Source organism: Zingiber officinale, chromosome 5A (genome assembly GCF_018446385.1).
Source record: "Zingiber officinale cultivar Zhangliang chromosome 5A, Zo_v1.1, whole genome shotgun sequence".
Lineage (NCBI taxonomy): Eukaryota > Viridiplantae > Streptophyta > Magnoliopsida > Zingiberales > Zingiberaceae > Zingiber > Zingiber officinale.
In genome coordinates, this window is record NC_055994.1 from 266,225 (window position 1) to 338,313 (window position 72,089).

General features: G+C 39.9%; 2 protein-coding genes across 3 annotated transcripts; both read left to right on the forward strand.

The window, feature by feature from the left end:
• Positions 1 to 35,109: 35,109 nt before the first annotated feature.
• LOC121979194 (mitogen-activated protein kinase kinase 1-like) lies at positions 35,110 to 40,263 on the forward strand. Its single transcript, XM_042531126.1, has 8 exons — positions 35,110 to 35,282; positions 35,520 to 35,607; positions 36,724 to 36,852; positions 37,863 to 38,087; positions 38,174 to 38,356; positions 38,488 to 38,708; positions 39,737 to 39,782; positions 39,856 to 40,263. The coding sequence occupies exons 1-8, from the start codon at positions 35,209 to 35,211 to the stop codon at positions 39,946 to 39,948; spliced, it is 1,059 nt and encodes a 352-aa protein (XP_042387060.1). The 5' UTR covers positions 35,110 to 35,208; the 3' UTR covers positions 39,949 to 40,263.
• Positions 40,264 to 41,914: 1,651 nt separating this feature from the next.
• Positions 41,915 to 50,235, forward strand: LOC121979195 (pentatricopeptide repeat-containing protein At4g35850, mitochondrial-like). Of its 2 annotated transcripts, none has more exons than XM_042531127.1 (13): positions 41,915 to 42,052; positions 42,193 to 42,331; positions 42,401 to 42,563; positions 42,726 to 42,791; positions 42,975 to 43,072; positions 45,404 to 45,521; positions 45,598 to 45,804; positions 45,899 to 45,975; positions 46,868 to 46,958; positions 48,653 to 48,718; positions 48,813 to 48,890; positions 49,540 to 49,641; positions 49,761 to 50,235. In XM_042531127.1, the coding sequence occupies exons 1-13, from the start codon at positions 42,028 to 42,030 to the stop codon at positions 49,863 to 49,865; spliced, it is 1,335 nt and encodes a 444-aa protein (XP_042387061.1). In that variant the 5' UTR covers positions 41,915 to 42,027; the 3' UTR covers positions 49,866 to 50,235. The 2 variants fall into 2 exon arrangements, with proteins under 2 accessions (XP_042387061.1, XP_042387062.1); XM_042531128.1 differs by having other exon boundaries at positions 41,935 to 42,052; positions 42,249 to 42,331.
• Positions 50,236 to 72,089: the final 21,854 nt, after the last annotated feature.

Below are 72,089 nucleotides of genomic sequence, written 5' to 3' on the forward strand. Positions count from 1 at the left end.
CCTTGGTCTTGGCAAATAAGGAAAAATTAATAAAACCTTCCTTAATTCTTTTGCCATGAAAAAGAAAAATTAATTAATGAAAAATTAATTTCCTTTTTCCAACTTATTTGGCCGGCCACCTTATCCACAAATCAAGGAAAGTTTTAATTAAAACAAAATTAAAACTTCCTAATTTGTTTCTAGAAATTTATAAAAATTTCTCCAATAATTTTATCCCTTCATGATTGGTTAATAAAAAGGAAATTTTATAAATTAAAATTTTTCTTTTAAACATGTGGATAAAAAGAAAGTTATCTCTAAAAATTAAAATCTCTTTTAATCTACAAATAAGGAAAGATATCAAATCTTTTCTTAATCTTTTATAGAAACTTATAAAAGAGAATATTTAATTTTAAACTCTCTTTTAAATCATGAACATGATTAAAAAGGAAAGTTTTCTTAAAATTTAAAATCCACCTTTAATCAACAAATAAGGAAAGATTTCAAATTTTAAACTCTCTTTTAAACATGTAGATGATTTACAAATAAGGAAAGTTTTTACCAAAAATTAAAACCATCCTTTTAAACTACAAATAAGGAAAGAGATTAATCTCTTCTCTTAATCTTTTGTAGAAAGTTATAAAAGGAAATTTTTAATTTTTAAACTCTCTTTTAAAATCATGATATCCACATAAGAAATAATTTTAATAAAAATCCTTTTTAATATTCTAGTGGCGGCCACCTAAGCTTGGGACCCAAGCTTTGGCGGCCAACTTGACTCATCCACTTGGTCTTGGCCGCTAGCTTGGGTTCCAAGCTAGCTTGGCCGACCCATTAGATGGGTAAGAAGGTGGGTATCGGTGGGTATAAATCTCTATATACTAGAGGCTACGATAGGGACGAGAGGAGGAATTGGTTTTGGTTTCCGATGAAATTAAGCATCCGTGTTGCCCGAACACACAACTTAATTTCATCAATAATAATTCATTCACTAAAGAACTATTATTGAACTACGCACCAATCCCAAATTACATTTGGGCTCCTTCTTATTATGAGTGTGTTAGTCTCCCTGTGTTTAAGATAACAAATGTCCACTAATTAAGTAAGTTACTGACAACTCACTTAATTAATATCTAACTCCAAGAGTAGTACCACTCAACTTCATCGTCATGTCGGACTAAGTCCACCTGCAGGGTTTAACATGACAATCCTTATGAGCTCCTCTTGGGGACATTCTCAACCTAGATCACTAGGACACAGTTTCCTTCTATAATCAACAACACACTATAAGTGATATTATTTCCCAACTTATCGGGCTTATTGATTCATCGAACTAAATCTCACCCATTGATAAATTAAAGAAATAAATATCAAATATATGTGCTTGTTATTATATTAGGATTAAGAGCACACACTTCCATAATAACTGAGGTCTTTGTTCCTTTATAAAGTCAGTATAAAAGAAACGACCTCTAATGGTCCTACTCGATACACTCTAAGTGTACTAGTGTAATTATATAGTTAAGATAAACTAATACCTAATTACACTACGACCTTCCAATGGTTTGTTCCTTTCCATTATGGTCGTGAGCTACTGTTTATAATTTATAAGGTACTGATAACATGATCCTCTGTGTGTGACACCACACACCATGTTATCTACAATATAAATTAATTGAACAACTACATTTATCATAAATGTAGACATTTGACCAATGTGATTCTTATTTCTAGATAAATGTTTATACCAAAAGCTAGGCTTTTAGTATACACTCTAACAATCTCCCACTTATACTAAAAGACTAAGCTGCCATATCTGCTGCCATACATCTAATTTCCAACCCTTCAACATGTCCATCAAAAGCTCTCGCCTTAAGGACCTTAGTGAAAAGATCTATAGGTCATCATCTGATGCATTCTAGGCAGCAACAACTTCTCCTCGTTTATACGATTTCTCGTATTATCTAAGTCTATCTTGAGGTTATTGAGTCATTCAGCTTTTATGGCTACCTCAGAGGCTTGCCATATACTAAGCTTCTATGGTGGAGTCCAGAAAAACACCTATGCTTATCACTCTTCCATAGTTATGACTTTACCTCCTAAAGTAAACACAAAACCCCGAGGTTGACTTATTATTGTCCCTATCCGATTGGAAGTCAAAATACATGCAACCCACAAGGACCAAATTAACTGCCTTGTAAGCTAGCATATATTCTCTAGTGCCTCTAAGGTACTTTAATCTATGCTTTACTGCAGTCCAATGTCCTTGTCTAGGGTTACTTTGATATCTGCTAACTATGCCCTTGGCAAAGCAGATTTCTGATCTCGTGCATAGCATACATTAGGTTGTCTAACTGCCGAAGCATAAAGAACTGCCTTTATTTCCTTTATCTCCTTTGATGTCTACAGAGACATATCTTTAGATAAAGTTACTCCATCCTAAGTAAGAAACCTTTCTTGGAGTTTTGCATGCTTAAAACGAACAAGGATTTTTTCGATGTATGAAGCTTGGAATAAGTAAAATATTCTTTTCTTGCGATCCCTTATTGCTTTGATCTCAAGAATATATACATTCTCCCAAGTCCTTTATATCGAATTGTTCGGACAACCATACCCTTACTTCTGACAACATTTTGATATTGTTTCCAACTACCAAAAATGTTATCTACGTATAGTACAAGAAATACCACCACGCTTCCATCACACCTTTTGTATACACAAGACTTATCCAGTTACTAAATGAATCTAAAGGTCTGGATTACTTTGATAAACTGGATGTTCCAAGACCTTGAAGCTTTGTATCAGCCCATAGATTGATTGAGCTTGCACATAAGATGCTCTTAGCCCTTTGCAATGAACCCTTCTGGTTGCTTTATATGGATGCTTTCTTCAAGACTTCCATTAAGGAATGCTGTCTTGACATCCACTTACCAAATAGATAAAAGAATCCGGATAGACTTAAGCATGACTACCAGTGAAAAAGTTTCCTTTTTCATCTAGCCTTGCTTTGAAAGTTTCTACCTTCCTGTCTATCCCTCTTTTCCTATTATAGACCTTTCTATACCCAAAGGCTTTTACACCATTTGGTGGTTCTACAAGCTTCCAGATTTTATTAGAATACATATATTCTAATTCTGTTATTCATTACTCTTTGCCAAGATATTGCATCTTTATCTTGGAGTGCTTCGTCATATGTCCGGAGATCAGGTTCATGTCCTTCAGGGATCAAGTTCAAAAACTCTCCCAAAACATGAATCTTTTAAGGTTGCTTAACAACCCTCCCACTACGACAAGGCATTTTCTGCAATTGTGTATCATTTGTGATACGTGTTGCAGTTTTCTTGTGGTATCTCATCTTGTACAGTTGGTACTAGATTAGACATGTCTTTTATTATTTCCTTAAGAACAGATTTACTTATTAGCACGTGGTTCATTATATAGTCCTTTTAAAATCAGTCATTGATGCTAACAATGATCTTCTGATTTTTAAGACTATAAACCTACTTTTGTTTATCTAGGATAACTTACAAACAAGTGAACTCCTATCCAACTTATTATTATCTCTCTTATATGTGCTGGATTACCCGAATCCGAATATGCTTCAAAATAGGCTTATGCCTATTCAGCAATTCTATATAAGTAAAGAGTTCTAACTTGGAAGGTACTATGTTCACTTTCATTTTCAGAGTTTTATCCTTAAAACAAATTTGGTAATTTTCTGAATAACTCATCATCTATCTAATTATTCCATAAGAGTTAGTCCTTTACCTTCTTTCTACTACACCATTCTGTTGGGGTGTACCAGATGCAGTTAGTTGAGATTGAAATCCAACTACTGATAAGTGACTCCTAAAATCTCTCAAGAGGTACTTGCCACTACGATCTTCCATAGTGACTTTTTACTTTAACATTTCTCCGCATCAACCTTGTACTCTTTGAACTAATCAAAGTACTTAGTCTTGCGGTACATTAAGTAAATTTATTTGTATCTTGAATAGTTGTCTATAAAATAGACAAAATATTCAATACTACCTCTTGTCTGGATAGTTATAGGATCACACAAATCAGAATGAACCAATTTCAACATATCTTTGACTCCATACCCCTTGGACTTAAAAGCTTCTTGGTTATTTTCCTTCCAAGTAAGACTCGCAGGTTGGAAATATTTCCACTACCAATGAACCCAAAAGTTCATTAGCCACCATTGAATCCTACTCAAGTATAACCTAGCTTTTAGATGCCAAAGATATAATTGGTTCATTTCCGAAGGTTGCTTTCTCTTAAAATTAGAAGATGTGTTACTAATTTCCATTTGTTGCATCGTGGGAGTTATTGGATTATAAATTGTCAACCATCATACCAGAATAGATAACTTCCCTATTTTTCTTGATAACAACTTTGTTATCAAAATAGACACAATATCTATAATAGTTTAGAAACTGAAATCAGGTTCTTTCTAAACTTGGTACGAAAAGACAATTACTTAAAATCCAAATTTTATTCTTATCAAAAGATAAACATCTCCCACTGCAACAGCTACCACTTTTACAGTAGTGCCCATGTGGATGGTGATTTACCTTTCATTTAGTTGTCGGGTTTCCTGGAACCCTGCAATGAATTGCAGACATGATTAATGACATCTTGTATCTACACTCCAGGTTCTGGTAGATAACACCACTAGACATGTTTCAACTAATGAATTAAATATACCTAAATTGTTCTTAGTTCTAATAAGACAGTCTACCTTAATGTTCAAGTCCTATTTCCAATCATTACAATTGGGACTACTAAGTCTTTTTCTATAGTATGACTACTAGAGATTGACAAACATCCTAAGAATCACAAAAATATTTGGTCAAGATCAACTCCTTAAAATCTCCATAAATTTTGCGTATACAAAATCAAAGAGGAGATTTTATTCATTAATTTTATTATCTCGTCAACTTTACTTTATGACGAATAAAATTAATAGTTGATCTGTCTTTGATCAAATATTTGGTCAAAACTCTTTGAATTTAAAATAACATTGATTCCTCAAACAATATTATTTAAATTGACCAACACCTCAAACACCATGAATTTTGCATGCCACGTTAGTGTGGACGTATACAAAATTTAAACATTTGTAAGAGGAGGGTTTTACCCATTAATTATCTTGTCAATAAATCTTTATGACAAATAAAATGACCTCAAACACCGTGAATTTTGTATGCCACGTTAGTGTGGACGTATACAAAATCAAACATTTGTAAGAGGGGTTTTTAATTTTATTATCTTGTCAACCTATTTATTTGACAAATTAATAGTTGGTTTTCTTCGGTCACACAAATAATAGCAGTGACTCCGTTGGGGAGGATACTATTAGACGTGCCTAAGTGTATACCATTACTTGACACTAAGTCCATTAATAAGATTATGCCCCTTCCGTTGGGGAAGATCACACGCTCTTAATTAACTTCCTATAGTCATCCAAAATTGGAAGTCTGTTCTAGTGATCCACAAACAAGCTCATCCGTTATGGAGGAAGGCACTCAGAGCCAACGCGCAAGCTTGTTTGCATCACTTACAAATCAGTAATGGAGACCATGGGATTTACTTAAAAATCCCTCTCCCACTTAGTTATTTATAAATGAGGAATTTTAACTATGCTAGCCTACTAAACTTGTAAACTAACATGCACACATAGCACAATATAAAAGCAATAAATAGAAAAATCTAATTTTCAACTATTATGGCTTTTATCTCTGGTTGTCCTCCGTGTGTTGTCATCCCAAGCTGCTGCCATATTTGGCCACCGCCACCGGGTCTAGCTGTCGCATCCATCTTGCTCCTAGTTCCGCTGCGCCTCTGGTCCTTAGAAGGTTCCACGCTTTGCAAGATTTGATCCTCGACATAAATAGAATTTTACATTTTTGATCCTATATTCCATAAAAGGAATGTACATGTATCTAGATCAAAAATAAAATCCTAATAAAACTAAATACAGCTCCTGCTGTATTTTAATACAATCATGCACACACATATAAATGCCCTTGACATGTCCAAGGGTCCAATCACACACATAATAACTAAAAGCCATAATAGTTGGATCCTGCATCCACAAAGTTAGCACATCCTACTATTATCCTGCCTAAATTATGTATGACATGTGCATAATTAAACTAATACCAAATACACAGAGGCAAAACCCTAGCTCTGATACCAATTGTTGGTTGCTACTCGGAAAACCTAGAGGTTCCACTGTACAAAAATTTTGTACAAAGGTCTGAACCTTTTCCTAGCTACCATGTGTTCTTTTAAATTAAATTTTGGATTGCCTGCGGAACTTAACACTTTTGATCCAAAACTTAATCTATATGTTCTTTTAGGTTTAGACTTGGATCTCCTGCGGAACTTAACACGTTCGACCCAAATCACCTTAAGTTATTAATTCCATTAAACATTAATTTCCATAATTGGTTCCCAGTACTGACGTGGCGAGGCACATGGCCTTCTTGGATATGGGAGCAACCACCACCGACTAGACAAAACCTTTTATGGAAAGCTAATATTTAATTTCCTAAAATAACTTTAGGTTAACCGAAAAGAACAATCAAATCACAAGGAAAAGAAAAACAAAAGAACACTATATCGAAAACAAATTCGAAACACTAGAATCGTAAGCCTCTTGTATTTGGTATTATTTCCATAAATAACTAGCATGATGCGGAAAGAAAAATTACTAGTTATACCTTTTAGAAAGACCTCTTGATCTTCTACCGTATTCCTCTTCTAACCTCGGACGTTGTGTGGGCAACGATCTTCCGAGATGAGAACCACCAAGTACCTTCTTCTTCCTTGCAAGTTTCGGCCATCAAAACATCTTCTAGGATGAAGAGGTTCGGCCACCACCACCATGCTCCAAGGGATGCTAGAAACAAGGCTTGCTTTCTCTCCTTCTTCTCCTTCCTTGATCCGGCCACTAACAAAAGCTCCACCAAGAGATAAGTTTCGGCCAACAAGAGGAGAGGAGAGAAATAGGGCCGGCCACACCAAAGAAGAAAAGAGAGGAAGAAAAAGTATAGAGTTGTTCACCATGAGCCTCCTCTACCCCCTCTTTTATAATCCTTGGTCTTGGCAAATAAGGAAAAATTAATAAAACCTTCCTTAATTCTTTTGCCATGAAAAAGAAAAATTAATTAATTAAAAATTAATTTCCTTTTTCCAACTTATTTGGCCGGCCACCTTCAATCCACAAATCAAGGAAAGTTTTAATTAAAACAAAAATTAAAACTTCCTAATTTGTTTCTAGAAATTTATAAAAATTTCTCCAATAATTTTATCCCTTCATGATTGGTTAATAAAAAGGAAATTTTATAAATTAAAATTTTCTTTTAAACATGTGGATAAAAAGAAAGTTATCTCTAAAAATTAAAATCTCTTTTAATCTACAAATAAGGAAAGATATCAAATCTTTTCTTAATCTTTTGTAGAAACTTATAAAAGAGAATATTTAATTTTAAACTCTCTTTTAAATCATGAACATGATTAAAAAGGAAAGTTTTCTTAAAATTTAAAATCCACCTTTAATCAACAAATAAGGAAAGATTTCAAATTTTAAACTCTCTTTTAAACATATAGATGATTTACAAATAAGGAAAGTTTTTACCAAAAATTAAAACCATCCTTTTAAACTACAAATAAGGAAAGAGATTAATCTCTTCTCTTAATCTTTTGTAGAAAGTTATAAAAGGAAATTTTTAATTTTTAAACTTTCTTTTAAAATCATGATATCCACATAAGAAATAATTTTAATAAAAATCCTTTTTAATATTCTAGTGGCCGGCCACCTAAGCTTGGGACCCAAGCTTTGGCCGGCCACCTACATGACTCATCCACTTGGTCTTGGCCGGCCCTAGCTTGGGTTCCAAGCTAGCTTGGCCGGCCCCATTGGATGGGTAAGAAGGTGGGTATGCGGTGGGTATAAATCTCTATATACTAGAGGCTACGATAGGGACCGAGAGGAGGAATTGGTTTTGGTCTCCCGATGAAATTAAGCATCCCGTGTTCGCCCCGAACACACAACTTAATTTCATCAATAATAATTCATTCCACTAAAGAACTATTATTGAACTACCGCACCAATCCCAAATTACATTTTGGGCTCCTTCTTATTATGAGTGTGTTAGTCTCCCTGTGTTTAAGATAACAAATGTCCACTAATTAAGTAAGTTACTGACAACTCACTTAATTAATATCTAACTCCAAGAGTAGTACCACTCAACTTCATCGTCATGTCGGACTAAGTCCACCTGCAGGGTTTAACATGACAATCCTTATGAGCTCCTCTTGGGGACATTCTCAACCTAGATCACTAGGACACAGTTTCCTTCTATAATCAACAACACACACTATAAGTGATATTATTTCCCAACTTATCGGGCTTATTGATTCATCGAACTAAATCTCACCCATTGATAAATTAAAGAAATAAATATCAAATATATGCGCTTGTTATTATATTAGGATTAAGAGCACACACTTCCATAATAACTGAGGTCTTTGTTTCTTTATAAAATCAGTATAAAAGAAACGACCTCTAATGGTCCTACTCAATACACTCTAAGTGTACTAGTGTAATTATATAGTTAAGATAAACTAATACCTAATTACACTACGACCTTCCAATGGTTTGTTCCTTTCCATTATGGTCGTGAGCTACTGTTTATAATTTATAAGGTACTGATAACATGATCCTCTGTGTGTGACACCACACACCATGTTATCTACAATATAAATTAATTGAACAACTACATTTATCATAAATGTAGACATTTGACCAATGTGATTCTTATTTCTAGATAAATGTTTATACCAAAAGCTAGGCTTTTAGTATACACTCTAACAATTCAATCTCCTCTTGGGTAGATTCAGCAGTAGGTGCATCAGGGCACTGCTCAGTCAGTACATATTTATAGCTTTCAGCAGTAAGAACAATGTCCAGGTTTCTTTTCCAATCTATGTAGTTTGGTCCAGTAAGTCTATTCTGTTGAAGTATGATGGACAGTGGGTTGAAAGACATCCTAAGAATCACAAATAACTTTTGGTCAGAACTCTAAATTTAGAATAATATTGATTCCTCAAACAATACTATTTTAAATTAACCAACACCTCATAACACCGTGAATTTTGTATGCCACGTTAGTGTGGACGTATACAAATTCAACATTTGTAAAAGGAGGGTTTTAACCCATTAATTTTATTATCTTGTCAACCTAACTTTTTGACAAATAAAATTAATAGTTGGTATCATTTGGTCACACAAATAATAGCAGTGACTCCGTTGGGGAGGATACTATTAGATGTGTCTAAGTGTATACCATTACTTGACACTAAGTCCATTAATAAGATTATGCCCCTTCCGTTGGGGAAGATCACACGCTCTTAATTAACTTCCTATAGTCATCCAAAAATGGAAGTCTGTTCTAGTGATCCGCAAACAAGCTCATCCGTTATGGAGGAAGGCACTCAGAGCCAACGCGCAAGCTTGTTTGCATCACTTACAAACCAGTAATGGAGACCATGGGATTTATTTAAAAATCCCTCTCCCACTTAGTTATTTATAAATGAGGAATTTTAACTATGCTAGCCTACTTTACTTGTAAACTAACATGCACACACAGCATAATATAAAAGCAATAGAGAAACTAATTTTCAACTATTATGGCTTTTATCTCTAGTTGTCCTCCGTGTGTTGTCATCCCAAGCTGCTGCCATATTTGGCCACCGCCACCGGGTCTAACTGTCGCATCCATCTTGCTCCTTGATCCGCTGCGCCTCTGGTCCTTAGAAGGTTCCACGCTTTGTAAGATTCGATCCGCGACATAAATAGAATTTTACATTTTGATCCTATATTCCATAAAAGGAATGTACATGTATCTAGATCAAAAATAAAATCTTAATAAAACTAAATACAGCTCCTGCTGTATTTTAATACAATCATGCACACACATATAAATGCCCTTGACATGTCCAAGGGTCCAATCACACACATAATAACTAAAAGCCATAATAGTTGGATCCTGCATCCACAAAGTTAGCACATCCTACTATTAACCTGCCTAAATTATGTATGACATGTGCATAATTAAACTAAATACCAAATACACAGAGGCAAAACACTAGCTCTGATACCAATTGTTGGTTGCTACTTGGAAAACCTATAGGTTCCACTGTACAAAAAATTTGTACAAAGGTCTGAACCTTTTCCTAGCTACCATGTGTTCTTTTAAATTAAATTTTGGATCGCCTGCGGAACTTAACACGTTTGATCCAAAACTTAATCTATTTGTTCTTTTAGGTTTTGACTTGGATCTCCTGAGGAACACGTTCGACCCAAGTCTCCTTAAGTTATTAATTCCATTAAATATTAATTTCTATAATTGGTTCCCAGTACTGACGTGGCGAGGCACATGGCCTTCTTGGATATGGGAGCAACCACCACCGACTAGACAAAACCTTTTATAGAAAGCTAATATTTAATTTCCTAAAATAACTTTAGGTTAACCAAAGAGAACAATCAAATCACAAGGAAAAGAAAAACCAAAAGAACACAGCATCGAAAAAAACATATTCGAAATTCTAGAACGTAAGCCTCTTGTATTTGGTATTATTTCCATAAATAACTAGTATGATGCGGAAATAAAAATTACTAGTTATACCTTGTAGAAAAACCTCTTGATCTTCTATCGTATTCCTCTTCTAACCTCGGAAGTTGTGTGGGCAACAATCTACCGAGATGAGAAACCACCAACCACCTTCTTCTCCTCCAAGCAAGGTTCGGCCACAAAGGAAGAACTTTACCAAAGAAGAAAATCAAAATACTAACCAAGCTCCAAGAAATGCTAGCTTTCTCTCCTTCTTCTTCTTCTTCTCCAAGTAGTATCCGGCCACCACAAGAACTCCAAGAGAGATGAAGTATTCGGCCACCACAAGAGGAAGAGAGGGAGATGATGATGGCCGGCCACAACACCAAGGAAAAAAGGGAGAGAAAACAATAGAGGTTGTATCTCATGAAGGCACCCCTACCCCTTCTTTTATATTCCTTGGCCTAGGCAAATTAGGAAATTTATTTACAATAAAATTTCCTTAATTTCCTTGATATGATTTATTTGAGAAAAATAAAATAAAATTTCCCAAATAAACTCTAATGGCCGGCCACATCAAGAGGAATCAAATTGGACAAGTTTCAATCAACAATTAAAACTTTCCTTATTTGTTTCCGGAAATTTTAAAAATAAAATTTCTCTTTAAAAATCTCTTCATGGTTAATAAAAGGAAATTTCTATAATTTTAATTTTATTAACATGTGAATAATTTTAAAGAGAAAAATAAAACATCTCTCCAATCTACAAATAAGGAAAGAGATCTAATCTCTTTCTTTAATCTTTTGTAGATCTTTTACAAGAGAGATATTTTAATTTTAATTCTCTTTAAATTATATCTTCCACATAATAATAAAAATTAAAATTAAATTTCTTTTTTATTTAATTTTGGGTTCAAGCTAGGGCCGGCCACCCAATTTTATACCTAGGCCGGCCCTAGCTTGTTCCCAAGCTAGCTTGGCCGGCCCCTATTGGGTGGGTATAGAAGGTGGGTATAGGTGGGTATAGAACTCTATAAATAAGAGGCTACGATAGGGACCGAGAGGAGGAATTGGTTTTGGTCTCCCGATAAAATTAAGCATCCCGTGTTCGCCCCGAACACACAACTTAATTTTATCAATGATAATTCATTCCACTAGAGAACTATCATTGAACTACCGCACCAATCCCAAATTATATTTTTGGGCTCCTTCTTATTATGAGTGTGTTAGTCTCCCTGTGTTTAAGATATCGAATGTCCACTAATTAAGTGAGTTACTGACAACTCATTTAATTAATATCTTAGTCCAAGAGTAGTACCACTCAACCTTATCGTCATGTCGGACTAAGTCCACCTGCAGGGTTTAACATGACAATCCTTATGAGCTCCTCTTGGGGACATTATCAACCTAGTATCTCTAGGACACAGTTTCCTTCTATAATCAACAACACACACTATAAGTGATACCATTTCCCAACTTATCGGGCTTATTGATTCATCGAACTAAATCTCACCCATTGATAAATTAAAGAAATAAATATCAAATATATGTGCTTGTTATTATATCAGGATTAAGAGCACACACTTCCATAATAACCGAGGTCTTTGTTTCTTTATAAAGTCAGTATAAAAGAAACAACCTCAAATGGTCCTACTCAATACACTCTGAGTGTACTAGTGTAATTATACAGTCAAGATAAACTGATACCTAATTACACTACGACCTTCTAATGGTTTGTTCCTTTCCATTTTGGTCGTGAGCTACTGTTTATAATTTATAAGGTACTGATAATATCATCTTCTGTATGTGACACCACATACTATATTATCTACAATATAAATTAATTGAACAACTACAACTAAATGTAGAAAATTTGACAAAATGTGATTCTTTATTCATAATGAATGTTTACAAATCTTAGGCTTTCAGTATACACTCCAACAGAGTCGACGGACGCTGGGGACGTGGCACGCTCCGCTGTCTCCGACTGTTGGTGTAGATCTCCGGCGGACCTGCAAAGAAGTCGAGCCGGGAGGGGTTTCCCGGCGACGGCCCTCCGACGCTCAAGTCAGGCAATGAGAAATGAGAGAGGCAGTGTAACTGTGGCTACAGTAAGGGATCGCGCATACCTTCGTCGACGTCTGGGGGTCCTTATATAGGACCCTGGGGAGGCGCGGGCACGCTTCCCCAAACCTATCTTAATGAGCCCATGTCAGAAAAGTACCTCTGACGCCATTCCGCAATCGTCCGAGCATATCCCGGATGTGACGGTGGAAGCTTCCACCGTATGATCCTGTGTACGGCTCGGCCGCCAACCCTGCTACTTGTCGGCGGCAGACGTCTCGAGGATGATGTTATCCCCTGTCTCCTTTGTCCTCTTGCGCCTCCTATTTATTCCAGGGGCCGAGCGGTTCGGCTGCTCGGCAGGCATATCATTTCTGCCCCGGTCGTATGCTCGGATGAGATTGCTCCTGCCTGTCTTTGTTGCCTTGTGCTCCGCTCGACCATGAAACCTTTCTACCTTGAGCATCGGAAACCCGACCCCTAGTCGGGTTGTCTTTTATTCGGCTCGAGGGATTCCCTGCCGGTCGACCATCTCCTTACGGTCTGTCGGGTGGCCGGTCGACCCTCTCAGTCCGGTCGGTCGGGTCTCAGGGTTGAATCTCTTGACCTTTGACCTTCACGTGTTGTTGACCTTCCGCCAACGAGGGTCCCCCGTCCTTACCACCGGATCACATGCCTCCCCTTTAAGTCTAGTCGAAGGAGGCGCTAAGTCCGACTGACTGGACTGCCGGTCGGCCTGAGTGACATCGAACTGCCACTCTGGAATGTTCCTCCTCCCGGCCGCTCGGCCCCTTACGAGCGCTGGCTTTGCTGCCGTGTCGACGGTCAACGCTGACGCCCTTCGAATCTCCTCGGGATTCGTGCAAATCCTCTCCATTAAGACCGAGCACGCGCGCTGTGCGCCGTACCGTAATGGCGCTCATTAAATGCGCCCCTATGACATGGTGCCACGTGGCACCTCCGCTGGCATCATCGTACGACTCGACGATGTGTCCGATGGGACATTGGCGGTTTGAAATGAACGGTCCGATGGGGACCTCGATTCCTGTGACCTGCATCCGACGGTCGAGGTCGATCGGGCCCGACCTTATAAAGCCTTCACCTTCTTCCTCCGCCGCACTTTTATCTTCGCGTGTCCCGTAGTCATCCTCGGTGCTTCAGTGTTCCGACGATTCCGAGTCCCCGCGCTCCGACGATTCTCCGCCTCCTTCGATCCTCAGCTTCTTTGTAAGGTTCTTCCGCCTTTCTTCCTTTGATTCCTGTGTTTTCTTCGCGATCTTGGCCGTGTTTCGTCCTTTGGTTACTGCTTTGCTCCTCTTCTCACTTGCGCATTTGCTTTCCCTTTTGATTTCTGCTTCCTCCATTACTCTAGCGATGGCAAGCTCCTCTCAGCCTGCGGACCCGGCTCTCTGCCCATGGTATACCACCATGGAGTCGCGGTTCGATCGGCGCGATGCCGAGAGCCTGTTTAACGCTTTTGATATCCCTTCCGATTTTGAACTGATTTTACCTTCACCTTCCGCTCGCCCGCACAAACCACCGAGCAGCGCCTTTTGTCTTTTCCGCGACCAATTCGTAGCCGGTCTGCGGTTTCCCCTCCACCCCTTTATTGTTGAAGTTTGTAACTTTTTTGGCATTCCGCTCGCCCAATTGGTTCCCAACACTTTTCGTCTCCTGTGCGGAGTTGTGGTCTTATTTAAGATACACAACATTCCCCTCCGCCCCGAGATCTTCTATTATTTTTATTATCCTAACCAATTCGAGCCGGGCACTTATCTGTTTCAAGCTCGGCCCAGCATAGTCTTTTTTGATAAGCTGCCCTCTTCCAACAAACATTGGAAGGAGAACTTTTTCTACCTTCGTGTTCCCGGGCGGCTCCCCTTCCGTACGAAATGGCAAGTCGGACTGCCCATCTCTCCCGAGCTGAAGAAATATAAGACCCGACCGGACTATCTTCAAGCAACGAATCTGCAAGCTTGTCTGAAGCTCGACATCAACAAGCTCCTACCTGAAGGAGTGATGTACATATTTGGTTTGAGTCTGAGCCGAACCCCCCTCCCAAGCAGCTTTGGTAAGAACTTCACTTGTACATTTGCCTTGAGTTCTAACTGATTTCCTTCTTTTTTTTTCTTTGCAGCGAATATCGTAATGGAGTCCGTGTTGTTCGTCATCTTGAAGAAGAAAGCGATCGCGCTCGAAGCGGCAGCGGCCAAGGAAATGGAGAAACTGGGCATTGCTCCGGTCGGCTCCCATGAGGACGAGAGTGGCACGCAGGCAGGCGAGTCTGCCGCTCAGGCTTCGCCTATGGATGCTGCCGGCGGTGCAACTTCTGGCAAAGAACCGGCCGTTCGGGAGGAAGGCTTCAATCCGGAGGACAAACTCCCGCTCAACAGGAAAAGACAGTGAGTTGAGAAGCCCCTCTGTTCGGCAACCTCCGCAGTACAAGTGTCCGAGCGGGGGCACCGCCTCTCCACGCGGCCAAGCACCATCGGTCGAGGCGCTATCCTCCGACCGGGCTCCCTCTCAGTTGGATGCGGTAGCGGCCCCCATCGAAGCAGTGTCGGTTACCTCCCTTCCTCCTGCACCACGCCGAGTCCTCCGCTCAGGCATTTTGTCTACCATGTCCAGCCCCACCTCTGATCCTTTGGTGCCCGCTCAGACGACTCCGGGCCGGCGTCGTACTGTTAGGGCCACTCTGCACCTCCCTACCGAGGCATTCATGGTCGAGTCCGATCGGCCGACGGCCCCCGAGCATATGATCACTATGAAGGGGCCCCTCGCTGAGATGTGGGCGGACGCTCGGGCCCGTGTGGCCATGATACCGCTCGACAAGATGGCTGACAGCCACATGCAGCAGTCCACAGGGGTAAGGTTTACTTCTTCTTTATGTAGTTTTCCCGATCGGCCTCTTAACCTTTCAGTGTACATCAGCAATGGGTGGAAGAGATTGCTGTCTCCAACCGCTAGGCAATGGTGGAGGACGAGCTGAAGAGGCTAAAGAGTCAGGGCGGCCCATCGTCTTCCCGAGGCCCTTCTTATGCCAAGCTGCAGAAGGAGCTCGACAAAACCAAGGATCTGTTAGAGGCCGAGAGGAAGAATACGGCCGACCAGGCTTACATGTTGGACCAGCTAGACAAAAAGGTCAAATCCTATGATCGCAAGATTGAATTGGCCACCACTCGGAAAAACACCGCCATCGTTGATCTGGAAAAAAATAATGTAGAAACCTGAGCTCTGGAGCAGCGTGTGAATGAGCTGGCCGAGCTGCTAGAAGGCGAGCAAAAAGGCCACTCGGAGGAGGTGACTAAGCTCAAGGACGATTTGAAGGACCTGCAGGGGGCTCTTGATGCTTCCCGTGTTGCCTTCAAGGAGTACCAAGAGGCGGAGCCGGGCCGCGTCGCTGCCTTGAGCAAAACTACATCCGCTCGGCGGAGTTTGTGGAGAAGGTGTGCGACCGGCTGGTCATCGCCTTCGAGTTGGCCATCACCGCCACGGCGGACTATCTGAAGTCCAAGGGTCAGCTCCCCGACTCCGTGGTCATCCCCGCTACAGAGCATGCGGCGCTTCTCATCACCATCCCAAAGCATATTTTTGACTTTCTTGAATGAAGTATTTTCAGTAACTCTTCCGACCGGCTAGACTTTAATTTTCATGTGGTGTCTATAACATTTAAATGCTAATTTTAAATGAACGCCCACTCTTGCTGTGTTAGCCTTTTATTTCAAGTGTTCCTTTTAACTATGCCGACCGGTTGCTAGACCCTTTTTCCCGTAGGGAATTTCTTAATTTCGCCGATCGGTTAAACGACCATCTGCGTTTGTCGCTAGGGAGTTTGTCGTTACTGTGCCGATCGGTCAAATGACCTTCCATCCCCTGGGATTTCTATGAGCTTTTCGCTTAGTGCTTTTCTTTACTGCACCGATCGGTCAAACACCTTTCCATTTTTCATGGACTTTCAACTAGTGTCTCGCTGAAGTGCTTCAACGCGACGTTGCCTCATCTGGGGGGTTTATAGTCGTCAGTCCGACTCTAGAGTTTAATGTTGCCGCTCGACGGTCTTCAAGCTGGGGGGTTTATAGTCGCTGGTCCGACTCTAAGATTTAACGTCGCTGCTCGACGGTCTTCGCGCCGGGGGGTTTATAGTCGCTGGTCCGACTCTAGAGTTTAACGTAGTCACTCGACGGTCTTCAAGCCGGGGGGTTTATAGTAGCCGGTTCGACTCTAAGATTTAACGTTGTTGCTCGACGGTCTTCAGGCCGGAGGGTTTATAGTCGCCGGTTCGACTCTAAGATTTAACGTCGCTGCTCGACGGTTTTCCGGCCGGAGGATTTATAGTCGCCGGTTCGACTCTAAGATTTAACGTCGCTGCTCGACGGTCTTCAGGCCGGGAGGTTTATAGTCGCTGGTTCGACTCTAAGATTTAACGTTGCTGCTCGACGGTCTTCAGTCCGGGAGGTTTATAGTCGCCGGTTCGACTCTAAGATTTAACGTCACTGCTCGACGGTCTTCAGGCCGGGGGTTTATAGTCGCCGGTTCGACTCTAAGATTTAACGTCGCTGCTCGACGGTCTTCCGGCCGGGGGGTTTATAGTCGCCGGTTCGACTCTAAGATTTAATGTCGCTGCTCGACGGTCTTCAGGCCGAGGGGTTTATAGTCACCGGTTCGACTCTAAGATTTAACGTCGCTGCTCGACGGTTTTCGACATCGAGCCCGTGGCTCGAATAATATATCCTCGGCTGAATGGCACGGGGTCTTCGACATCGAGCCCGTGGCTCGGATAATATACACCCGACCGAATGGCACGGGGTCTTCGACATCGAGTCTATGGCTCGGATAATATACACCCGGCCGGACGGCCCGGGATCTTCACCACGCCTTCGTACAGCTACCCACTTAGTGCACAATGCTCAAGCCTTTGCTTTATTCTTATAACTTTCATTCCTGCAGTCAAAGGATACAGCCGAATGGAATATTCATGAAATATATTACATCAGCGCACCTTTCATCCGGCCCGATAGGGCTAGAGGTGGTTTGCACTCCATGGCCTATCCAGCCACCGTCCAACCTCATCCTCCAAGTAGTAGGCTCCCGATTGGAACTTCTCGACGACTTTGAAGGGTCCTGCCCAGGGAGCCTCCAGCTTGCCTACGTCCCCGACCGGCTTCACTTTCTTCCAGACTAAGTCGCCCACCTGGAATGATCGGGGAATCACGCGGCGGTTGTAGTTCTACTTCATTCTCTGCCTGTAGGCCATCAGCCGGATGGACGCTTTGGCTCGCTCCTCATCGATCAAGTCCAATTCTAGCTGCCTTTGCTCGAAATTATCCTCGTCGTAGTTCTGGATCTGGACGGACTCTACGCCGACTTCGACTGGGACGACCGCCTCGCCTCCATACACCTGGTGGAACGGTGTTACTCCCGTTCCCTCCTTAGGGGTCATTCGGATGGCCCATAGGATTCCCGGCAGCTCGTCCACCCAGCTTCCTCCCATGTGGTCGAGTCGCGCCTGAAGAATTCGAAGGATCTCCCGATTGGCTACTTCGGCTTGACCGTTACTTTGGAGATACGCCACAGACGTGAAGTGCTGCTCAATGTTATATCCCTTGCACCATTTCTCGAGCTGCTTTCTAACGAACTGTCGCCCGTTGTCCGACACGAGCCGACACGGAATGCCGAACCGACAGATGATGTATTGCCAGATGAATTTCTTGACCATCTGCTCGGTTATCTTGGTCAATGGCTCAGCCTCCACCCACTTGGAGAAGTAATCGACTGCCACCAACAGGAACTTCCGTTGTCCGGTCGCCATAGGGAAAGGTCCTACGATGTCCATGCCCCACTAGTCGAACGGGCAGGACACTGTGGACGCTTTCATTTCCTCCGTCGGCTTATGAGAGAAACTGTGGTACTTCTGACAGGAAAGACATATTGCGACGGTCCGAGCGGCGTCCTCGTGTAGAGTTGGCCAGAAGTATCCAGCCAGCAGGATCTTCCTAGCCAAAGATCGGCCGCCCGAATGACCACCGCAAGATCCTTGGTGTACCTCCTGGAGAATGTATTCGGCGTCTTCCAAACTGACACACTTCAACAGAGGTCGGGAGAACGCCTTTTTGTAAAGCTGATCTCTGATGAGCGTGAACCGGCCGGTTCTCCTCCTCAGTAGCTGGGCTTCCTCCCGATCTGACGGCATGGCTCCTGAGCGCAGAAATTTTATGATGGCTGCTCTCCAATCGCTAGTGAGGCCTTCCATCCGATCCACATGCGCTACCAAGGATACTTGCTCGATTGGTTGCTGGATGACGACCGACGATATCGAGCTTGCGAGCTTGGCTAATTCGTCTGCCGCCTGGTTCTCCGTTCGGGGTATCTTTTGGACCACCACCTTAGTGAAGCTGGCCTTGAGCTTTTCAAAGGCCTCCGTATACAACCGGAGTCTTGCATTGTTTATCTCAAAGGCGCCCATGAGTTGTTGAGCGACTAGCTGGGAATCCGAGTGGATCACCACCCGGCTAGCTCCAACATGTCGTGCGGCCTATAGTCCGGCTATTAGGGCTTCATATTCTGCCTCATTATTTGTTGCCCGATAGTCCAGCCGGACGGACAAATGCATCCGCTCTCCCTGAGGCGAAAGTAGCAGGATCTCAATTCCGCTTCCGAGCCGAGTGGACGATCCGTCCACGTATACTTTCCATGTAGCTTCGGGCTCGGGCTTTTGTACCTCCATCACAAAATCTGCCAAGGACTGTACCTTGATCGCCGGGCGGGATTGGTATTGGATGTCGAATTCGCTTAACTCCGTCGTTCACTTGATGAGCCATCTGGCTGCTTTAGGGTTCAGGAGTACCCTTCCCAACGGGCTGTTCGTCATCACAATAATGGTATGCGCCAAAAAGTAAGGGCGCAACCTCCGAACGGCAAGGACCAAGGCGAAGGCCAACTTCTCGAGACCAGTGTAGTGAGACTCAGCATCCTTTAAGATATGGCTTAAGAAGTACACAAGCTGTTCTTCGTCGTTCGGCCTTACTAATGCCAAGCCCACAGTATGCTCAGTTGAAGATAAATAAATGCGGAGTGGCTCGCCTACGGTCGGTTTTGCCAACATAGACAAGGAATTCAAGTAAGTCTTCAGTTCCTCGAATGCCCGATTGCACTCCTCATCCCAGTGAAACTTGGTAGCTTTACGCAGAATCTTGAAGAACGGCAGGCTCCAGTCGGCGGTCTTAGAGATAAACCTTGACAACGCTGTTATTCGACCGGTGAGACGCTGTACTTCTCGAAGATTTCTGGGAGGCGGCATGTCTTACAATGCCTTTATCTTGCTGGGGTTCGCCTCTATGCCCCGCTCGGTCACGATGTAACCCAGGAAGCGCCCGCCTTTTGCTCCGAACAGGCACTTCTGAGGGTTAAGCTTGACTCCGTATCTTCTTAACGTTTGGAAAGTCTCCTCCATATCCGCGTAGAGATCTGCCGCCCGGAAGGACTTGATAAGTATGTCATCCACGTACACTTCCAAGTTGCGTCCAATCTGCTCTCTGAATACTTTGTTCATCAGACGCTGGTAGGTAGCTCCGGCATTCTTCAGCCCGAACGGCATTACATTGTAGCAGTAGGTGTCGTCCGCTGTGACGAAGCTAACCTTCTCCTGGTCTTCTCGGGCGAGCGACACTTGATGGTAGCCTTGGTATGCATCCAGCATGCATATCAGCTCGCACCTGGCCGTGGAGTCTACCAGTTGATCTATCCGAGGCAGGGGTAGAAGTCCTTCGGGCATGTCTTGTTCAGGTCCCAGAAATCGATGTAGACTCTCCACTTGTTGTCCGGCTTGGAGACCAGTACCACATTTGCTAGCCAACTCGGGAATTGCACTTCCCTTATGTGGCCGACCTCCAGAAGCTTCTCTACCTTTGCCCGGATAATTGCATTCTGCTCTGCGTTGAAGTCCCTCTTCCTTTGCTTCACTGGCCGAGCGTTTGACCGGATGTGAAGCTCGTGCTGCGCCACGCTTGGCGAGATCCCCGGCAGCTCATGGGTCGACCAAGCGAAGACGTCGCGGTTTCGCTGGAGGCATTTGATTAGCTTTTCCTTCTGCTTCTCCTCCAGGTCGGACGCTATGAAGGTGGTGGCCTCCGGTCGGGAAGAGTCAATCTGCACCTCCTCCTTTTCTTTATAAACCAAAGAAGGTGGTTTTTCGATTATAGTATTTACCTCTACTCGCGACACTTTCCGAGCGGACTTGGCTTCGGCTCGGACCATCTCCACATAACATCTTCGAGCTGCCAGCTAGTCTCCCCGCACCTCCCCTACTTGATCTTCCACTGGGAACTTGATCTTCTGGCAGAAGGTAGAGACGACCGCTCGGAACTCGTTGAGAGTCGGTCGCCCCAAGATAACATTGTACGCCGAAGGAGCATCAACCACAATGAAGCTGGTGGTCCTTGTCCTTCTGAGCGGCTCCTCTCATAACGAGATAGCCAGCCGAACCTGGCCGACCGGCAAGACTTCATTCCCAGTGAACCCATAGAGGGGGGTCGTCATTGGTAGTAGTTCAGCCGTTGGTCAAAGGCCTTCTTGAATATTATATTGACCGAGCTGCGTGTGTCAATGAAAATGCGGTGAATAGTATAGTTAGCTATTACCGCTCGAATGATCAGGGCGTCATCGTGCGGGACTTCGACTCCTTCGAGGTCCCTAGGCCCGAAGCTGATCTCGGGTCCGCTCGCCCTCTCCTGGCTGCAGCCGACCGCGTGTATCCTCAGTTGCCTTGCGTGTACCTTTCTGGCTCTATTGGAGTCTCCTCTGGTCGAGCCTCCGGCGATGATGTTGATTTCGCCTCGAGATGCGTTGCCCCTATTTTCCTCCTCTCGAGCGGATGGTCGAGGTCGTTCATGCGATGCCCGATGGTGGGCTCCGGGCTGCTGATGATGCTGCCGCTCGGGGGATCTCCTTTCTATCCTTTGAACGGGGCTCCGTTGTCGATGTCACCGGTCTGGTGAAGGTGATCGGTGGCGGTAGCTCCTTGGCGCGGGATGAGCGATGGGGGGAGGCTCCGACAGTCGCGAGTGTTGTGAGTAGCTGACTGATGGAGTGAACAAAACATTAGGGTCCATACCTTCCCCTTGGGCTTGGGCCGATCAGCCGCAACTTGTTGGACGGCGTGCGACCGAGTGTGCTGATGAGGATGGGCGGCTTCGGCTCACGGTCCTCTGGGGGGCTGGTGACTAACGGGCTGCTTCCGCTCGACGGGAGCTGGTTGGTCATTCAGGGATTCTTTTCTTCTCGCCGTCTGGGCTTCCTCCATATTGATGTACTCGTTGGCCTTATGCAACATATGGTCGTAGTCCCGGGGCGGCTTCCGGATGAACGAGCAGAAGAAATCACCGTCCACGAGCCCTTGCGTGAACGCGTTCATCATTGTTTCCGAGGTGACCATAGGAATATCCATAGCCACCTGGTTGAAGCGTTGGATGTAAGCTCGGAGCGGCTCCCTCGTGCCTTGCTTGATGGCGAACAGATTGACGCTGGTTTTCTGGTGGCGCCTGCTGCTCCCAAAATGATGGAGGAATGTCGTTTGGAATTCCTTGAAACTTGTGATAGATCCGTCCGGCAGCCTCCGGAACCACCGATGCGCCGATTCCGAGAGGGTGGTGAGGAACACTCGGCACTTCACACCATCTGTGTATTGATGTAGAGTAGCAGTGCTGTCGAACTTACCCAGATGGTCATCTGGGTCGGTTGTCCCGTTGTATTCCCCAATCGCAGGGGGCATATAATGTTTCGGCAGTGGATCCCGCAGGATGACATCTGAGAACTGCCGGTTGATTCGCTCGGGTGACGCATCCGTTCGTGGCGCTTTTCCTTTTCTGACGTCCCGGACGGGTGCTTCGTCTGATGAAGAACCTTTGTCCTGATTAGCTTGCGCAACCTCCGAGGGCATCTGGAACAGAGCCCGATGAAAAGGTATCGGGCGAGCGGCGCCCCCATCTGGGTGTCGGTCGGTCCCTTATTTTGCTCCCATATTGAGAGCTGCTCCGGTCGCTCTTCGGGTGGCGCTCGGCCCCCCCGATGCTGATGTCGCCTGCTGCGCTGCCCGCTCAGCCTGAGCTCTCTGCTACTACTCCACGATTTTTGCTGCTCGCGCTTGGATGAGTGGTCCGAGCTCCTCAGGAGAGAGCGTTACCAGAAGTTAACGTCCAACTTCTTCAATCTTCTAGGCTCGGATTCAGGTGCGTTCCCACAGACGGTGCTAATTTGATCCTGTCCGAGCGCTGAGTCGATGGACGTTGGGGACGTGGCACGCTCCGCTGTCTCCGACTGTTGGTGTAGATCTCCGGCGGACCTGCAAAGAAGCCGAGCTGGGAGGGGTTTCCCAGCGACGGCCCTTCGACGCTCAAGTCAGGTAACGAGAAATGAGAGAGGCAGCGTAACTGTGGCTACAGTAAGGGATCGCGCATACCTTCGTCGACGTCTGGGGGTTCTTATATATGACCCCGGGGAGGTGCGGGCACGCTTCTTGATGCATACACGCTTCCCCAAACCTACCTTAACGAGCCCATGTCAGAAAAGTACCTCTGACGCCATTCCGCAATCGTCCGAGCATATCCCGGATGTGACGGTGGAAGCTTCCACCGTATGATCCTGTGTACGGCTCGGCCGCTAACCCTTCTGCTTGTCGGCGGCAGACGTCTCGAGGATGATGTTATCCCCTGTCTCCTTTGTCCTCTTGCGCCTCCTGTCTGTTCCAGGGGCCGAGCGGTTCGGCCGCTCGGCAGGCATATCATTTCTGCCCCGGTCGTATGCTCGGATGAGATTGCTCCTGCCTGTCTTTGTTGCCTTGTGCTCCGCTCGGCCATGAAACCTTTCTACCTTGAGCATCGGAAACTCGACCCCTAGTCGGGTTGTCTTTTATTTGGCTCGGGGGATTCCTGGCCGGTCGGCCATCTCCTTACGGTCTGTCGGGTGGCCGGTCGGCCCTCTCAGTCCGGTCGGTCGGGTCTCAGGGTTGAATCTCTTGACCTTTGACCTCCACGTGTCGTTGACCTTCCGCCAACGAGGGTCCCCCGTCCTTACCACCGGATCAACATCTTTCAATAAACATTGGAAAGATTACTTTTTCTATATGTGTCTCCTCGAGCGGTCGAGCATCCGTACCAAGTGGCAGGTCGGGCTCTCGCCTCAACCGGAGCTGCCAAAGTATAGGAGCTGACTGGACTATCTCCACGCGGCCAACCTGCTAGCCGACTAGAAATTCAACATCCATAAGCTGCTGCCGGAGGGGATGATGTATACGTTCGGACTGAGTTCGATCCGGATGAAGCTCCCGAGCAGCCTAGGTATGAAATTTTCTATTCTTTCTTCTTTTGAGTCTAACTGATTCTTTCTTTCTTTTGCAGCCGACATCATGATGCGCTCCTTAGCCGTCAGAATTATGAAGGTCAAATAGGCTGAGATCAAGACAGCAACGACAAAAGAGATGGCGAGCCTCGGCCTGACTCTGGTTGGCTCTCACGAGGGTGAGAGTGAGGCAACGCAAATTGAAGGAGATGGTGTCGCCGGTTAGACGCCCCACCAAAACTAGCCAGGGATCTGCTTCCTTCTGAGTCCCGGCCTGCCGCTCGAGAAGAAGGGGCGGGGTCTTCTAGCGATGTTCCCTTGACCAAGCGCAAGAGGCGCCGCATGACCACCCCTTCCCACTCTGCAGCTTCGGTGGTGTGCTCCACCGAGTGGGAAGGCATCTCCCCTCCAGCTGCTCCCGAGACCATGAAAGTTGTTTCTTCCGATCGGATCCCCTCATTGTCCAATCTGCCGTCGGACCCGATTGCGATTCAGCCGCTAGCGTCTCTTCCTCCAGTTCGGCGGAGGATTCTACGATCCGGCATCCTCCCTACTTCGGTTGGCCTGTCCACCAGTCCTTCGGCGTCCGCTCAATCTGCCCCGAGCGGTCGTCGATCTGTGATGGTAATCCTTCACCTTCCGACGGAAGAGTTCTTAGCAGCGGCTGACCAGCCGAAGATTCCAGAGCATCAGATTCTGATCCGTGGGCCGCTCGCCAAGGTTTGGGAGGAGGCCAGAGGGCATGCTGTGATGACACCTCCCGGGCTGCTTGGCAACAACCACATGCAAATGGCCACCGACATAAGTTTTTTATCTATTCATGATTTACCTTCGTTCGACACTAACATTCTTCAGTTCGGGTGCAGTACTGGGTGGAGAGTGTGGCGGTGTGCAATCGTCTAGCGCTGGTGGAGGAGGAGCTTAAGAAGCTCAAGATTTCTGGTGGAGCTTCTTCCTCCCAAGGGCCTTCGATTGCCGAACTGCAGGCCGATCTCGCCAAGACCAAGAAGCTTCTGGAGGCCGAGCAAAAGACCTCCTCTGATCGGGTGATCATGATGGGTCGACTCGAGACCCAGGTGAAATCCTATGACTAGAAGATCGAGCAAGCCACCACCAGAAAAAATCGAGCTATAGCTGACTTGGATTTGAAGAACCAAGAAGCTCGGAACTTAGCCGAGAAGCTCAAGATGGCGGAGAACCTTTTGGTTGCCGAGCGGGAGAGCCGTTTAGCTCAGGAGACCGATCTTCAAGGGCAAGTGAAGGCCCTTGAGAATTCTCTAGAGACCTCCCGTGCAACCCTGAAGACTTACCAAGACGCCGAGTCGAGCCGCTTCGCGGCCATGAAGCAGGGATACCTCCACTCGGACCAGTTCCTCGTGAAGGCGTCCACACGGATCATCCAATCGTTTGAACTGGCCATCGACGCGACGATCATCCAGCTGAAGGCAAACGACCATCTCCCTGAAGTCTTGCCTGCTAACGTTGTCGACCGCGTCCAGCTCCTCAACTCTATTCCTGACGAAGCTTTTGATTACATCGAGTGAGGAGGGCTTCTGTAACTTGAGTGAGGAGGGATTCTGTAACAAAGTGTTGCATGTTTGACTGTCGTTCGGTAGTTTTTTGTTCGTTATCAATGAAGTTGTTTGGCGGTTCTTCACATATTTGCTTGCCTTCTTATTAAGCTTTTGGCCTTTCAGTCCTGGATGGGCGATATATATCCATTATTGAACTCATTAGGGTCTTACCTCTGGGGTTTATAGTCACCGCTCGACTCTGAGGTTTAACGTCGCCGCTCGACGACTTGATGAAGCCTCGGGTTTAAGGTCGTCGCTCGACCGTCGGTGGAGACCTGAGTTTAACGTCACCGCTCGACAGTCTTCTAAGGCAGGAGTTTAAGGTCGTCGCTTGACCACCGGTGGAGACCTGGGTTTAACGTCGCCGCTCGACGATTTTCTAATGCAAGAGTTTAAGGTCGCCACTCGACCGTCGATGGAGACCTGGGTTTAACGTTGCCGCTCGACGGTCTTCTAAGGCAGGAGTTTAAGGTTGTCGCTTGACCGTCGGTGGAGACCTGGGTTTAACGTCGCCGCTCGATGGTCTTCTAAGGCAGGAGTTTAAGATCGCCGCTCGACCGTCGATGGAGACTTAGGTTTAACGTCGCCGCTCGACGGTCTTCTAAGGCAGGAGTTTAAGGTCGCCGCTTGACCGTCGGTGGAGACCTGGGTTTAATGTCGCCGCTCGACGATTCGATGAAGACTCGCCGTTCAGCGATAATTTTGCAACCCTTCTGCTTTTGATTTTAATCCTGCAGTCGAAGGGTGCAAGAAAATGGAAAATACATGACATTAACTACATCAGCGCACCTTTCATCCAACTCGGCACGGTCGATCTAGAGCTGATTGAACGCCTACTTGAAAATGATGTTGACCGAGCTTCCTGTGTCAATGAATATGCGATGAATAGTATAGTTGGTAATTACTACTCGGATAATGAGGGTGTCTTCGTGCGGCACTTCAATCCCCTCGAGATCCCTAGGGCCTAAGCTGATCTCGGGTCCGCTCGCCCTCTCTTGACTCAGCCTACGACGTGGGTCTCTAGCCTCCGAGCGTATGATTTTCGGGCTCGATTGGAGTCTCCGCTGGTCGGTCCACCAGCTATGATGTTGATCTTCCCCCGGGGCGGCATTGCTTCTATTCTCCTCCTCCCAAGCGGATGGTCTGCCTCGTTCATGTGATGCTCAGAGATGGTCATCACTCCTTGGCTGATGATGATGCTGACGCTTGGGTGATCGCCTGGTCTCCTGCCGCCGTCCAGTGCTCTGACGCCTATGTCACCGGTCGGGGGAAGGCAATCGGCGACGATAACTTCTAGGGGCCATTTGAGCAACCGAGGGGAATCCGCGACAATTGCGGGTGTTGTGGGTTGTCGACTGATGGAAAGCACAGAACATAGGAGTTCATACCTTTCCCTTTGGCTTTAGCCGCTCGGAGGCCACATGCTGGACGACATGTGGCCTTGCTTCCTGATGTGGCTGTGCTCCTTCAGCTCGGGGCCCTCTTGGCTGCTGGTGGCTGGTCGGCGCCCTTCGCTCGGCCGGTGCTGATGGCTCTAATGGCGCTTCCTTCCTTCTGGCCGCTTGGGCTTCCTCCACGTTTATGTATTCGTTAGCCTTCTTCAACATATGGTCGTAGTCTCGGTGCGGCTTCTTGACGAGCGATCGGAAGAAGTCCCCGTCCACAAGCCCTTACGTGAACGTGTTCATCATGGTCTCGGACGAGACCGAGGGAATATCCATCGCTACCTGGTTGAAGCGCTGGATGTAGGCTCGGAGAGTCTCTCTTGGCCCTTGCTTCATGGAGAACAGACCGACGCTTATCTTCTGATAGTGCCTGCTGCTCGCGAAGTGGTGGAGAAAAGTCGTTCGGAAGTCCTTAAAACTCCGGATTGACCCGTCCGACAACCTTCGAAATTAGTGTTGTGCTGAGCCTTATAATGTAATGAGAAGATTCGGCATTTGACTCCATCTGTGTATTGATGAAGAGTAGCGGCGTTGTCAAACTTACCAAGATAGTCGTCCAAGTCGGTTGATCCATTGTACTCTCCAATCGTCAGAGGAGCGAAGTGCCTTGGTAGCGGATCTTGCAGTATTGCCTCGGAGAATTGGTGGTTGATCTGCTCGGGAGACAAATCAGCTTTCGACTCTTTGCCTTTCCTCGCATTCCGAACGGGTGCTTCATCTGACGAAGAACCTCGCTCTTGGTTTGCTTGCGTGATCTCGAAGGGCGTCTGAAACAAAGCCCGGTGGAATGGTATCGAGGCGGGCATCACCTCCCCTTGCGTGTCAGTCGGTCCTTTATTTTGTCCCCAGATGGGCAGCTGTTCTGGTGGGTCTTCCTGCGTCGCTCGGCATCCCGAGGTTGATGTCGCCTGCTGCGCCAACTGATCGGCCAACGCTCTTTGCTGCCGCTGCTCGACTATTTTTGCCTCTCGTGCTTGTATGAGCGTGTCAAGCTCCTCCTGAGTGAGCATCAAAGTGTGAAGTCGTCCAGCTTCTTCCATCTTCTCGGCTCGGATGCAGGTGCGTTCCCACAAACGGCGCCAAATTTGATTCTATCCGAGAGTCGAGTCGACTGGCGCTAGGGAGATGGCGCTCACGTTGACTGGCTGTAGACTGAAGATGGCGTGAGCTTCCGACGAGCTAAGCCTATAACCACAAGTCGTTAGTGTCGAGACGGGAAGGGGTTTCCTGGCGATGGCCCTCTGACACTCAAATTAGTCACCAGAGGCAAGCAAATGAAGAAAAGAGCAGCAACGTAACTGTAGCTATAGTAGGAGTGAACATACCTCCGTCAAAGTCTCGGGGTCATTATATAGGGCTCCCGAGAGGCGCGTGCATGCTTCCCAAGGCGTGCACGCTTCTCAGAACATACCTGGAAAGGATGTGGTAGAAAAGCGTGTCTGATGTCATACCTTAACAGCCCGAGCATATCCCTACCGCGGTAGTGGAAGCTTCTATTGTACGATTCTTTATATGACCATGCCGCCTTTCGGCGACACTGGTCCCTAGGAAGATATTCCCAACTACTCCTTTTGTCTGTTATTGGGCCGAGCGGGAGAGCCGCTCGGCTAGTTCGTTGTCCGAGCGATATCGTGGCCGGGCCGAGCGTCTGCTTGGCCAATGGTCTACTGTCCGGCTCTGTCCTATCGAGCGAGGGAGCCCTACCTGCTTGGTCGAGGCTGCGCCCACCGTTTAACCGAGCGAGACAGCCGCCCGGCCCTTGTCCTTTCATGCTTGGGCTTTTTGAGCGTCGGAAGCTCGGTATTTGGCTGAGCTGTCAAAGTGTCAGATCGACTACTCTTCATGCCGACCGAGAAGGTGGTTCGCCCGATCGGACGAGTGCCCAGGACGTTGACCACTTTGATTATGACCTTACACGTGACGATGACCTTTTACAAGGCGGACCCCACCCTTACCACCAGATCAACCAACTTAAGGGTTTTCTCAAAAAGGAAAGGAACACAAGGTGTGTAAGCTTAAGAAGTCAATATACTGACTTAAAACGAACTTCCCAATAGTGATATCTTAAGTTCAATGATACTATAATTTCCTTTGGATTTAAGTAAGATGTTGTAGATCAATGTATATATCTAAAAGTCAATGAGAGTAAGTTTATTTTTTTGATTATGTATGTTGATGATATCTTCCTTGCTGCTAATGATCTTGGTTTATTACACGAGACAAAAAAATTTCTCTCGGAGAACTTTGAAATGAATGATATGGGTGAGACGTCCTATGCAATAGGAATTGAAATATTACATGATAGATCACAAAGAATGTTAGATCACAAGTATTGTACCTTCAGAAAAGTGATAAATTGAGTCTTATGCACTATCCAAAGAATGAATTGGAAAGCAAACAAATGCAACAAATTGTTTATGCATTCATCATTGGAAGCTTAATGTATGCTCAAACTTGTACTAGATCAAACATCAGTTTTGCAATTGGAATACGGGATAGGTATCAAAGTAATCTAGGATTGAATCATTAGAAGGTTGCAAAGAAAATTTTATGATATTTACAAGGGACGAAATAATACATGCTCACTTATAGGAGATTCAATCATCTTGAGGTGATAGAATACTTAAATTCAGATTTTGTTAGATGTGTAGATTTTAAAAAATCCATATTTGGCTATTTGTTGCTCTTAGCTGGAGGATCAATTTCATGGAAAAGTAAGAAGCATTCAATTATTGTTACTTCAACTATGGAAGCTTCGTGTGTGACATACTTTAAGGCCACCATTGGATTATGATTGTGGAACTTCATTCCAGGATTTGAAATAGTTGATAGTATTGCCAAGCCGCTGAAAATTTATTATTATGATGTCACAATAATCTTCTTTTCTAAGAATGACAAGTATTCAAAAGGTGCTAAACACATGAAATTGAAATACTTAGTCATTAAAGATGAAGTTTAGAAATAAAGAGTGTCAATTGAGCACATTAGCACTAACCTTATAATTGTATTATGCAAAAGGTGAAACACTCGTCCCTAGCACCACCGCCAACTAGTTTCATGGCCAATACAGAAGAGGTAAATCAGGAAACTACAAATAGTTTTTTTTGTCCCCAGGGCGTAGAACAGCTGGGGGTGCATGGTTTCGTGCCCGAGAGGTTCAGGATTCAATCCTCGGGATGTCATTGTCTAGGGTTAACGTCCCAGCCATGTGCTTTCAGCTGTGTAATCCTCAGCATTTTACCAATGATCGACCCCCAACTCTTTAGTTGATGGAATATGTAGATAGAGCCGTCAATTTGGGTTGGGTCCGTCGGGTTGGCCCGTCCCGCCAAACAATTTAAGCGGGTTGGGTTGGAATTTTATCAACCCAAGTCCGCCGTGGGCTGACCCGCCTAGGCCCGCGACCCGCTCGGGTCGGCCCGCTCAGGCTTGGGTTGGCCCGCGGGTTGAAAAACATATGTAAGTTAAGTTTTAGGCCAATTTATTATCTTTCTTTGTTATAATTTTGAAATAAAAATAATACTTTTTGATCCTGTCCGAATCGCTGAGTCAACGGACGCTGGGCACGTGGTGCTCTCCTTGTCGCTGACGTAGATCTTCGGCCGGTCGGACGGCGCTCCGGCGAACCTGCACAGAAGTCAGGCCGGGAAGGGGTTCCCGGCGACGACCCTCCGACGCTCAAGTCAGGCAAGTGGACAACAAAGAAGTGGCTCCAAATCTCCGAGAATGCGCAAGCCGAGCGGCTGAAGCAACAAACAACGTCAGCATCAGGTGGCCGAGCGGAGGCAATTATCCCCGAGCGGAGGCAATGATCCCCGAGCGGACGCCTCTCCCAAGAAAATGATCCAACCGACATTCAAGGGGGAGCACCGCCGAGCGGATGAAGATGGATTGGGACTTGGATCAACCATGAAGCGCAAATCATCTCCAGCCATACCGAGCTGGGTGAGAGGTGCGCTGATGTAATTTTATATATGTTTTGGTCGCCTATGTCCTTGTAATGCAGGAAGCAGAAATAATTAAAGGATGGCAAATAGCTTCGCCGAACGGCAGTGTCAAAATTAGCCTTAATGGTCGTCGAGCTCCGACGTTAAAAATCGAGAGACGAGCCGGCGTCTATAAACCCCCCGAGCGGAAGACCGTCGAGCTCCGACGTTAAAAATCGAGAGACGAGCCGACATCTATAAATCATCCGAGCGGAAGACCGTCGAGCTCCGACGTTAAAAATCGAGAGACGAGTCGGCGTCTATAAATCATCCGAGCGGAAGACCGTCGAGCTCCGACGTTAAATATCGAGAGACGAGCCGGCGTCTATAAACCCCCCGAGCGGAAGACCGTCGAGCTCCGACGTTAAAAATCGAGAGACGAGCCGGCGTCTATAAATCATCCGAGCGGAAGACCGTCGAGCTCCGACGTTAAAAATCGAGAGACGAGCCGGCGTCTATAAATCATCCGAGCGGAAGACCGTCGAGCTCCGACGTTAAAAATCGAGAGACGAGCCGGCGTCTATAAACCCTCCGAGCGGAAGACCGTCGAGCTCCGACGTTAAAAATCGAGAGACGAGCCGGCGTCTATAAACCCTCCGAGCGGAAGACCGTCGAGCTCCGATGTTAAAAATCAAGAGACGAGCCGGCGTCTATAAACCCCCCGAGCGGAAGACCGTCGAGCTCCGACGTTAAAAATCGAGAGACAAGCCGGGATCTATAAACCCTCCGAGCGGAAAAAGGCGATCAAGGGGACTCGTACTCGCCGTCAATATCGTTCTACCACCTACGTGTTCCGCTCGGCCCAGTACCCAAAGATACTTCACCAACATCCAGTGAATTAACCTCTTCTGTCGAAGCAGAATATATTCGTCCGAGCGGATGGTATTTTCATGGCGCTGCTCAGCCGAACTGATAGTCCAGTCAGTCGGACTAATCGCCTCCTTCGACTAGACTTGAAGGGGAGGCAAGTGATCCGGTGGTAAGAACGGGGGACCCCCTTTTTGGGGAAGTCAAAGACATGTGGAGGTCAACACCAAGTTCGCGCCGAACGGAAGCATGCCGGGCCGAACGGAAGCATGCCGGGCCGAACGGAAGCATGCCGAGCCGAACGGAAGGATGCCGGGCCGAACGGAAGTGTGCCTCACCGAACGGAAGCATGCCGGGCCGAACGGAAGCATGCGGGCCGAACGGAAGCATGCCGGGCCGAACGGAAGGATGCAGGGCCGAACGGAAGCATGCCGGGCCGAACGGAAGGATGCAGGGTCGAACGGAAGGATGTCGGGCCGAACGGAAGGATGCCGGGCCGAACGGAAGGATGCCGAGCCGAATGGAACGGAAGCATGCGGGCCGAACGGAAGCATGCCGGGCCGAACGGAAGCATGCAGAGTCGATCTGACATTCGGCCAGGAGCTTCCCGGGCCGGACAGAAGACAACCCGACCATGGGCGGGTTTCCGACGCTCATAGTGAAAAGGGTCACCTGGCCGAGCGAATAGCCCGCTCGGCCGAAGCATAAAGCATCGTTGCTGTGGAACACTCTCAGCCGAGCACCCGATCGGACGTATGCCTGCCGAGCGGCTGGCCGCTCGGCGCAGGAACAGAAGAGACAAGGACAAAGGAAACATCGGGGGAACATCTCCTGACAGCGGGTATGTTCAACGACCAGGCCATACGCAAGATCTTACAACAGAAGATTCCGCTGTCCCATCATAGATGTGCTCGGACTGTAGCAGTATGGTGTCAGGTAAGCTCTTCTGATAAGCTCATACCGAGGTATGGACAGAGGACACGTATGCAACTCGGTATGCGTGCCCGAGCCTCTTCACAGCTCTATATAAAGGGTCCTCACCCTTCGCCGGAGGTACGTATTCTCGGAGATTTGGAGTCACTTCTTTGTTATCCACTTGCCTGACTTGAGCGTCGAAGGGTCGTCGCCGGGAACCCCTTCCCGGCCCGACTTCTGTGCAGGTTCGCCGGAGCGCCGTCCGACCGGCTGAAGATCTACGTCAGCGACAAGGAGAGCACCACATGCCCAGCGTCCGTTGACTCAGCGATTCGGACAGGATCACTTTTCATCCAACATAAGTACTCGTTTGTGTTCATTTATATTTAAAATACATGTTTATGTATACATTTAATTGTAGAAAACTTTTTCGAAGTAAAATGTTGAAGATATGAAATATTTTTTTTAGTTTTTTAAAAAAATTTTATGGACCCGCGGGTTGGCCCGCTAAGCCCGCAACCCGCCTTAGAATGGATTGGGTTGAAAATTTCCCAACCCGCCAAGTTAGCGGGTTGGCCCGCCCCGCCCCGCCAAATAGTTAGCCCGCCACAGGCCGACCCGCCCCGCCACGGGTTGATCCGTCTGACAGCTCTATGTGTAGATGAAAGATTACAAAATGGTTATCCCTCTATTCAATATATAGACCTTTGCTCTATCAAATAGACTAAGTAAGAAGAGCGATCAAGAGAGAGAAATACAATTATCTTAAGGGGTTCTAATTTATATATATATGTGAAAGTCCTTATGAGCCAAAGTATATTTTACTAATAAGTATCAATTTCTTAAAATCATTTAGTTCAAAACCTTGGGCATAAAAGATTGTGCAAATGAGAAATTTAATTTGTAAATTTATAAAGATACATGTTATGCTAACATAAAATAAATAAATTTGTATTATCAAATTTAATAATTAATCATATAAAAATTTTAAATAATCAAATTAATCTGAATTGAGATATATGTTATGCTAACACAAATAAATTTGTATTATTAAATTTAAAAATCAATCGTATAAAAATTTTAAATAATCAAATAAATTTAAATTGAAATCTTGATAATATCTAAATAAATCAAACTTAAAATTATATAAAAAAAAATCTAAAATTGAATAATTATTTCAATAACTTAATTTATTTGAGACTTAATTTATATGGACTCGATTACATTATCAAATATCAAATAAGTTAGAAATGAAGCTCGGCTTAAATGATTCAGAGTCCTATTGATATTTACCTCTCTAAGCATGAGACTATTCTACGTCAAAGTTGAGTCAACACAAATACATTTAAAAAATTAGTAAAATCGACTGCATCAGAAGAGATATGGATACATTTGTGACATTTGGTCGAGCATACTTCACAGGTTTCTCCTTATCATCACATTTATTGTCAAAGATGTTTATATATTAATAGTCACTGATTAATTTTATTGGGTAACATTAAATCTGAGATGACAGATTCAATCTTATAAATATTTCCGACTTATAAAATGTAGCATTAAAATAAAAAATAACAAAATTTGTAAGAACATCCACATTATGAATGAAATATTATAATACCTCCTTAATATTAACATCATTGTAAGGAAGTATTATAACACCCTTTCACTTGAATACCTTTAAAATATTGAACATGTGGCTGATCCATCTCGTGTGTTTATTTTTTTTAATTTTATTTATTAAAAACATTTATTTTAATAAATAAATATCTTTAAAGAATTTTAATATTATTTTTTAAAAATAGTAAAATTATTTTTTAAAATGTAAATTTATTATTAAAAAAATTAATAATATTTTCATATATTAAAATATATTTATTTAATGAAAAATAATATGTTTAGAGAAAGAATCTCAAGAAAATATTTAAAGATAAAATATGTGACAATAGATCCTATATTTTTTATGAGATGATAAATATTATAATAGAAGTGGTTCTTGGATGTCTTAATCCTTAAAAAAAAAAAAAAAAAAAAAATCTCAGACGATATAGTGGTCTAATGGGCATTTAGGTTTTCCAAATATCCAATTTAGACCTTTTTCTGTTTTTTTAAGTCTTTTATTAGACTTTAACATTTAAAATTGCCGCCCTTTAAACTTTGCAGGGCTGTCATTGTTATTTTACTAAACTTGGGGTTGTCGTTGTAAGTTTTGATCGTACCGTTCCGTTGGCCGCTTCCGTGGTCTCGAAATCATTAATTACGACAAACGACACACGATGGAGTCTTCTCCACTCCCAGTCTTCCCCGTCGTCTTCTTTTGACTCTTCAAAATGAAATTATTTTGACAGTAATTTTTTTTTACTGGTGGCAGCAATTTTCAAGTCTTGATTTCCTCTTTAAATTGGATTTTCATCTCCCTGCACTGCTCTCTTCCATCCACGAAAGCCCTAGCAATTCGGGGATCGGAAGACTATAAACCCTAGATCATGAGGGGCACCAAGCAATTGAAGCAGCTGAAGCTCGATGTTACCCCCCAGGAAGCCCCCGTCGACAAATTCCTGTAACATACTTGTTCCGCTACTTCCTCCGTTAATTCTCGAGGGATTTTGTTCTTGATTTGGCGGTTTCTTTGTTTGAATCGCCTCTTGCCGAAATCCCCGTTGCTGGATTCGATTTCTGTTTACTTTTCTGATGGGGTTTTGTAGAATGCTGCTGGTTTTGATTTTTGGAAAATCGAAGTTTCTTTACTGTGTTTCTGGTCGGATTTTGAGTAAATTCAGGGTTTTGCGAATTGCAGGACGGCGAGTGGCACATTCACGGATGGGGATTTGCGGTTGAATCAGAGGGGACTGCGGTTGATCTCTGATGAAACTCAAACTAGTCAGGTAAACTTAAGTATTTCTGGATGAGTTTTGACGAAACAGGAAATGAGTAGAATGCTAGAGGTTGATACTCTTCTAGTCCGTTGATGATAATTTTGGGATGATTTAATAAATTGAATTAATATTACAGAAATTACACATGCTAAGAATTGTAAAGGGGAAGTGGCCATTTTATGTTCTACTTTAGTTCCTTGACCAGAAAGTGATTCCTGCATGGAGATTGGAAAAATAAAGTTTTATTTGCTAATGTTCTAAAATCAACGTTTGAATAGATTTCTTCATATCCACATTGCACACTGATTGCTTGTTCTTTTTAATTGTTTGTACTTGCGTTCATGTCTGAAATGGCTGAAGTGATGCTAATCCCAAGTATGAAATTAATGGGATGCATATTTGAAGTATGCAATTGTACATGCGCTATGAATCTCCTTCTGGTTCACTAGAAGAAACATATTTCTGTATGTTCAGTTAGAATTGAGCTTTTTGTTTTGTGAAACTGAGCAAATATTTAAATGTCTCTAAATGCATCATATTAGGAAAGGAACTGTGTAAGTGTAACAGATTCAACTAAAGAATAATATCCTGTTTTTAATTGGATGGAAAGCATAAACAGCAGACTCTACATTGTACATACATTTTGTCATTAACGTCGTTATTTATTTGAAGGGGAGCCATGGCGCAATTGTAAAGTTGCCATGTGACCTTAAGGTCACGGGTTCGAGTCATGGAAGCAGTCTCTTGCAAAATGCAAGGTGAGGTTGCTTACAATTGACCCAATATGGTCCGATCCTGACTCCATATTGGTGGGAGCTTCGTGCACGGGTTACCTTTTTTTTTTTTAACATTGCTAGTTACATAGATATTAAAAGTTTTGCATTTCTCTTTAGTCAATCATGTACAAGAATTTTAATTTTACTGCATTTTTTTATTATATTTCTCGGTCACTAATATAGCAATTCATTTGTATTCTTATTATTTTATGAAAAACATCTTCTTGGTCTTTCTTAAAGACAGTATGTTAATTTAATATTTACATGATTTGATTGCTCATTCATGTTCAATTGGATAACTTCTCAAATTTTCTCTATAAATTTGAAATTTTGGCATGACAATATGCAGCCACCAGATGTGGAAGATGTAGAGTTCTCTAGGGAAGATCTTGAGACCATTAAAGTCATAGGGAAGGGAAGTGGAGGAATTGTTCAACTGGTGCGCCATAAATGGCTTGGAACATTTTATGCTCTAAAGGTATATTTTCTGTGGACATTTATGATCGAAATACCGTCTTAACTTCATCTATGCATCCAATTGTTTCAAGCATGTATGTTATATATAAAGTAAGTAAAACTCAAAAGAGTTGTTTATGGAAAATAGAAAATTTAGTTCAATATAAACAGTCCAAATATTGTCAAAATTTTGTAACATAACTGTTTTAGAAAACACTACCAGTCACCAACTTACAACATGTAAATTGGATTGTGATAAGGCACACAATCTCATCCTACCAACTTGTATATATGGGTTTGCATTTTCTATATTTTCGAACTTACCAGAAGAAGGTGAGATTATTGTCTGCAAAGATAGTTTCCCCTAGCAACAAATTAACATAGGTTCTGGTGAAAGGCTGACATAAAGATTGTATCCATTTTTTAGTCTCTCCATGCTTGATCTATCAAATGCCATTTACTTTTTCTTATTCTCTTGATTAACTTCGATGCAATCTTTTATATTTTTTACATTAGGGGACAATAGGCTTCATATTAATATTATGTTTCAACTCAATGTTCATATTCTTTGTTTGTTGCTCACATATTCATATTAAAAAAGTTGTTTTTTTTTAAATTAAAACTTGATTAGTCTCCCCATATATTACTTCTTTATTATACATTGAGACTGTAAGTTTAGTTAGTCAAACAAGCTAAGCCATATAGTGAAGGATAAAAACCTGCTTAGATTTATGGTACTTATTTTTCTTTTTTCTATTTGTATCTTGCATATGTCTTTACTCATTGAGTGGCAAATGCCATGTTGCCTAGGTGGGGTTTACTTGAACGGATAGTTAGGTGAGGGAAGTGGATGGAAAGGAAAATTAATTTAAATAAGGGATTCACGATCCATGTGGAATTTTGTTACTCCTCTCTCCCTTCTTCTCCTCTCTTTACATCCAAGTAAACCAATTCTTAGATTAAAAAAAGTGGTGAAAGAATTTGTTTTTCTTAAACAGAGTGACCCAACTCTACCTCATTGATTATTTTCAGGGTATTCAGATGTGCATTCAGGAAACAGTTCGTAAACAAATTGTGCAAGAACTTAAGATAAATAAGGCCTCTCAGTGCCCTCACGTTGTTGTTTGTTACCATTCTTTCTACCACAATGGTGTTATTTCTCTAGTACTTGAGTACATGGACCGTGGGTCACTTGCAGATGTAATTAAGCAAGTCAAAACAATTCTTGAGCCATATCTAGCAGTCGTCTGTAAGCAGGCAAGTATCTAATACATTGTTGGATATGAAAGCTGGAAAGGCTGTACTGTTCTTTGATCGATGATATTATTCTCATGTAAGCATAGGTTCTGAAGGGTTTAGTATATCTGCATCATGAGCGACATGTAATTCATAGGGATATAAAGCCATCAAACTTGTTAGTCAACCATAAAGGTGAGGTGAAGATCACAGATTTTGGAGTAAGTGCAGTGCTTCTCAATTCCATGGGTCAGCGTGATACATTTGTTGGCACCTATAACTATATGGCGGTATGTGAACTACTACCCCATAAGTCATTGTTGCATTGTTATGATACTTTTTGATTTCTGAGGGAACTTTCTAACAGCATGTAGTATGTTCTCATAGCTTGATTGTCATAATAAATTACTTGTATCCTTAGCCTGAACGAATTAGTGGAACCTCATATGACTACAAAAGTGACATCTGGAGTTTGGGCTTGGTAATCCTTGAGTCTGCGACTGGCCATTTTCCGTACACATCAACAGAGACAGAAGGATATTTGAGTTTTTATGAACTTCTAGAGGCTATTGTGGATCAACCACCACCTTCTGCTCCCTCAGATCAGTTCTCCCCAGAGTTCTGTTCGTTCATATCAGCTTGGTATGCCCTAAACGCCCATGTATTTATTTTTAATTATCTTGATCATTCATCAGCCAATAAGTCTTCACTCTTATCTTGCACAACGTAGCACCATATAGTTTTTTCTTATGCATATTCATTTGTATTTTCCTAGATGTTATATATCAAATAGAATTTGATTCTACTGTCAATGATGTAGTACTATATTTTCATGACTTGATGAATTCTCTAAAAAGGATTAAATAAAAAAATATTAATATATTTCTCATGTCATTTTAATCATTATATAGCATCCTCTATGAATTCTAGTTCCTCCATGGTATCATATTAAAATGCCTTGGCCTTGAATCTTATATAAAGGCTCTATATAGATTCAAGTCGTCTTTTCCATTCGTTGCGCAAGATCGTCACTCTATAGTTTGTGTTTGTTAGATACTGTTCTTAGTCATTAGCATCCTTGCAAAACTTTCTCATTTTGGAGAAAGACAAAATAAATCTAAGTTGAGGCCATCTGATTTTACTGAATCTTTGTGCCATCCATTCTTATGTTGTGAGCTAATCTTTAGTTATATAATTCGTAATCTATGACTGAGTTTGGCTTTTTGCAAGATGGTGTTCAGATTCTATATATGGAAAATGGAGCCTTACTGAGACTACTTTAACACTGATGCTTCTGCTGTTCGATATTGAATAGTTACTGAAACCAAGAATGCCAATCCAACACGAACCACATAATAACTAAAGGTCAAATACTAAATGTAGGACTAAACGTTAACTCTAGCATGTCCACATTGACATTAATTCTAACAAGAATCACATTATCATGGTTTGAGGAGATACTATTCTCATGTTCATCCAAGATTTCTGACAATTTGCTCACAAAAGCTGCCAAAATCTACTGACTAAGCATGATGTATATTCTCACAAGTCCCTAAAAGCTTTGGTGGCTGTGTGCATATGTATTACAGTCAAAACTTCCTACTTTGGTATGTTCTCTTCATTTGCAAGTTGAAACTAATTGATTAGCCATACCATCGAATTGTTTGCAGCATACAGAAAGACCCCAAGCAACGCCTGTCATCCTTGGAGCTCCTGGTCAGTGGTTCGGTAATTCTTTTTTGTTCGCTGTAATGTTCGAGAAATTGATAGATTCTAACTGAATTTTCAGAGTCATCCTTTCATCAAAAAATTTGAGGACAAGGACATCGATCTGGCAATCCTTGTTGGCAGCTTAGATCCTCCTGTAAACTTAGCTGAGTGAAAAATTGTGACTGGATTGCTGGGGAAAACTCGTTGTCAACCCATTCGATCAAACAGCCTCTTTATATGAACCAAAGCGCTGCTTAGAAAACCAGAATGATACTTGGATCTTGACATTCTCAATGGATTGAAGATGCCATTCCTACTGTTATCAGTCGACAAATCTCTTTTTCAGGGTACCAAAAGTTCTACTGTATTTTACATTTTATCATGGAAAACTAGCACTTATCTTTTCATAAGTTGTACGTAATATACGGCTAAAGTAATACTGGTTGTTTATGTGCTATGACTGATGGATTCAGAATATTTTTCGTAATCGACTTTTAGGGTGTGTTTGGTTCAAATTATCATATATAATTTTGGTTATGTAATTACCAAGTAATCACATAACCAAGGTTATAAGGAATAAAATATAACCTTAGTATTGTTTGATTCAACCTAGTAATGATATAACCTAATTTTATATTTACTATATTACCCTTAATAATATTAGGATTAAAAAAATTATTTAAAGTATTTTTACGATGCTTTCTAAAGTTTAAATTTAAAAAAATCAAATGGATCACTTCGAATTATTTTTATTTTTTTGTCGTGCTCTCTTCTCCAACGTCGTCTGCATCCCACCGCGAGCTCGCGGACGTCGTGGGTGGTGTCGATGTCGTCATCAGGGTGGATGGCGAATGCGGCGACGGAGTCGTCGAGAAGGAGAGGGTCATCAGCGGCAGCCCTTGGATGGAGGCGGTGTCCGGAGGATGCAGGCGGGTTGCTTCTATGATGGGTCATGTTCTTCGGCGGACTGTTTCGCCTCTTCTCCAACTCCGACATCAACTTCTACGATGGGTCATATTCTCTAGAGGATGGGCGGGTTGCTTCTGACTGCCCAGAGAAGAGATGGGGAGTGGGGATAGAGGAAGGGAGGCGGACGAGGGCGTCGACGAGATTGGACACGCCGAAACAAGGAAGGAGCTAGGAGACATCGCCAACTGAGGGAGGGAGGAAGATGGAGGAAGTTGCGACTCGACGAAGGAGGACGAAGAGAAGAGGGGAAAAAAAATCGGAGGGTAATTATGGGAAAAAAAATTATTAACCCCAGAATCGTGAAAAACCCTACGCTTCCAAGGTTTTCTTATTTCGGGTTGTATTCCCACTTTGCTGATGTGGCGGGAATCGTCCATTACCGAGAATCACTCATTACCTAAATCAAATAAGATTTTGATTAATAACCTACCAAAGTTATCAGCGATAACCTTGAACCAAACACACCCTTAATGATTCTAAACATTTCGTTTTTTCTAGAATTCATCCTATAAAGTACAAACTGAAAAAAAAAATCATGAAAAAATAAGCCCGTAGCTCGCGTGCGCTCTTTCTCTCTATATATATATACACACGCACTTTGGGCAACCAACGTGGATGCCTCCCGTGTGAGAGGCATCCACGTTGATCGTCCAGTGTGGAGGTGTAGGATGCCAAATTCTTATATTATGTATTTATGTTGCTTAGTACGTAAGATAATTTTATTTTATTTTTTTAAGTTTAGGGTTTAATCATTTAGGATTTTAACTTTAGATAGAATATAGTATTAAGTCTTTAAAAAATTACATTAGAGATTCACGAGATGTGTGACATAAGGTGAGATATTAAATTTTACAATTCTACTAATCATGAGATAAACAGTCCGATCTCATATTTCATTCATCTTCTAAATTTAGAAGAACATCATATTTCTCATATTTTATAATCCTACTATTGCACCCCATTTCTGAATTAATTTTTTTTAATTGGCACTGGTATCCAAACTTATTTGATGGGATAAAAAGTAAATTATATTTTGTCATTTATGTGAACAACATTTTATCCCACTTTTTTTTTTTTAAAAAAAGACTAATTCCCCCAATGAGGATGAAATGTACATTAACAAGACTTCCGGGGTTGTTTTCACAAAAATCTTAGGAAAGAATACGATTCCGTGCAGTAGACGAGATTTGGCCTCTCTAAAACCCTAACGTTTCGAACTTGAAATACGGCCCAGTGAAGCAGCGGTTGGGAGTGGCGCAGGTCTTTCTCCTTCCGATTTGCGATGAACATTTTGAAGAATTTTGCATGTAAGCGATTGAATCCACTCCTGCTCAGATTGATTCATTTTTTTTCGATGTTTCCACGATCCTCTCTCGTTGCATCTCATGTTGAAGTTGTAATTTTTTTTTTCTTTTTTTTTTTTTTCCAATTTTCTTCATACAAATAGCTAGTCGTGGCCACTCCCTGTTTCTTCTGACCAAATGTCGTCCCTTTTCTGTGGAGACGGCTGAGTACGCGAAGAGAAACTATGCTAATAACATATCCGAGTACAACACCGTCATCGGGTCCCTGATCGGCCAGCGAAGGTAAGTTCCGATGCGCCCCTTCACTGTCACGATCAGTTTTTGTGTTATTTGATATTTATTGTGTTCCAGAGGATTCTTGTTGAGGGATGTGTATGAAGACATGATGCTGGACGGAGTCCAGCCAATGCGGGACACTTTCCACGCTCTCATTGTCGGGACCATGAAGGGGAACCGGCTTCAGGATGCTTTCTTCTTCCGCGATGAGATGAAAGCTATGGGTTTACCCCCTGATGTTAGTTCTCTTACTTTCAAAATTTATTGGCTTTTCAAAGTTGTTTGTGGTGATATGTGTGGATTTGCAAATACATACTAAGTGCCTAATGTTTGTACCTGTAACAAGGGATGGTAACCTTTCGATATAACTGAGTTGAAGCATTAATTTTTGAACTTTCAGGTTAATCTGTACCACTTTTTGATATCAACTTGTGGGAAATGTAAGAATTCTGATGCAGCCATCAAGGTGATCTTTTCTTTATTTGCAATGCTGATTCCTTTTCCCATCTTACTCGAGATATCTTGATTTTAGTCTCAGAAAGATTTTGCAAGTTATCAATATTTGTGCTTCAGTAGTTGATTACTTGTTACCTAAGCACATTTTTGTACTTTAAATAACTGAGTTGTTTTCTATTTGTCTTTTCCAAAGCTTTTGGAAGAAATGAAGAGGCATGGAGTCAAGTTGAAAGGTGAAACCTACATATGTCTCCTTAATGCCCTTGCAACAACAGGCCGTACAGATCAAGTGTATGTTGGTTCTTGAAATACATATGCTTCTATGGTTCCACTCATGTTATTGTTTAGATTTGTTGCAGTTATGCATGAAGTTACTTTTATTCACATTATTGGACAGTGATATAACTACCTTGTTTGTCTATCATTTTTAGTGGTAGTTAATTTTAAGGGGATAACTTATCCAAAAGCTCAAAATAACTTATCCAAAAGATTAAATTCTTAGGTATTTTTTTTTTTAATTTCTACCTGTATATACATGTGGAAGGGTGAAGTAAACTTGATTGGTCTAAACACAAGACATGTGGACTGACACTTGATTTGAATGTTTTTTTGTGGACATTAAATGATTGTAAAGGCGATGGATTAAATATTATGGTAGAGACTCAATATTAGTTTAGATCCTTCTTTGGGATCTAGCAATATGATGCTCTTGACATCAGTACATTTTCATCATGCATCTAGATACACATTCACATGCTTGATCATGATAGTAAAGGGAGAATAAACGAATTATAGACTTTTGGTAAGGGTATATTTGATGTATATAGTTTATACACATTTCTGCATTCACTCTGATGCCAAAACAATGATAAGTAAACAATCCATGATGATCCACTTTTACCAAAGTAGACAATTAATATTACTCCTTATCTTGCTACCTCCACGGGTAGGGTTGTTGCCGTGTGACCTAGAGGTTACGAGTTTGAGTCGCGGAAACAACCTCTTGCAAAACAAGGTAATGCTGTATACAATAGACCATTCCCCAAGACTTTGCATTGGCGGGAGCTTTGTGCAGCGGGCTGCCCTTTTTTCTATCTTGTTACCTCCACTGGTCACTGTTGATCGTTGACCTTGTTCCAACCATGAGTGATACACCTCACTACCTCATAGAGTGCTCTTACTATCTCATCCAAAGGACGACAATATTGGGTATTCTTTAGAAAATAGTCTGATTGTTTTGATTTTAGAGAGCAAATGTGGAATCATTTACCATCATACTAAAAAAAATCCATTAAAGTCTGTTAAAATTTTATCTTAACATTTCTTCATCATTTTTGCAATAACTTTATGCTTGCTCACACATTATAACACTCAGAATATGAAAGAAAGAATCAATCAATTTTTGTCTCCTTTATTGGTATGATTTTTAAGGTGCTGTTTCCTACAAAGTACATAGTTTTCCAACTATGCCATTTTAATTAACATTGAATAACAATCATTAGCATACATTTCAATTGGCATTTAACATACATGTAATTGAATATAAGACAAGCTGTATATCAATGAAATTTTGGTTATCTGTTGATATTTTAACTATTAGTAGTCATGATTAATAGATATTATTATTGGATGGTGGGCAAATGACAATGGCATTAGTATCATTGTCAATACAATTAATTTATCAGTGTTAACTGTTGGCAATTTACTTCAGTTGATATTCTGATTCTTTCTAATTGTTCAAAAGGAATCTTAACTTTCCAAAAAGCATGCACAAGTTATCTATTTGAGTTGTTGGCAAATGACAATGGCATTAGTATCATTGTCAATACAATTAATTTATCAGTGTTAACTGTTGGCAATTTACTTCAGTTGATATTCTGATTCTTTCTAATTGTTCAAAAGTAATCTTAACTTTCCAAAAAGCATGTACAAGTTATCTATTTGAGTTGTTTAATATATGCTAGATGTTGCATTGAAGAGTATTTTTCCTTTTCTACAAAAATTATGATATGAAAATTTCCTATTTATAACATACATTACTTTTAGTTATTCATTTGCCATCTAAAAATAAAGCAAACATTTCCACAGTATATTAGAATCTGGTTCTTTGATATGTCTATTTGGTTCTCAGTTGGTGAATGACTATGGTATATTTAATGTCATTCCCCATATAGTTTGAGTGTGAATACCAGGAATGTATCGAATAATTTTGCTGCAGTTACTCATTTAAGAAACATAGTGTAGGACCAGTGTGAGTCGTCTTTTTTCTCGTTTTTGTCCTTGGTTCGTCTTTTCTAACCATTCGTTAAATCTGGCCAACATTGGTATATTGTCAAACCTCAAAACCCTGTAGCCTGATTGCTCCAACACATGGTAGTGTATGTTTCATATAACAGGTTTCTTTTTGCTGTCATATTTTTTTAGTCAAATTGCATTGTCAGATATTGTGGCCATATGAATATGACCTTATTTTGCATTTGTCATTTCTGAGGCAGCTTATTAAGAATCTCTTTTTAATTTTTATTGATACGCAGAGATATTTTCTAAGCTTTTATTTTACTTTTGACCTAACTTTGGATGAGAGATAAAGATATTGTTATAATCAATTGAGTCTTTCTTCAGTTATGCCATTGTTCGTGATATGACTGCTGCTGGTCTTGGGTTAAATAAGTTCTGTTATGCTGGACTTATAAGTGCATATAAGAATAAGCAACCAACTACTGAAGAAACAACTACAAAGGTATGTAATTTGTCTTTCCTTTTACTTCTGTTTACATCAAAACATATTATAATTTGTAAAAGTTTGTTTTGTTAAGATCATTGAGCTTGTTAAGCAATCAAAAGGATGGTCTTCTGTTGAAACATCAACCGACAGTGGTGAGAATGTGATGATGAACGTGTCAGAAGAGGAGTTGTACAATATTCCTACTGCAGAATATGTGCACAGAAGGGCGTTTATAAACAGGAATTTAACAGTGTATCATGTGGCTGTGCATGCTTGTGCAGAGTTGAAAAGCAAAGGAGTATATTTTAAATTCTACTGGAAAATTGTTTTTTTATTATTTTGTTGCTATATGCAGTTGTTTATTATTTCCTATTTTCTATGTTCTTTGGTAGACTCTGGAAACAATTCTTGATATGATCAAACAAGATGGTTATTCATTTGATGCTTTCATTGCTATGCATGCAATGAGGTAAGTACTATCTACATAACATATGATTGTATCCTTCACTGATTTTTTGCTTTTATGGAGTTGGAGACAACTCAACAGTACTATCTAATTATTAATTCTCCTCAATGCTTAAATCTTATGCTGCTGAGACTTGTTAAGATGATGCATAAGATGCAGTCATCATTACAATTTTTTTTAAAAAAAATTGTTATACTGAATTTGTGTCAAACTGCTTCAGGAACAAACATGTGGCAACATGAAGTATTCACTTTTATGTCCTAGGTTGGCAGGCTTTAGATTTCTGCTTTCTAAGCTTGCAGCTGCATGACATTACTTTGTGGTGCATTTTTGTGCTCTTTTTTATTATTAAAGGTCTAATGGCCTTTGGTGACATTGAGAAAAAAACTTTTCAGAAACTTCATCTTTTAACATATCATGGTTAGTAGTGTATATGTTTCTTAGTATGTATTTTCTGCTTGACCTTTTTTTCTTTCTGTATGTATTCTGTATATCTTTGTGAAGGCTTAATCGAATTAAAATTTTATAAAAGATAGACTTCTTTATCTGATGAGTCTATCTATGCTAAGCTGACCTATTGGATCAGCATCTCCAGAGAAAATTCATTAGTAAATAGCAATCTGAAAAATGTGGATGCTCAAGGATTAACCAAGTGAAATTGTTTATTTTTTGTGATTTAATGATGTAATCTTGTTGTGTATATTCTCGCGGTGATCAAATGCTGAACTCCATTTATCAGTTTTTTATGGTAATGCATTTTCCTGTCATAGACACGTTTAAAACATCCTGTTATTTAATATTTGCTTTCTGTCTAATCTATGCCAGTAGTGTGTAGTACTTGATTAGCATGCAAAACTTGGCTATTTCAAGTCTTGGTACATTGTCATGGGTGCAGGTGCTACTTCAATTGTGAGGATATTGATTCTGGTGTTAAGATCTTTGAAGATTATACAAGGTCAAGACCCCCACTTGCTGAATTATGTGCGGTGAGTTACTTGAAAAAAAATTGGTCTTACAGTTAGTACGAAATATGATGTTTTCTTCCACTTGGTATATTCTCATTTATTCCTATGTTCATTTTATTAGCATTTCAAATTTATGCAGTATCATTCTTCTCTATCGCATTCTTGTGATTTCTGTGACATTGATGGAAGAAGTGCAAGGTATAAAATGCTTGAGATTATAAAATGTAAAATGAAAGATGAAAATGGAAAATCAAACAGTTCAGGCTTGGAATCCCATAGATTTTAAAAATAATAGGCTCTACTAGATTTTTCTTGTCCTGAGTTATTTCTGCGAGATTAATACCTTCCCGAAATTCTTTCAATCTGACCAATTTATGGTACTTTTCTATGCCATGGTATGTTCAAATAATATGTTATAATTAGTTTATATCATGTTCCATTACTCTTTGGAAAGGTTTTTGATATCTATGTTTTGCGAAGATATACTTCTAAGTATTTTTTGTTGGACTATCTTAAGAGAGATTAACAAAGAGGCTAGTAATAGGAGGATAGGAGTCTGGGAGAATTCTTGTGTTTTTGAATTGTATACTTTTTTTTGTAAAATAAATATTCTATTCTCAAGTATATTAATTTTGAGTCCTTTACAATTTTATTCAAGGTTTGGAATCTTGTACCATGTCAGGTTGAAACGGATCATTCTAACAAATTATTGACACTTAAAGTTATTTTTAGTAACTTGTGTTCTCACAACACAATGTCAAAAATATATCATATTGATAGAAAGTACAACAAGAAAGTATTATGAAATGTTATTTTAAATAAGTTGTATAATTATTTTAAACGAGTTATATAATTATCTTCTCTTCTTTTTTTCTCTTCATTTTTATTCCTCATTCGATCTCTAATTCGCTACCAGCATCATATGTTGGTACATTGTCACGGGATTGAAACCGTGTTGTTCTAAACAAAGTCTGAAACTCCAGCATATTGAGACTTTGAACCTTGGTTTTTTAGTCTTATATTGTTTTTATATAGACATCATGTTCATTACTTTTTGGAAAAGTTTCTCAGGTTGTGTGGTTTTTTTGGATATCCTTTGTTTTAAGAAAAAGTGCTGTAAGTACTCTTTGTTGGATTATCTAAACAGATTAACTAGAGGCTAGTAATTGGATAAGAATGTGTTACTTTTGCATTTTTGAAATGTGGAATTATCTATAGCTATCCTATTGTCAAATATAGTGACTCTGAGGGTACTTTATAGCTTCATTAATGTGCTATTGATTTTATAGAATAGCTTGTAATGCTTCCTTCATTAGCAGCATTATTTGATACTCCTTGTCATTGAAATTACTCAACAATCTTTGAGCTTGCACTTTGTTACTTTTTCTGTCTAATTTACCTCAGTCATAACATGTTTTCTGACACTAACAATACATCCTATGGACATTATGCTAGTTTTCGTATTGTACTTTTTCTCCCTCGACCTTAATCTTACAGTTAAGAGTTACCTATACATGATCTCATATTCACACCTTCATCCATCTAATTTGGAAGATAAGGAAAAGAAGGGAAACAAGTTTATAGAAGAAATGTTGTTTTATTTGTCATTTCTTTTGTTCACATTATGCATTCAGATCATTTTAGACTGATAAGCTTTTGCTTTAGCCTCAACTGCTCAAGAATTCTATTTTTTCCCTTGAACTTGTGATGTTCAGACTCTGGCTGAAGGAGCGATGGTTGGACACACACCTAGAGGGATGCAACTTGCTCAAGAGACTCTAGTATTTAGTTCTTCTAATATTGGATTTTGTTTGTGTTTTCTCCATCCAATACATTCTTTGTTATCGATCTGATGAAAATTTCAATTTCTCATAGGAGAAAATGCATGCAAGAGGAATTTTCTTAAACACAAAGATGGGAAATGATCTTCTGCTTGCTGCAGCGGGAGAGAAGGTACCTGACTTTAACCACTGGCACTGCTCTGTTTTTATTATTCTGCTCTTGTGATGTACCATACTTGAAAATTTTCAGTTACATGCACCATGTTTTAATTCTATTTCAGTACCAGCAATTCCTTCTGAAATTTTAATTTATTTCCATTTCTGCATATATTTAAGACTTGGGCAAACTGTAACTTTATATATTTATTATTTCAATAAAACAACATTGTAATTTTGTTGTTAACGGGATTAAATAGGCACTACTTCATTAAAGTAATAGATATTCAAATTATTTTTCATCCTCAAATAAAAGCTAGATAAATAAATTTCTAATGGCAGTTGGAAGCATGTTGTTGAATTGTAACAAAATTAAAATTTAGTGCATAGAATTCAAACATTTCAAAGGACTAAAATTGGTAAAAAAAAAAAATTATTTGATTGAAAATCTGAAAGCACGTGTTAATTCAAAACAAACAAGGTATGTCCTATATTTTATGATTAGCCCTAACTTTAACTAGGTCGCTTCACAAACTTTTGTTAGATTTTTTCAATTGTGAAACTTCACATAGTTCTCCATCTGTGTTTGCCTTCGGTTTCTTTTTTTCTGGGAAAAACAAAGTTTGGTTTTCAGATTGTGGCTAACTTGAATCCTATTGGGACAGACGGGTGGATACACCACTGCAAATTACGTATGGGATCTTTGCCAGAACCGCGGAATCAATTCAAATTTTGCTGCTGTTAAGGCTTATTATGAAGGCTTAAAGGTACATAACACTTTCTGTCCTTGGAAAGTTACACTCTGAATCTTTTCCTTTCATTTTTATGTCTCAGTTTTACTACATTTTCATATCCTTTTCTGCCATTTCACTCCAATTGGTTTTAGGAAAGAGAGATCCCTCCAGACGATCCTAGGCTTGTAACGGTCGGGCGCATTTATGACAATCTAAATCTTAGATTTGGAGGAAGGAGAATCAGAGTGGACCGGTAATACTTTCCTACATTCGGATCCTTGACGAGCAGCAACTGTTTTCAACGCTTGATGCAGAAGATAGCGTAGCGGCTTAGACTGAATCCAAGTATTAAACTCTCTGGAGTGCAAAAGGCCTTTAGTCTCTCACGCACTTGCTTAGGAGTGTTCAAAGCTCCTTTCTTTAGATACTCATCGTTTTTAATCCCTCAGTTGATCGTTTCTCAGTTGCAATATTAACATTTGTATTCCAGATTTATTCACACACTCTAGAGGCCTCCTATTAATCTATCCACTAATAAAGTGTGGCTGTTTCTGCTTTAACCAATTGTATTAGAATATATATATTCTAAATTCTAATTCTATGAATGTGTTTAGAATATCCTTTTTCTGGATCTGCTTTTATGCTGTTTATAAAATGCTTCTGCTTTGAAGGGTTTAGATTGCTGTTAGGATCTTGGATCCCTATTTTTACAAATAATTCCATCTAGAATTATTTGTAAAAGTCAACCTATTACAGATATAGTTAATTAATTTTTCAGGAGTTATTTTAAAAAGTCAACTGGAATCATGCCATCATATTCTTATTACATCATCTAAAAGGCTTACTATGAAAAACAGCGATTGAAAATACTTTAAACATTCTCAATGCGTCACTTATTAATGAATTATTGTATTTGAATCGGCTCTAAAAGAGATTTAGAGTTTCTATAATTATGTAACTTGCTACCAACAAAATAAAATATATAGAAAAAAATTCAGTAAATTCATTGCACAACACTTAACAATTAATCATGTTTTCAACTCCTTTTCTTCTTCTTATTATTGTCATTATTGTGTTTTCATGAGATCAGTTCTAGGTTAATAAATAAAATCAAAGTCAAATGAAGAGTTTAATCATTTTATATAATTTGTTTCACTATTTTGTAGTATTTATAATACAACATCATAAAATTTTAATCAACTTGCTCTATAAATCTCTCTGCATCATCCAAATCACAGATCAAAATTCAGTTGGAGAAGCAGGCAATGGAGAAGAGATCAGGCTCAAGCTACTGCTGGTTTTGGCTTCTCCTGCAAATTCTACTGATTTCTGTTCTCGGGCTTCATTGCCACCGCCCTCCAGGTATAAATAAATTGATGCATATACACACCGTTTTAACTTTTGAAATGTCCTAAATCTTTCACATGAACATCTACAGATTCTTCGTCTTTCATAAGCATCGATTGCGGAATCGGTAATGGCACCAGCTTTGTCGATAGCACCACCGGCTTAACCTATGTTTCCGACGATGCTTACATAGACTTGGGCCAAGACTACTCCATTGACTCGATCTACCTATCCTCCTTCGGGGAGCAACTAACCACCTTGCGTAGCTTCCCCAACAGCACGCGTAGCTGCTACACGTTGCGACCGGTGGTGCAATACTACAACTACTTGGTGCGCGCCGACTTCTTGTATGGCAACTACGATGGACTCCACAGAGCTAACACAGTCAAGCCTTTGGAGTTCGATGTCTACATCGATGTTAACAGGTTGATGACAATTAGCATACAAAATGAGTCGTTTACATATAGTGCAGAGGTTCAGATCGTTGCGGTGGCCAACAATTCTGTCTCAATTTGCCTGGTGAATACCGGCAATGGAGTCCCCTTTATATCGTCCTTGGAGCTGAGACACATGGATTCCTCTTTGTACACGCTAGTCAATAACAACTCATATCTTCAAGTCTACCACAGGCGAAACCTGGGTGCAACTCAAACCATAAGGTCAGCATCTCCTATCTTCAAGTATATATATATATATATATATATATATATATAAATGAAATAATAAAATTATGTTAATATTTTTTTTTCTATTCACACTAAAAATAATTCTAAGATTTATTAGTAATTTTCATAGATGCATCAATTAAGGATTAGAGTTCGAGACTCAGCTGTCGCGTATTATTAGAAAATTCTCTCATTAATCAATCAAGATCCAGAGTTCAAGGCTCAGTTGCGACGTATTATTAAGAATTTTTCTTATTAATCAATTAGAAATTTAGAGTTCTCTTTAATCCATCATCTTAGAAGTTTCTATAAATACCTTAGGGTAGGATTAGAAAGTATACTTTTCTTGACTTTTTGGCTAAAATCAAATATTTATTCTTATTAGTTTAATATCTAATATAAAGAATTAAATTAATTTTTTATAAAGGAGAGTCTGTTACGCACGTGTTCATATATATATATATAATTGATATGCTGCGGACCTTCATTTACAGATTCGTTCAGATCGGACTTAACTCGGGGCACCTGGAATTGATTTAGGCGCCCGTGAGTGCCATGGTCTAGGCGCTTGGATGCATTCAGTATTTTTTTTTTTTTGAGTATATTATATGTATTTAGGGTTCAAAATTTTAGAATTTAGGAGTTGAGTTATAATAAATTTGAACCAATAATATTTTTCTTCTAGAGTTCATGCTTCCCTCTTGGGTTATAGTATTTATGATAAAAAATTTAGATGCATTAGTATATTATATGTATTTAGAGTTTAAGATTTTAGGATTTAGAAGTTGAGTTCTAATTTGTTTAAGCTAATAAGATTTTTCCTCTAGTGTTTAGGCTTCCCTCTTGGGTTTTAGTGTTCAAGATAAAAAATTTTAGTTGCTCATGGGGTATAATATATATATCTAGGATGTTTCGAATTTAAGATTTAAGGAATTTTAAATTTTGAAAAAATTAAAATAATAATAAAAAAATAATCGAGGCGCATGAATTAAATCAAAGCACCTCAACCAATTTTTTTTTTTTAAATCGAGGCGTCTGAATTAATTCCACGCACCTCAACCAACAACAAATGGTCCATAGAGTGTGTGTGTATATATATATATATATATATATATATATATATATATATATATATAAGGTTTTTTTTTACCTGGGTGTTCACGCTAGGCGACTAGCATAGGCAACCCTCGTGCAGAGGCACCTCCAATGATGGGAGGAGTCTCTCGCTAAGAGGTGCCTACGCTGGTCATCCAGTGTGGGTGTGCAGGGTATCAAACCCCTATGTTGTCATGATCTCCTGCAAGACTTTTGGTCTATGTCTGTGTGTGACATGTGCTCAAGGCATCTGGAATTGATCTAGGTCTCGTGTGCTACTTTTTTTTATTTAAAAAAAATCTAAATTCTTTAAATTTTAAATCCTAAATATTATATCCCAAAATACTAAATCTTAAACCCTAAAAAAAATTAAAAGAATTATACACCCTAAATAATATACCCTAAACATTAAACCCTAAATCCCAAATCTTAAATCCTAAACACAAAACTTAAACAATAAAATAAAATAAATAAAATTATGCGCCCTAAATACTATATACTATACCCGTAAGCATATATATATATATATATATATATATATATATATATATATATATATATATATATATATATATATATATATATATATATATATATATATATATATATATATATTTTCATTTTAGTTTTTTTTTTATTTTGAACACTATAACTCAAATCCTGAATCCTAAAGGCAAAATCTAATTGGCTTAACCCCGAGCTAAAAAAAACACTGAAAACAATTGAGGCACCTCGAATCTCACTCATGAAAAATGAAAAAACGGTTATAACAATTGAGGCGCCTTGAATAGATTCAAGGCGCCTTAATCATGCATAGATGTGCATGAAGAGTCGGGCAATATATCATTTTTTAATATATATAGAGGAATTTGATATGTTTTACTCCTTACGCCACACTTAATCTTTTTTTTTGTTTTGATTTTTTTTTTTGTTTAATACTATAACTCAACTCTTAAATCCTAATTTTTTTGTACCAACGTGATGCTAGTTTAAAATTAGCGTTGGTTTCAAATGTTGATGCTGGTACATAATTTTTTTGTATCATGTTGGTGCTGGTCTTTAAAGACCAGCACCAACCAACACCAACTCTTGTTTCAAATGAGTACCAATTAGCACCACGTTGGTAAAAAAAAATTAGGGTTTAGGGATTGAATTATAGTATTAAATCCAAAAAAAATTCAAAATGAAAAAATTATAAGAATTTAACACTGGTACTGATTTCAAACTAGTGCTGACCAGCACTAATACTGGTGTTGGGCTGGTGCTAATATGAGGTGCTGATCTTTAAAGACCAACACTACCTTGCATGTAGGAAAATGAAAAAAAAATTATTGCAGATGAGAGAGGAAAATAAAAAAATAAGTAAAAACCACGTCAGAGCACCCATGTTGGATATCACCCACAATTACACAGGCATCATTCTTTTATATTTTTATTTCAAAAATATCCTCTATAATATAAAAAATATTACTCCAACTCTATCAAAATTATTATATCAAAAAAATATTATTATATTAAAATATTTTTTTATAAATTTAGTTAAAATTATTTAAATTTTATATTTTTTATAGTGATTATGGTTACTATAAAAATATTTTGATGATTTTAATTTAATTGAATGATTTTTGATAATTTTAAATAACTTAAATTAAGTTAATAAAAATTATTTTAATATAATAATATTTATTAAAATTAGCGACTGTATATTATAAAAGTTACAAGTCAATTATATTCCATAAATAATATTATAATGAAGATATTTTTTTTAAAAAAAATATAGGATGGAGTGCTTTTAATTATTTGTAAAAAATATTTTGTACTTGTGTATTCAACTGTTGACAAAATGCATTGTAAAAAAATAAATTAAATTTTTGACAGCAATAGAAAAGAGGCGTTCCTGTTTTTTTTCCCGAATCATCAGGGACCCACCAATTTGCTTTTTAATCAGAGACATCCCTTCTAACTTTAGTCTTGTATATTTATACTCGTGCCCTTCGTATTATATTGTAATAAAGAAATCGTAACGACTATACTGCATTTGGTAGAAGGTAATCTTAATTATATTATAATATTAAGTATTTTATTTGATATCGTTTTAAAATTATAATTTAATATAATCAGAATTATTATAAAAGATAATAAAATTTTTTAATTGGATTACAAGATAATCCGAGCGTAGCTAGGATTTTCGATTAGGAGGGATAATTTTTAAAAATTCATGAAACGAGAAAAGAATAACTTACAATTCTTGGAAGATCATTGCTTTTGAGAAAAATAGAGAGGAAAAAGTAAAAAAGAAGAACTTTACTTTCTTCATTAACAACCTTGCTTAGTTTCGGCGAGCTCGATAATAACACAAAGAGAGCAAGGTAAGACAAAATATGACTATTTTGTGTTAGTGTGTGCACTTATGTGCCAAGACACTCCTTATGTATTTTGTGGATAATTATTTAATAAAAGCAATAATTTATCATTAATTATTTACTTTTCTGTACGCATATGATTAATGATAAAGTCCCACAGATTAATGGGTATATTAATATGAAAACAGTCCTTGATCGGATAGATATCTAGAGGGAACATGGATATCTAGATCAACGCTGAGTATGACTAGGTCGAGATAGACCGGAGGGATGGATATCCAAGTTGTACTTGGGGGTGCCTTGAGTTTAGAGGTACACTGGACACGATCCGCTCAAGAGGAGACCACATATTAAGCATCATTGGTTATTCCTCTTATGAACGAGTGTAACTGATTTTTTGACTTGAGGCCTTCATTTATTCTATGCGTGGAGTTATGTGCTTTGATGCCGTTAAAAGCAGTCTTTAATCAGATTGTGATTAATACGGTAGTTGGGTGTATGACAAAGCGTAGAGAGAATAGTGTTGAGTCAATAGAGGATTCATCGCTCTCTTGGATTAGGAGTTAACATCCTGGCCGCTTGATAGAGATATTAGTGACTCAAAATCCATGGCCATGGGAAGAATGATTTATCATTCAAGAGGAGTCTATTATATCTTGGAAATCAAGTAAAACAATTAATTTGGTAATGATGCATAATGTACCGAATTAATTGGGATGTAGGCTTTAGATGAAGAGATTGAATTACACAGTAATCGGTTCATAGTGGTTTACAATTTATGACTGATATTAATTTTATCACGTTGGGTGGCTAAAAACTGTTGCTAGACGGTTACCTTAGTCTGTGTATGGATTTACACTGCATTCGTGTATAAAACCTAGAGGGTCGCACGCATAGCACGTAGAAATGAACAAGAGTATCGGAAGCGAGTCGAGATCAAGATCAAGATCAAATATGGATTTATTTGATACAAAGAAGAGAGAATTCGAATAGCCATAATCATGATGATTAATGGAGAATTCGAAAAGTCATCATAATAATAATTAATGAAGAATTTGAAGAGTTATCATAATGAAGGTCATAAATGAAGAATTTATGGAGCCTATAACTCTTCATCTTCCTTATTAATGAAGATCATAAATGATGAATTAATTGAGGACTCGAGTCTTCGTATTCCTTGGAAACTATAAATAGCTATCCTCGGAAAGATTCAAGGTAAGGATTTCATTCTCTCCATTTCTCCTTCGTCAACTTCGTCTTCCACCGAAAGAGATCGGTAGTGCTTCCAAGACTTTGTCGATCCAAGTGGCTAGCACCTAACGGATCGTATCAAGTTCGTGATCTAGTGCGCATGGATACCGCTAGAGGAGTCACACGTGGGGCTCTTATCTGTCTATCTATCTGTGATATCATTCACACCTATCGAGGACTCGAGGTATGTTTTTATATAATTTTGTGCAAAACTATATGTACCACGAAAGATCCATGATTCAATATATGTCTTCCGCTGCGCTCCGAACCCAACATTTTGTTGTGCCAATAAAATCCTAAAAAATATCAGAAGAGGAAGAAGATAGTGGGGTTGATGGCTGCTTGATCTTGTTGTTAGAAGAGGGCAGCAACTGGTGTTGTATTTCTTGTTTGTTGGAGAAGAGAAAGGAGAAGAAAAAAACTCGTGTGCTCTAGAAGAAGAGAGGAAAAAATTGTAGGTTTACTAACGTTGGAGAAGAGAAGCAGAAGAAGCAAATGAGGAAGAAAGAGGAAGAAAAAAATAAAAGAGAGGAATGGGTGAAGGGTTGACATATGATACGTTGGGATGTAACATTGTGCAAAAGGCGGGTCCCGCCGCCCAGCGGCCCCCTAGGCCTGGCCCCACAGGGATCCTAGGAGGAGGTAAATCAGCGGTGAATGCTGGCCCGGGTAAAGCGTGGTGTCTCCGGAATTTAACACAGCCGGCCCAGATTATTCATCCAGTGCGCGTCCGTGGACCTTCGACCCTACGACTCATTGTGCAAGGATGCCACGCTTAACCGGTTGATCCAGCCCGCGGGGGCCCGTTGGGATGTAACATGCATAGAGAGAAGAGGGAGAGAAAAAAAATGAAAGGTTTCATCAAAAATATCCTAATTCTTTTTAAATCGTTCGAACTCATTTAAACATTAAACTTGGTTCGGTCATAATTCAACTTCAAATCAATTCTAATTAGAACTAACATAATTCTTATCTTCATATCTACCCGTTGAATTTAGTTCAAATTCGATTCAATTTTAATTTAGTTTCCTTACTTTGTGCTTACGATTTATTTCATCTATTTATTATTATATATTTTATTTTTAAAATTCAATATTTAACATTTTAAATATTTCCTATTAGAAGTGGTACTAATGGATAACTTAGATTATGAACTTTCAAAATATATGATCAATTTCACATTGAATAGTGAATGACGATAAGCACTTTTATATATATATATATATATATATATATATATATATATATCTTATTTTTAAATAAAATGTGAGAGGGGGTGGTCGCACCCCCTCTCCTTAATGTGGCTACGCCCCTGATTACGAAGTCATTGTTTTATTAAAATTTAAATATCATCACTGTCGGTCGTCGCCGATCGTCGCCCGCCGCCGCCCGCCGTCATCCGCTGTTGTCGCTGGTCACTAGCCGCTGTCGTTGGTCGTCGTCGATCATCACCGGCCGCTGCCGCCGATCGCCGCCAGTTGTCACCTCTAGGCGCCGTCGCCTCCGGGCGTCGCCGTCCACTGTCGCCGTCGAGCATTGTCGGCCACTGCTGCTACCACCTGTCACCGCTGCCGCGGTCATCAATGTCGTTGCTGCCACCACCTGTCACCGCTGTCGCGGTCATCGATGTCGTTGTTGCCACCATTGCTAAGCGTCGACCGCCACCTCCGGACACCGTTGGCCACTACTGTCGGCCATTGACACCGGTCCCATCACATACTACTACAGTCATCGACGGAGATCATAGAATATTTTTATCATTTTATAATAATACGAATTACATAATAGACATTAAATAAAAAAAATACAATCATCGTTTAATGTAATTAAAATTACATTACATTATAATTATAAATTTAATTACATTACATTATGATCCGGTGGTTAGAGCACGGGACCCCCTAACGAGGGGTCAACGCCACGTGGAGGTCAAAGGGCCAGATGGTCCGTCGAAGAAGGGTGAGCCGACCGGACTCATGAGAAAAGGGCAGGCCGATCGGTCGGCCAGTGAACATCTGTTAGTAAAAGGCGCCCTTACAGGAATCGGGGTTCCGACGCTCAATGGAACAGTAAATAATGGCCAAGCGGAAGTCAGGCTTGGTTGAAGATATAAGGTAGCATAGTGCTAACAGTCCTTACGTAGCACCCGCCCGGAAGTCTCCCCAGCATATCAATGCAGACGACAGGCGGGACGTGATGGGCGGGCCGCCCGGCCGGCGCAGGGGATGAGGGCCGTCCGGACGACGCTCTCCGTCCAGCCGGCCGGGCAGACGTTCCGACCGGTGGTGGGTAGAGAAGGACAGGAACATCTTCTGACAGCCGTCAAGTCCTATGGCTAGGCCATACTCCAAGTCTGACAACGAGGTGTTCTGTTGTCCCATCGAAGACGTGCGTGGACTGTAGCAGTATGGCGTCAGGTAAGCTTTCTGACAGATACATACCGAGGCATGGGCTGCGGACACATATTCGCCTCAGTGGACGTGTAGGAGCTCTTTCACCGCTCTATATATATAGAGTCACATACTTCGCCGGAGGTACGCGTTCATCACCTTTGGAGCCACTTCTTTCACTGCTTGCTTGCCTGACTTGAGCGTCGGAGGGTCGTCGCCGGGAAATCCCTCCCGGCCCGACTTCAGTGCAGGTTCACCGCCGGTTCTTGCGGACGATTGGAGACCCTCATCAGCAACCGGAGAGCGTCACGTACCCAGCGTCCGTTGATTCAACATTCGGACAGCATCACATTACATTACGGGCAATTAAATGCAGCCTATATTTATATTTTAAATATGTTAAATATATATATTGTAACAATTATGTCGGACGAATTCAGGATTTAAACGAAAGATTTAAATGAGAAACAATAATGAAAATGATGGAGGGTCTGATTAAAAAACAAAAAACTTTTGCCCTTAAATTTTAACCCATATTTGCAAAATAGTTAACCGATGGAGGGTGAATTCTAAAAACTTGGGGAGTCGTTTTGAGATGTTGTTGCGGTTGAATAATTAGGTATCCAACGGATCCGTACGATCGCATCTGGAGAGAGTTTACGTTTTCTGATTGGACCAACATCAACACCACTCAGCCGATCGAATACGCCTCCAATGACCAGTACAAGGTACCGGTGGCCGTCATGCAGACGGCGGTCATCCCCTCCGGCGTCGGCGGCGACATTGAATTCTTCTGGGACTTCGCCGCCACCGGGTTTCGCTACAATCAGTTCTACGTCAACTTATACTTCTCCGAGTTCGACGCCATCCTCCCCATTCAGTCCGCGGCCGTCGACATCTTTCTCAACGGCGAGATCTAGGAAGCGGACTACGCCCCTCCCTACCTTGTGGCGGGATTCATCTGCAGCATCGCCCCCCTCAAACAAAGCGATTCCTATAATTGGCAGATCAAGCCCAACGACAGCTTCAACCTGCCTCCTATCTTGAATGCCTTGGAGATGTTTTCCCCCATGTACCTCGCGAACGTGACGACCAATGAGAGAGATGGTACGTTATCTGCAACACATTCTTGTTTTTTCTGATGGAAAATTTGAAGTTGTGATCTTGTTTTTGTAGACCAAATGTTGCCTACCGGACACTCTACGAATTGCTTCCCCGATGCTTTTATTCTCTCCGCTCTGTTTTTTAGGGAAAAATAGTTGCTTTGTGTTTGCTCTTGGTTTTATCGGCAAAGAAGTGGAGTTTTTTGGGCATGTTCTTTACCATACTAATTTTTCAACATTATATAACAAGAGTTGAATACCTTGTTAATTAGTTGGATATTCTGATTGTTAGAACGTGCTTAATTTTTAGTTGGATACCTTGTTAGTAAAGATTAAAGCTTTAATGAGTTAAAAACAAAAGAAGATGCATATTCTGATTGTTGGAACGTTGGCATTTGAGATATTAAATTACATCAACATTATTAAATAATGTTTCTAATAAAAACAAGAACTTAAAAATAAATTTAATACAAAATTAAGTAAATTCCTGTAAATTCTGTGGATGGTGTCCCAAGGCAAGATATCTACTCACATGCATGAAAGGGTTAGCTCAAATTCCCATCTTATGCATGATAACTATGTGGGCATTAGATATTTGATTAAGTTACTTTAGCTCTTGAATATTCAAACTTTGTTCTCACAAATCAAAATAACCTAAAAGCTAAATAATTAAAATTGCGCTTGATTTAGTAATCTTATTTGTGGCCTGAACCATTCGAATTCAATTAGATTAATTATGTGATCAAGGAGATAATTAAAAAAAAAGATAATACATGTTAACAATTTGACGTAAATCTTGAAGATTGTAACAAAAAAAAAATGAAATAGAGAATAAGATAAAAGCTATGTCAGTTTGAGCTTTTAAAGGAAGAATGAAAACAAAACTTTTTAGTTTTTCTTATTTCAACAGAATTCATCAGTTGTAATATTTTTTACAGATGTTCTACAAAACTTTTACTAAATCATTGTTCTCTTTTTTTATGCTGTTTCATTTTGTAAGTAGGTGTTACTACGTGATCATTTCTTTTAAGTGGGACCCAACTGGTTCCTTGATAACTTCATTCATTTCTATAACTGCAAATGAATTTGAAACTAAGAAAATTGTCTGCTAGAGCATAATTTTCATAATTTTCTGCCAACCCTATTAGTAATTTGCTTTTATGATAGGATATGTTGATGGCATAAAACTGCCTGAAGTCAAAATAGTCTGCTATTAGATTTACAGCATCTTGCGCTCTTCGGTTTTCTGTGTAAAACTCTGCTATTCAGACAAAAACTAACAATTTCTTTTCAGATCTATTTTGTTACTTTCTTAATCGGGTTGTGGTCATGCTTGCTTTGTTTCACTTTTTAATTTGCATGGTTCTTCTTCACAAACAATAATTAGTGCAATGTGCTGATTGATGTCTTTGTTTATTGGCTATTGATAATTAGTTGATGCCATTAACGCCATCAAGGCTCAATACAAAGTGAAGAAGCAATGGACAGGTGATCCCTGTTCACCAGTAGAATATAGATGGGCTGGTTTGGATTGTAGCTATATTTCAGAGCCCCCAAGAATCACGGCTGTGTGAGTTATCCACTGAAGAAAAAAAAGATTATTAAAATGATGACCGTTCTAAAATACTCAAATATTTAAATTTACAAGATGAATTTGATTGTTTGCAGAAATCTGTCTAGTAGTGAACTGACTGGTGTAATATCCCCTTCCTTCAGTGAATTTTCAGCAATCAATTATCTGTAAGTGCTGATGCTTTATGATAAGTACCTTGATTATATATTTTAATACTTGCACATTGACTATGAAAGTAATCCCGGAAGTCCTTTCCTTTCTGTGTTTGTTATTGAAGGATACTTATATAATTGTCTTGGTTCTGAGTACTAAGTACTTAAAATGCATATCTTATGCAGCTACTGGAAACCCCAAACTTACAGATAATTCTATCTACCTATAATGTCTACAGATAATTCTATCTACCTATAATGTCTTTTCCTATTATCATATTATTCTTTTTTTCACAATTGAAGCTAACATAGAAAACGCAGTGGTTATAGTAGGATCGGCATGCAACTTTGAGTTTTCTGCAATACTTGTAAATTTTGTACTTTTGTCCACTAACATTTTTATATTTTTTTCAATTAAAGTTCATTTTTGTAACTAGGACTCCATAGTTACTTTCTCAAAGTACAAGCTACTATTTATTGTTATCTTCTCTTATGAAATTTTCCACTTACGTTTTATGTCCATCTTACATAAATTATCTTACAGAATAAAGAGAATATCATTTCATCAATCTTTAATGTTCATAATGGTACATATACAATAATTTCATCAATGGTATATAGTACACATTCCCATTTGGTCATTCTAGGTTGCCAATCTTGACCATATTGCTTATCATCAAACTTTTTTTTTTGTTCATGGTCCATAACTAGACCAGCACTATTGCGTGAGAGCTACACGTGTCTATGCAGTCTACACCAAGTAGATTGATTATATGTTGAGCACTGATATGATATTGTTGGAGATGTGAGCTTTACATGTACCTTGGTTGCTTTGTTCAAGGGATGACTTGGAACTCTAATTTGGTTGTTAATTTCAGGGATCTATCCTACAATAACTTAACAGGAATGATACCTGATGTATTAGGAGACTTGTCCAATCTTAAAGTTCTGTAAGTCTTACACCAATGGTTTATTTCCTATCTATTATCAAATAGAAGGATCAATGACACGAGATCTCTTCTTAATATATTAATTTTCTTTGATTTTTTTTCCTTAGATATTTAATGCAAACCAACATTGATAAGACAATACCTCCTTCGCTTAGTAGAAGAGTGACTGATGGGCTGCTACAGATTATGTAAGTGTTTGCTATAATTCCTTCTGTTGAAGTTTGACATCAATGTTCACTTAAAAAATCTTTCTTCCTACTATTCACTGATTTAGTCAAATGCTACAAAGCAAATTTTATCTCTATCATAATACAAGGCACCTATTAGGACACAAAAATTAGCTTGTCGACGTGAGTTAGATGGCACATGGACAGCTTAACTATGGCAATTTCTGCAACATGTATCACATTAGATGCATGGCTGTTGGTATCTCGTATTTATATTATTCAGAATCAGTATGGCCATGTCTATTCATGAGTAGAATCCTAGTATTGCTGAAAGTGAGTATCTTATCTCTCCACCTGGCCATGAAATATTTCCATTCTCCTTTTCCTAGTTTGACAATGAATTGGGACTGTCTGGAGCATAAAATTCATGCTACACCCTGAATTCTTTGTTCTTGGGAAAATTTAGGTTCTTTATATGGTACATAACAACTGAATGCCAAATCAAGATAAGTCTTTTCTGGATGTTAGAGCATATCCATTTTACACTTTTTTTATTTGTATTAGAAAAGGAAGATCCACAAGTGAACACTGGGTAAGAAATACTTAGTTAGGTTCTCACTATCTTAATGGAATGGTTGTCAAGTTGAATTTTTTAGTTCACAACTTTACAATGTTCAAAAATTGGATTGAATTTGTTGGTTTATTAGGGAATGCTGTCAGATATACAAGTTTGACCCAATTGATTGGTCACAAAAAGCATGATTACAGATGGTAATTGATAAATATAAACAATCTTTATCAGAGTTGCTGGTTATCTTTACTATCCTCTTGGAATGGGTGGCAAGTTGAATTTTTTAGTTCATAACTTGACAATGTTCTAAAACTTGGATCGCACTTGTTACTTTGGCTAAGAAATACATATCTTGTAAATTATCTGGCAAACATGAGAGAATTGACACAAATGTTAAAGACTTGACCAATGTTTAAAGTATCATTTCAAATAAGGGTATCAATCATTGGTTGGAACAATACTATTTTGATGCCAAGCATACATATCGATACATGGTTTTGGTGGCACTGATTAGGCCAAAGATAGAGGAATCACTTCAAGGAAGATGAAGAAGAGGAGGAAATCAACATATAAGTTATAGGGGATTAAATCTTCCTTATAATTGTAAGTTAATATCATGGATCTATTTCAAGTCCCTATCTTTTAGTATTCTAGATGAGCTCACCATATATTCAAGGTAAACTTCTGCAATGAATCTTATTTGCAAATGCTATTGTGCTAATTAATAGGAGTATAAATAAGTTAAATTCAGAGCTTGATTGTGGAGAAAATAACAAGTAAAACTAAAATTGAATATATGTAAGCTAATTTTAGTAATCAGAAAAGAATCAAAGGAATTAATAAGATGAATGAATATGAATTTTTCTAAGAGATTTAGATATTTTGGCTCTATCATTCAGCAAGAATGAGATATTGATGAAGGTATTGTATATAGGATAAAATGAGTGGTTGAAAAGGAGAGAATCTTGTGTGAGGCATATCTCTTAGGCTAAAAGGAAAAAGATTAAGTTTGTAGTGCAATTCATTGAACTTTATGGATTGGTATATTGAGTTATTTAGTTGTAATATGTATGAAGATTGATGAATGAAATACTAGAAAGGATGATAATTTACAGCAGTTAGATGTAGTTCCAATAGATATAAAATAGAGGTATATGGTTTTTTTTTTAAGATGATATGGAAATATTCAAAGGTGACAAATAAACTCTATAGTTTGAACAGAATCAATTAAAGTGAAGGTGTAAAGAGTAGCAAGAGATCCAAGAAAACTTTAGTTGGTGTAATAGAATATGATTTTAGATTTTTAGTTTATTTAGATTTTCTTAGTGATATGCCATGAATAAAGCTAACTGATAAAATACATATAGGTCACCCTAGTAATTGGTACAAACATGACTTGGTGAGGAGGAAAAGGTATATTTGATGTTTTTCATCATTCCTGATATATAAAACTTTTCCAATGTGCACAAAGCTACTAGGACAGTTCCTTATACCATAGAAATAGTATCTTTAATATCATCATAGCCTTGATATAATTGTAACTTGGGAACACTGAAGCAAAAAAGGTATAGATTGGTCCAATCCTCTTTCATACTAATACATGTAATGCTTAGGCCCTATGCAATTGTGTGAAAGGGCACATGGGCAAGGGTAGGAGGGAAACAAAGAAGTAAAATATTTTAACTATGTTTATTTCGAGGGAAAGAATCAAAAACTACAAATTTTCACTTTGTCTATTCTTTTCAAATCAAGGAAACAAGATGAGAGAGAGGACAATATAGCTCGTTGACCTGTTGGCAAGGCCTGTTTTCAGCAGGTCCCATGTTGTTCGAACATAATTCAGGGACCTCATGGCCAGTTGGATTGCCACCAGTCATCAACTGACCAATCAATTTTTGTTTTAAATTTTTTCGTATTTGTTGTCTTCTGACAGTCAAAGTAAACAAAATCAAGGAATCCTGTTTCTTTCTCTCTCTTCCCTTTACTTTCCTATACCTTCATTTTTTCAACTCTCCCTCTCCATCCCTCCAAATAAAAAAAAAAAACCTATAAAACAAACTATTTGTAAACAAATAATTAGGGAAAAATCTGCCCCTGAACAAGGTTAGTTCCAGAAGGTCTTAAGATCCCTTTCATCCGGTCTGACACTTTTTTGACCTATCCTTTCCTGGAAAAGTATCGACCTTTTTAAATGTAGTTTGCCTCCACAATTTTCAGTTCTTTATGGATGCTATGTTGGTGGAACAAATATCAACACATGAGCAATGCTAGTTTTTTTAATAGGAAAGGAATACTGCTTTTGTTTGGGGGATGTTTTGCAATTTCACATTGCATTTTATGTCTAAACAGATCAAGAACTATGTACATTTCTAATTTGTAAAAGTATCTGCAAGAACGGGTGCCTTGTCTCTTTGTAGACATTAAAAGCCTTGTGTATAATCCAATCATGTTTCTTAATAGGTTATCCATGGATAGGACTTCTGTGCAGCCCCCTTCACATTTGTTTGCATATTCATGCACAAATTTCAATGCATTTTTTTTTTAAAAAAAAACTCTAGATCCTACTAAATGGTTATTTAGGTGCTATGGTGCCACCAAATAATTATCAAGGAACTACCAAATAGTTATCAAGGTGCTACCAATTTAGAATGTTGAAATTTTGAACATATCTTTACAACCCCTAGGTGCGACTAAATAGTTATCTAAATGTCCCTAAATGATTTTCTAGGACTCTAGGTGCCACCAAATAGCTATCATAGTGCCATCAAATAGTTATGAAGGTGTCACTAATTCCAAATGAAAAAAAAAAAAATGAATTTGTCTTGGAAGCTCCCACCAATTTAGAAACTAATTCCAAATGAAAAAAAAAATGAATTTGTCTTGGAAGCTCCCACCAATTTAGAATACAAAACTATTTACATTTTAGTCGCACCTTGATTACCATTTGGTGGCACCTAGATAACTATTTGGTAGCACCTAGGGATTTTGTAAAGAAAAAAAAAGTAAAAAAAAAGGCTTCTTCGAGATGCGTGCACCAATCAGCTGTAAGATTCGTGCTTGAAGAAATAGCCTAGTCCTCTTTCAAGCAAACAAACACGAGAAGGAGACTACATAGTAATCTTGTTTGTTATCTATCATATGATATTAAGTGCAGATAATTGAGTATTCCTTCAATTGGTTTCTTTATCTGATTCTTTCTGCTTAAATTGCTTGATGCCAGATTTGACAATGTTCCTCCTCCAAGCCCATCTCATCCCCACAATAATAATACCATTATCATTGTGATATCAGTAATTGGTGGGGCTTTTGTGCTAATAATGGTTGTGGTATTTGTTTGGTGGTGCATTTGGAAACGTCATCCAGGTCGGTAAATCTGGGTGACATGCTTTAATTTCAATTTAAATTCCTTTCCAAGATCCATAGGCTTTGATATGTTGTAACCATTATCTCTTGGTTTGCAATACAGGTTCAGTCCCTAATCCTCGCAAAAGACATCTTGAGGAAGAAAATAGTCTATACGATGCACCTCATCCTCCACAGCCTCCTCTGAAGACTAACCCTTATATTATGAGATTTCCATACTCACAATTGATTGTCATAACTAACAATTTTGCTAGGATCATTGGGAAAGGGGGATTTGGAGTTGTGTTTCGTGGTTGTTTGGAAACTGGAAAGCAAGTAGCTGTCAAGTTGCATTCTCAATCATCACCACAAGGGGAAAAGCAATTTGTTGCTGAGGTAACTAATTTATGCTTTCCAAAACTATAAATATCAATGAGCAGATGTACTGGAGCATGGATGATCTGATGAAATTTATATATCTAGTGTACTTGGTAATTAAGATGGCATGGTTCCTCGAGCTTAAAATTTTCCAGGGAGAACCACGTGGTTAGAGTCATCAAGTTGGGCTCGGCCCGCCAGGTTGGCCCGCCCCACCAAACAATTTAAGCAGATTGGGTTGAAATTTTATTAACCCAAGCCTGTCACGGGCCGACCCGCCTAGGCTCGCAACCCACTTGGGTTGGCCCACGATAGACTTGGTTGACTCACGGGTTGAGAAACATATGTAAGCTAAGTTTTATGTCAATTTATTATCTTTCTTTATTATAATTTTAAAATAAAAACAGTACTTTTTATCAAACACGAGTACTCATTTGTGTACATTTACATTTAAAATACCTGTTTCGAGATACATTTGATTGATAAAATCTTTCCGAAGTAAAACGTTGAAGATATGCAACTTTTTTATTTTTATTTTTAAATTTTTGATAGGTCCGTGCGTTGGCCCGCCTAACCCGCAATCCACCTTGGATTGGGTTGGGTTGGGTTGGAGATTTCCCAATCCTCCAAGATGACCGGTTGGTTCGCCCAGCTTCGCTAAATGCCACGGGTCGGCTAGCCATTGACCTGTCTGACAACTCTACATGTGGGGCTCAACATATAGTTCATAGTCTTCAAAAGGAAAAAAGTTCTTTCAGTGTTCTATTATAGATGTTGTCTATAAACATGGCTGAAAGATTCTTCTACATAACTAATATTGCAACTTGGAACAAAGTTCGTGGTTTAACGGATAAAGCCTACGAGTTAGCACAGTTGGTACCTGCATGGGTGTTTTCTCCATTAGGTCTTGGGGGTCAATTCCCAATGGGTGCAAAATGCCTCGTTAGGTGCCTAATATTTCCAATGCAAAGGGTTGCTGCGCTAGGGCAAAATGCCCCGGTGATTTACCTTCCTGTATCTTACCGTGGGGCCGACAATACTGGGATGCTTGGGGTGAGCGATATCACCATTTGCTCTAATGGTTTAACACATCAGAATTATATGAAAACACCTAACATAATCTTTTCTTTAAAAAAAGTAGGAAGATAAAGCAAAAATGGAAAATAATTAAAATATTTTTTTTTCTAAAATGAACTGATGATATTTGAAAAAAAAAACTCTCAAATTGAGAATTATACTTCTATATAGCATCTAAAATGTCGGGGTCCTTTACCTTGTTCTTATTTAATATCACATTATTGCATAGACCATGTTGGATACTATTTTGTGTTGTGCTGCAGGTTCAGAATTTGACAAGAATTCATCATATGAATCTGGTTGAATTGATTGGATACTGCATTGATGGAGAATGCCTGGCTCTTGTTTATGAATATATGGATCTTGGAAGCCTTCATGATCATTTGAGAGGTGAAACCATGACATTACTGCTAAATAATTCATGCAAGTAGATTATGTTGATCAATTTTTTTCTTTCCTTGCTTTGAAGCTAATATTCATGTTTCTTTGTTATACAAAGGAAATAAGAGAGAGAGAAAGAGAGAGAGAGATCTGACATAGTGGTTATTAGTTGTGAGCTAAGCTTCAACATTGGGTTGTATTCTCATATTTAAACTTCCAACTTATCTAAAAAATTTGATAAAGATCTTTCCTTGGGTATCAAATGATAAGCCTTTATAAGAGGTAGTAAATTGTTTCATAAGTTTTCACACATTTGATTCTCTCATCAAAAATCATTGTCACATTCTTCTTGTTTAGTCAATAGAATCTATGTAGCCACTGTACCTAATTATACCTGATTAGGCTTAGATAGGTATGGTAAAACATAAGATTGATCATATGCCAGTTATTCTCATTGATTCACCTCAATATTCTTACTGCATCAAATGGCCATTACAGGTAAAGCTGGTAGAACCTTGTCTTGGAGCGAACGACTCAAAATTGCTATTGGAGCTGCAGAAGGTTTGGCTAAAAGCACTATGCATGTCTCACTGACTTAGCACGATAGTTTTCATCCAACAACTAACTCTCTGTTCAACATGATTCAGGGCTAGAGTATTTGCATCATAAGTGCCACCCACCAATAATTCACAGAGATATAAAGTCATCTAACATTCTCTTGGGACCAAATCTAGAGGCAAAGATAGCAGACTTTGGATTGTCCAAGGTTTACAGAGGTGATGATGAGACTAATGTGTCTACAAATGTGGTTGGAACACCTGGATATGTTGATCCTGAGTATGTTTTCAAGTCTCTTGTTTATTTTTGTTGAATTGCCATTGCATAGTAAAACATATAATCCATTAAGATTGGTAAGCCATGAGTCAAAAAGAACAAACTATGTTAATTGAGGGGGTGCTTGGTTGGAGGGAATGAGAGTGGGGAATGGGAAAGGGATTGAAAGTGGATGTTTGGTTGGGAGGATTAGTGGTGGGTCCCACGGATTCATTACCCCAAACATGGGAATGAACCATTCCCTAGCAAAAGGAGGGGAATGGGAAATCCCCCATTCCCATTCCCCACTTCTATCAATCCCATTCTCATTCACATTCCCTTATGTGAACCAAGCACCCCCTCAAAGTTTGTTCCTTCCAACAAGGTAAAAAAATTTAGATGCCTTAATGGTTTACAATATAAATTTAAAAATTGATCCATTGTTTAATAATTTGAGCTGTAGAATAAGTACTAATCAAGTGATCAACTACCTCACTCACACATGAAGCAGAAGTGCTAACAATACTTTTGGGGTAAGTGGTTAGTTAATAATATACCTTACAACATTATGTCCTGAATGCTGTCTATTGATACTGGAGATCAATGCAAGACTGTTTTCCATTATTTTAATTTCTATTACACCATTTTTGGCAGTTAGCTATTCAGATTTCAGAAAAGCAACCTTAACCATTTATTTCACCTTATTTTTCATGTACTTCTTGTGAATAGATTAATTATTTGATCAAAATTATCAGAAAAAATAACTTATTATCTACTTTACATCCATTGATACTTTGTGTCATCAATGCTTTTCCAGAATTATTTTACTAATAGTCGTCTTCTCAGGCTTCACAACTTCAACATTCCTGTATGTCTGATATTGGTAACCCCAATTATAGTCACCAGTTTGCTATGCTTGGTCCTGGCTAGTTTGTGCCAACTTTTGTAGTGAGTTTGAATTCCATAGTTGTGTGTTGCTTGTGAAACAATGTCAATGTAATATATAATATTTATTCAGAAGAACAAAACTGCAGTCATGATTTCCACATATGCTTATTTCTTTGTCCAGCCTAAAATAAGCTTCTGATAATATCTGCTCCACCCAAAGCATACTGATGCCATCCACCACATTGTCTTTGAGTGAACCATCTTTACAATCTACACTTGCTTGCCTTAGTTAAACCTTTTGCTTATCTTGGTCAGCTTTCATTTCCTGTCTGTAGCTTCTCTATAAGATGCAAACTGCTTACTATACACCTTACATACTCCATTGAAGTTTATAGAGATGTTTTTGGTTCATGAATTATGATAGCATAAAAAAGTGCTCATTTGATTTCATTGATATCCTCTGTTTAGGTACCACAACACTTTGCAGCTCACTGCAAAGAGTGATGTATACAGTTTTGGGGTGCTTCTTTTTGAACTTCTAACAGGTCAACTTCCTCTTGTACCCAGCTCAGGAAAGCCTCATATAATGCCACGAGTGACTTCAATCCTTGTCAATGAGCCTATAGATGCCATTATGGATCCAAGACTTGGAGGACAATTTGATGCCAATTCTGCTTGGAAGGTCGAAGAGCTGGCAGAACAGTGCACACAAGCATCAGGCAGCCAGAGACCAACAATGACAAAGGTAATACTTGAGCTGAAGGATAGCTTGGAACTCGAAGTCGGTCGCCTAAATAGTAAGTTCAAACACAGTGAAGATATTGACACAAGCCAGATCAATTCATTTGAAATTGGAGGAGACACACCAGAATCATCTCGTCCGTTTGCAAGATAATTCTCGTCTAGTTTCACACTCAGATGTGTTGTTTTAGTGTGGAAAAGTAAAGTTGTGGAGGATAGAATGATTGCTAGAGTGGTTTGGTTTGGTTTGGTTTGTCATCAGCATTCTAGATTGAGTTGTTATTTGCCTTTAACACTCCCCGAAGGGCGATTGATCTGTAACAAACTCGATTTTCTTCCACTGTGTCAATCGAAGAATTGCAATGTGACTGCGCTAGCAAGGTCATTTGGAAACTCAAACCTGAAAATCTCGATCGATCACACAAATGAGCTTTTCATGGTGAGCAACAATAATCAAAGAGACCAAAAATTTGAGTCCATATACAACGAGAAGAGTGTCTTCCAAGAACTTTTGGCCAGAATATTTGAGATGAGATGTTTACTTGCATTCTTGATTTGAGAGTCACTGGAGGATGAAATGTTCTTGCACACGAGTGAGCATTTGTTCATTCTCTGTTTTGCTAGTGCATTAGAGTTGGTGTCATATTATGGCAACAAAGAAGGTTAATCTAAAGCAGTCAATTCATACACCATTTTAAGCAAACCGAATTCAGCAATCGCATAAAGCAACTGTCCTGTGACAAGAAGCATCGAATAAAGTTACATCAATTAATCTCTCTCTTATCTTAATCAACAAGGATGATACAATTTCCTAAAATCTTCCATAGAATAGTTTTAACACAACAATTCCAACTTCCAATTATGGGAGTCCACATGAATCATTGTTTACTTCATCAACAAAAACTCCGGCTATCTCATTTTATAGTGTTGGAACTTGACAATGTTTCCCATTTAATGAATAGTTGATTGTATCTCCAGATCTACTTCATCCTCACAAGTCACAAATCGTTAGAACTTCATCAAGGTAAAGAACAGTTTGTTTCCCGTGTGTTGTAGCCTTTGATCTCGGGCCTGTAGAAAACAGAATATATGCTTTGTTAAGCTTGTGAGAAAGTTGATGCAAACAAGAACAAGCATGGATTGCAAACATTCCTACTTCACAATACCCCACATTCATAAATATGGATGAACTTTTAAACTTCATCTAAAATTGATGAGGTTATTATTTATTCTG

Bases quoted from the DNA above. Each gene is read 5' to 3' on its own strand.
- LOC121979195 (XM_042531127.1), top strand. From the start codon at position 42,028: ATGAACATTTTGAAGAATTTTGCAT. The intron at 42,053-42,192 runs GTAAGCGATTGA...TCATACAAATAG, and splicing joins CATTTTGAAGAATTTTGCAT to CTAGTCGTGGCCACTCCCTG. The intron at 43,073-45,403 runs GTATGTTGGTTC...GTCTTTCTTCAG, and splicing joins ACAGGCCGTACAGATCAAGT to TTATGCCATTGTTCGTGATA.
- LOC121979194 (XM_042531126.1), top strand. From the start codon at position 35,209: ATGAGGGGCACCAAGCAATTGAAGCAGCTGAAGCTCGATGTTACCCCC. The intron at 35,283-35,519 runs GTAACATACTTG...TGCGAATTGCAG, and splicing joins GCCCCCGTCGACAAATTCCT to GACGGCGAGTGGCACATTCA. The intron at 35,608-36,723 runs GTAAACTTAAGT...GACAATATGCAG, and splicing joins ATGAAACTCAAACTAGTCAG to CCACCAGATGTGGAAGATGT.